General features: G+C 34.7%; 3 protein-coding genes across 3 annotated transcripts; 1 reads left to right on the top strand and 2 right to left on the bottom strand.

The window, feature by feature from the left end:
• Positions 1-26,020: 26,020 nt before the first annotated feature.
• On the bottom strand, positions 26,021-29,415 carry LOC139887781 (uncharacterized). The gene is made up of 5 exons (XM_071870837.1): positions 29,007-29,415; positions 28,448-28,707; positions 28,189-28,348; positions 27,268-27,407; positions 26,021-26,326 (listed from the first exon to the last, which is right to left on the bottom strand). Exons 1-5 carry the CDS (start codon positions 29,413-29,415, stop codon positions 26,021-26,023), a joined length of 1,275 nt encoding a protein of 424 aa, XP_071726938.1.
• A 260-nt stretch (positions 29,416-29,675) lies between these two features.
• On the bottom strand, positions 29,676-31,404 carry LOC139887780 (uncharacterized). Its single transcript, XM_071870835.1, has 6 exons — positions 31,035-31,404; positions 30,829-30,952; positions 30,582-30,760; positions 30,410-30,486; positions 29,957-30,106; positions 29,676-29,875 (listed from the first exon to the last, which is right to left on the bottom strand). Exons 1-6 carry the CDS (start codon positions 31,402-31,404, stop codon positions 29,735-29,737), a joined length of 1,041 nt encoding a protein of 346 aa, XP_071726936.1. The 3' UTR covers positions 29,676-29,734.
• A 116-nt stretch (positions 31,405-31,520) lies between these two features.
• On the top strand, positions 31,521-43,404 carry LOC139887779 (uncharacterized). Its single transcript, XM_071870834.1, has 3 exons — positions 31,521-31,645; positions 34,130-35,041; positions 42,849-43,404. Exons 1-3 carry the CDS (start codon positions 31,521-31,523, stop codon positions 43,402-43,404), a joined length of 1,593 nt encoding a protein of 530 aa, XP_071726935.1.
• The last annotated feature ends 28,685 nt before the right edge of the window (positions 43,405-72,089 follow it).

Below are 72,089 nucleotides of genomic sequence, written 5' to 3'. Positions count from 1 at the left end.
TGATACATGCTTCCGCTCATTATTTTGATACTTGCATTGGATGTCGAGTATATATGCATACATGGAGCGTCTTTTGGATACTTTTAAATTGTGTCGCATAAGTTTCATTTGTACTTAAAACTTTGTATCGTAACTTGTGGTGGAACTATTCTTGTAAACTTGAACAACCTTTACATTTGAAATGAATGCGACATATCTTTTGGTCAAACGTTGTTTTAAAGACTTATGACCACGTAACGGGACCTAAGTAGACGGCGCCGTCAATGATGATTTGGTCGGGTCGCTACAGATGGTATCAGAGCGTTGGTTGTAGGGATTTAGAGTTCATTAGTGTCAACCCTGAGTCATAGGGTACATTGGTGAGTCTAGACTACAACCGGCATATAGACTTGAAGTAGGAATTACTCGACTAATTGTGCATTTATACTCGAACGCTTCTACTCATATCTACTCTTAGTTCATCTTAATCTCACGTTGTTTAATTTGATTGACGCGCCACCTTGACTATATGAAATGATGTCGAATGCACATATGAATCAGGGCAATATAATTTCCGGGATTATATTACGGTGACTCATATGAACGTTCCGACATTATGACATAAAGAATTTAAGGCGAGTCGAGGAAAAACTTCTCTTTATCTTTATTCTATATCACGGTTAGTATTATTGAGAATACTAATCAATGATATTCTTGTGTCTTGAAGGAACAATGGCTCCTCGTCGTGTACGCCGCAATGAAACTCCCGAACAAGCTCTCGAACGGATGATAGCCACCGCCGTAGATGCGGCCATGGCCGGTCACTCATCCAACAACAATAATAATAACAACCACAACAACAACAACAACAACAACAACAACCAAGGAGCCGGTAACTCTAGCGAAGGGTGCTCCTACAAAGCTTTCATGGGGTGCAAACCCCACACTTATGATGGAACCGGGGGACCGGTTGTGCTTACTCGTTGGTTTGAACAAATCGAGGCCGTCTTTAGCATAAGCGGTTGCCGGGATCAAGACAAGGTCAAATACTCCACTCACACTTTCTCCGGAATTGCTCTAACATGGTGGAACACCTATGTTCAATCGGTGGGTACCGATGAAGCTCATGCCCTCTCTTGGGCCGATCTAAAGGAAAAGATGATTGTTGAATATTTTCCGCGCGAAGAAACCCGAAAGCTTGAGGAAGAACTAAGAGCTTTGAAAGCGGTCGGAAACGATCTTAAAGCTTATAATCAACGCTTCGCCGAACTATCCTTGATGTGTCCTAATCTTGTTAACCCCGAATCTCAAAAGATTGAGCTCTACATGCTCGGTCTTCCAAAAAGCATCAAACAAGGGGTGATGTCATCCAAACCCACTACTCATCAAGCCACTATGAACATGGCTCGCCAACTAATTGAAACGGTTGACGAAATCGTAGTGCCGGCTCCTAAGGCCGAGGACAAGTCGGGTGGCAACAAAAGGAAATGGGAAGCCACTCCATCAACCAACTACAACAACAACACCTTCACCAAAAAGCCCTTCAACAACGACGGCAAGAGGGGTTATGCCGGGAACCTACCTGATAATGCTAAAAACGAACATATATTTCATAGCATTATTCCTCAAGAAAGACAAGCTTTTAGTTGCAATTGTTCTATTTACAAGAGATATTCGTTTAAATAATAAAAGGTGAAGACAAAAGGCAGATTCGACAAATTGAAGACAAAAAGGTCCAAAGAGCTAAAAAGTACAAGATACAATTAAAAAGGTTCAAAATGTTGATGAGGAACGTCTCAAAATGACAAGAGTACAAGTTACAAAACGCAAAGTACGCGATTTAAAATAATACGCGGGGACGTCCGAAAATCCGGAACCGGGACCTGAGCCAAGAAGAAACGCCCGACACAACGGACCAAAAATATCTAGTCTACTATGCACAAGAATATAATATAATATATATATAATTATATATAATTATATATTATATATATTATTATTATTATATTACGTCGACAAAGAAGAAAACAAAAGCAGTTGGCTGAATCCAGGGTGGCCATGCGACTCGCATGGCCAGAGGCACAAAACCATGCGAGTCGCATGGTGTGAGATTGCTGGTCAGGTCCTATATAAAGCCAGTTTTGTGCCGAGTTATGATCATCCTTTTTTCTCTTCCTCTTCAACGTAAATATATTTATATTTATAATTTATATTTTAATTTTAATTATAATTCTAATAATAAGGGTATGTTAGCGAATGTTGTAAGGGTGTAAGTCGAAATTCTGTCCGTGTAACGCTACGCTATTTTTAATCATTGTAAGTTATGTTCAACCTTTTTATATTAATGTCTCGTAGCTAAGTTATTATTATGCTTATTTAAAACGAAGTAATCATGATGTTGGGCTAATTACTAAAATTGGGTAATTGGGCTTTGTACCATAATTGGGGTTTGGACAAAAGAACGACACTTGTGGAAACTAGACTATGGGCTATTAATGGGCTTTATATTTGTTTAACTAAATGAAAGTTTGTTAATGTTAATATAAAGATTTACAATTGAGCGTCCCTATAAATTACCATATACACTCGATCGGACACGATGGGCGGGGTATTTATATGTACGAATAATCGTTCATTTAACCGGACACGGGAATGGATTAATAGCCACTAGAATAATTAAAACAGGGGTGAAATTACATTCAAGGGTAATTGGTGTAATTGTTAACAAAGTAGTAAAACCTTGGTTTACACGCAGTCGATAACCTGGTGTATTCATTAAACAAAGTATTAAAACCTTGTTACAATTCGAATCCCCAATTAGTTGGAATATTTATCTTCGGGTATAATAATAATTTGACAAGGACACTTGCAATTTATATTTATGACTGATGGACTGTTATGGACAAAAACCAGACGGACATATTGAATAATCCAGGACAAAGGACAATTAACCCATGGGCATAAAACTAAAATCAACACGTCAAACATCATGATTACGGAAGTTTAAATAAGCATAATTCTTTTATTTCATATTTAATTTCCTTTATTTTATATTTAATTGCACTTCTAATTAGCGCACTTTTATTTATTTTATTTTATCGCACTTTTAATTATCGTACTTTTTAATTATCGCAATTTAATTTTATCGCATTTTTATTATTCGCAATTTCATTATCATTATTTACTTTACGCTTTAATTTAAAGTCTTGTTTTTATTTAATATTTTACATTAGGTTTTAACTGCGACTAAAGTTTTAAAATCGACAAACCGGTCATTAAACGGTAAAAACCCCCTTTATAATAATAATATTAACTATATATATATTTGTATTTTTATAAAAGTTAACTAATATAGCGTTGAGCTTTGTTTAAAGATTTCCCTGTGGAACGAACCGGACTTACTAAAAACTATACTACTGTACGATTAGGTACACTGCCTATAAGTGTTGTAGCAAGGTTTAAGTATATCCATTCTATAAATAAATAAATATCTTGTGTAAAATTGTATCGTATTTAATAGTATTTCCTAGTAAAATATAAGCTATTTTATATACACCTCGCACTTCATCAAGTATTTTTGGCGCCGCTGCCGGGGACCGTCGCCGAAGCGAAACGTCATATTTTTAATTTTTAAGTTATAATTAGTTTTTGTAAAATTTATATTTTTGTTTAAAAAAAAAAAAAGCTTTTAAAATCGAAAAAAAAAAAAAAGTATTTTAAATATATTTTTTTAAAAGTTTTTCTTTTATTTTTACAAAATTATAAAGTATTTTAAGTTTATTTTTAGTTTTAAAAATTAAGTTTTATTTTAATTATATATATATATTTATATTTTAAATATAAAACAGAAAAAAAAGAAAATAAATATTAAATATACGTGACCTGTCAAATTGAACCTGTCAATTGAACCGGTCCAGTTCAGTCATGCGACTCGCATGACCCAGCCCCTTAAATCATGCGACTCGCATGAGGGGTCTGACAGGACCACATCTGAACCCTAAAAACGCATTAATTACGGAGTATAATATATTATTATTATATTAAACCCTAATTTGATTTATTATTATTAATTAAGATTTTAGTTTAATTAATTACTTTTAATTAAGTTTTATTATATTTAAAACTTAATACTTTAATATAATTAATATAAAAATAATATTTTAATAAAAATTGTATTTTTTTATCACTTTTTATTTCTTTTAATATTTTGTCCCTTTTTAATCGTTGTAGCGTAACTTTTGTATTTTTCGCTCATATTTAATTTTAAACTTAGTTTTTGCTATAGTTATTTTTACTCCTAGATTTTTAGGCTTTGCCGTAGAATTCCTTAAGTGCTTTTTCTTTAGACTAAGATTTAGGTGCTTTAGAATTTTGCGACGCCTTTTTGAGTTTTAGTTTCTTTTTAAGTTATTTCCATTTGGGATTTAGTTTTTCCTGTAAGCTTTAATATTTTTAGACCTTTTACTATGTATCAATTATCATTCCAATTAGTAATATCAATTTGCGATTATAATTTTAAGTTAGTTGTAGTAATAAGGTTAAATTAGTTAAGTATTTTTAAGTTTTTATAAGTTTCTTTTATTTTTCCGTCACCTTTTATTTTTTAACCATTTTTCTTTTTCGACCTTTTGCGACGAACTCTTTTTCTCTCTTATTTCTCGCTATTCTAGTTTTTAGGACTTAGAATTTTTTTCTACTTCTTATCTAAATTTCTTAAAATTACGAAAATTTATTTTAAGTGGTTAAATTGATAGACATCAAAATTTTCTGGTTCGTAGTAATAGTTGGATTTGTACGTGGACCGGGTTATTGGAGCCAAACAGTCCTCAATTATATTGAGACCAAACGAATCCTGCCCCTCTGCTGCATCTTTTGGCTATTCGAAACGTGGGCAAAATCAGAAAAGTCTATTGATTGGATAACTTATTATAAATTTTCTTTCCTTTTAAAAACTAATAAGATATTCAGTGAATGCACCGAGCAAGACGTTCATCACCTTTTGTACGTTCACCACCTGTAACTAGATCAAGACATCGTTTAACAAATATAACCGCCGTTGATTTTTCTTTAGAATCGTCATCCAGTCGACCAAGTACTTCAGTTCAAATTTCCGATAATCCATTTTTTGAACCCGACCTCACAATTGAGAATCCAGAAAATATTCAGGAACGGTTCGTAGATCCTGAACCATTAAACTTTCCTCCGGAACCACCAATCATTCAAACAGAGATTGTTGAGGAACGAACTATTAAATCAGAATCATCTAGTGATACCGATTCAACAAATTCAATTATGGAGAATCTGGAACCTTTAAGTATGGAAGACCGAATGAGAGCTAAACGCACTGGCCAAGGTCACGCAATTACTCATCCAGACATTAATGCGCCAGATTATGAAATCAAAGGACAAATTCTACACATGGTGACTAATCAATGCCAATTTAGTGGTGCGCCGAAGGAAGATCCAAATGAACATCTACGTACCTTTAATAGGATCTGCACACTATTTAAAATCCGAGAAGTGGAGGATGAACAGATATATCTCATGTTATTTCCCTGGACTTTAAAGGGAGAAGCCAAAGATTGGTTGGAATCATTACCAGAAGGGGCGATCGATACATGGGACGTTTTAATTGACAAATTTCTTAAACAATTCTTTCCTGCATCTAAAGCCGTAAGACTTCAAGCAGAAATTGTTACGTTCACACAGAAGCCAAATGAAACTCTATATGAGGCGTGGACAAGATATGGAAAGTTATTAAGAGGATGTCCGCAACATGGTTTAGACACTTGTCAAATAGTACAAATATTCTACCAAGGATGCGACATCACTACAAGAAAAGACATAGATATAGCAGCTGGTGGTTCTATTATGAAGAAAACCGAAACTGATGCTTACAAAATTATTGATAATACTGCTTCCCACTCACATGAGTGGCACCAAGAAAAAGATATCATTAGATCATCTAAAGCAGCTAGAGCCGATTCTAGCCATGACTTAGATTCCATTTCGGCAAAGATAGATGCTTTCGAGAGACGAATGGAAAAGATGACTAAAGATATTCATGCTATACGAATTAGTTGTGAGCAGTGTGGAGGACCACATTTGACAAAAGATTGTCTCAGCATTGAATTAACAATGGAACAAAGAGAGAATATTTCATACATAAACCAAAGGCCTGGAAATAATTATCAGAATAATTATCAACCGCCAAGACCGATTTACAATCAAAACCAGAATTATAACCGAAATATTCCATACAACAACCAACAAGGTCCTAGCAATCAACAAGTATCCAATAATACTTACAATCAGCAAAGACCGAATTTTCAAAACAAACCACCACAACAAACCGATGATAAAAAGCCAAATTTAGAAGATATGATGACGAAGCTAGTTGAAACTCAAACACAGTTTTTCACATCTCAAAAACAAACCAATGAACAAAATGCTCAAGCATTTAGAAATCAACAAGCTTCTATTCAAAATCTGGAACAAGAAGTAAGTAACCTAGCAAGGTTAATAGGTGAAAGAAAACCGGGAAGTCTACCAAGCGATACAAATGCTAACCCCCGGAATGAAACAGCTAAAGCTATTACCACAAGAAGTGGTATAACACTTAAACCACCTGAAATACCTGTAACTTCTGATGAAACTATTCCTACTCCACAAGAACCACAACCTGATCAAGATAAGGAAAAAGAACCGGTAGTTGAAAAGGTTAATGAAGATAACACAGTTAAGGATAAACCTTATGTTAAACCATACCAACCACCACTTCCTTACCCGAGTAAAATGAAGAAGGAAAAACTTGAAGCCGAGCAATCCAAATTCTTGGATATGTTTAAACAGATAAATGTAAATCTTCCTTTCATTGATGTAATTTCAGGAATGCCAAGATATGCTAAATTCTTGAAAGATCTAATCACGAATAGAAAGAAAATGGAAGAACTCTCGGCTGTTACTATGAATGCAAATTGTTCAGCAGTGCTGTTGAATAAGATACCAGAAAAACTATCTGATCCAGGAAGTTTCACAATTCCATGTTTTCTGGGTAGCCTTAGTTCAATAGAAGCATTGGCTGATTTAGGTGCTAGTATAAATCTAATGCCGTATTCACTATACGCTAAACTAGACCTTGGAGAATTGAAACCAACCAGAATAAGCATACAACTAGCCGATAGATCAATAAAATATCCTAGAGGGATAATGGAGAACATGCTAGTTAAAGTTGGTACTTTAGTATTCCCAGTAGATTTTGTTGTTTTGGACATGGAAGAAGATTCTCAAGTTCCTCTCATATTAGGAAGACCATTCTTAAACACGGCTAAAGCAATGATAGACGTGTTCGGTAAGAAACTGACCCTAAGTATAGAGGATGAGAGTGTTACCTTTTCAGTTGATAGAGCAATGCAACAACCACAATCTGCAGATGATACATGTTATTATATTCAAACTATAGATGCACATGCAGAATTATTAGAAGAATTTCCAGAATTACAAGGAACGGGAGAATGTTCTTTAGGAGAAGGTAATGAACCAATTGATGAAGCTGAAATGTTAGCTACACTTATAGCTAATGGATATGAACCAACAACAGAAGAAATTCAAATGCTAAAAGAAGAAGACAGATATCGATATAAATCATCGATAGAAGAACCTCCGAAATTAGAGTTAAAGCCACTTCCAAACCATTTGGAATACGCTTATTTACATGGTGAATCTGAATTACCTGTAATAATATCGTCTTCTCTTACTGAAAATGAGAAATCACAACTCATTTCTGTGTTGAAAGCTCATAAACCAGCCATTGCATGGAAGATTCATGATATTAAAGGAATAAGTCCTTCGTATTGCACACATAAAATCCTTATGGAAGAAGGTCATAAAACGTATGTGCAACGCCAACGAAGACTAAATCCTAATATGCAAGATGTAGTTAAGAAAGAGATTATTAAACTGCTAGATGCAGGTTTGATATATCCAATTTCTGATAGTCCATGGGTAAGCCCAGTTCAATGCGTGCCTAAGAAGGGTGGCATGACTGTCATTACAAATGAGAAAAATGAGCTTATTCCTACTAGGACTGTAACAGGATGGCGTGTATGTATTGATTATAGAAAATTAAATGACGCCACCAGAAAAGATCACTTTCCCTTACCTTTCATAGATCAAATGTTGGAAAGATTAGCCGGAAATAGTTACTATTGTTTTCTAGATGGATTTTCCGGATATTTTCAAATTCCAATAGCACCCGAAGATCAAGAGAAAACCACATTCACGTGCCCTTATGGTACTTTTGCTTATAAACGCATGCCATTTGGACTTTGTAACGCCCCTGCAACCTTTCAAAGGTGTATGATGGCGATTTTTCATGACATGATAGAAGAATGCATGGAAGTATTCATGGATGACTTTTCAGTCTTCGGTGATACATTTAAATCATGTCTAGTTAATCTGGAACGAATGCTAATTAGATGCGAAAAATCAAATCTAGTACTTAATTGGGAGAAATGCCATTTCATGGTTAAAGAAGGCATCGTTCTTGGACATAAAATTTCAAAAGAAGGAATTGAAGTGGATAGAGCTAAAGTAGATGTAATTGCTAAACTTCCACATCCCACCAATGTTAGAGGAGTTAGGAGTTTTCTAGGGCATGCCGGTTTTTACCGACGTTTCATAAAAGATTTTTCTAAAATTGCCACTCCTATGAATAAACTCCTAGAAAAGGATGCGCCATTCATCTTTTCAGATGAATGTATCAAATCTTTTAATATTCTTAAAGAAAAACTCACTAATGCACCAATCATGATAACACCAAATTGGAATCTACCATTTGAACTAATGTGCGATGCAAGTGATTTTGCAATGGGAGCCGTTTTAGGACAAAGGATTGAAAAACGATTTCAACCTATATATTATGCTAGTAAGACATTACAAGGAGCACAAACAAACTATACAACTACTGAAAAAGAACTCCTTGCTATTGTCTTTGCTTTTGACAAATTTTGATCATATCTCGTTCTAGCAAAAACGGTGGTCTATACCGACCATTCTGCTCTTAGATACCTATTTTCAAAACAAGATGCTAAACCAAGATTAATCCGTTGGATCTTACTCTTACAAGAGTTTGATATTGAAATCCGAGATAAAAAAGGAGCAGAAAATCTCGCCGCTGATCATCTTTCTCGTCTTGAAAATCCCGAATTAGAAGTTCTGAATGAATCGGCCATAAAAGACAACTTTCCTGATGAATATCTATTGAAGATAGATTATAAAGAAATCCCATGGTTTGCAGACTATGCAAACTACTTAGTTTGTGGATTCCTTGAAAAAGGATTATCGTACCAAAGACGAAAGAAATTCTTCAGTGATATAAAACACTATTTCTGGGAAGATCCACATCTGTTTAAAAGTTGTCCCGATGGAATAATACGCCGATGTGTATTTGGAGATGAAGCTAGTAAAATTTTAAACCATTGTCACACAGGACCAACAGGAGGGCATTATGGGCCTCAACTAACAGCAAGAAAAGTTTATGAAGCTGGATTCTATTGGCCTACAATTTACAAAGACGCACACCTTCTTTGCAAATCCTGTGATGCATGTCAAAGGGCCGGAAAAATAAGTCAACGTGATGAAATGCCACAAAATGTCATCCAAGTATGTGAAGTATTTGACATTTGGGGTATTGACTTTATGGGTCCATTTCCAAAATCTCATAATAATCTATATATACTCGTAGCCATTGATTATGTATCTAAATGGGCGGAAGCACAAGCTCTCCCAACTAACGATGCACGAGTTGTAGTAAACTTTTTAAAACGTCTTTTTGCAAGGTTTGGAACACCGAAAGCTTTAATAAGTGATCGGGGTACTCATTTCTGTAATAATCAACTTGAGAAAGTTCTTAAAAGATATGGAGTAACTCATAAAATCTCCACCGCATATCATCCACAAACAAGTGGACAAGTTGAAAATACCAACCGAGCTTTAAAACGTATTCTAGAGAAAACCGTAGGATCAAATCCGAAGGAATGGTCCATTAAATTGGAGGATGCACTCTGGGCTTTTAGAACAGCCTACAAAACTCCAATTGGAACCACACCTTTTAGACTTGTGTATGGAAAAGCATGTCATCTTCCAGTAGAAATTGAACACAAAGCATTTTGGGCTTTGAAGACATGTAATCTTGATTTACATGAAGCTGGACGTCTACGATTAAGTCAACTAAACGAATTAGAAGAATTAAGACATGAAGCATACGAAAATTCGTTAATCTATAAAGAAAGAACGAAGAAATGGCATGATAAAAGAATCAGAAGTTCAAAAGAATTCAAAGAAGGAGACAGAGTTCTTCTTTTCAATTCACGATTCAAGCTATTTCCTGGAAAATTGAAATCAAGATGGTCTGGACCATTCATAGTCAAAAGAGTTTTCCCATACGGAACGATAGAATTAATAAATTCAAATGGAATTGAATTTAAAGTTAATGGTCACAGAGTTAAACATTACATACAGGGTCCGATGGAAGTCGACAACGAAGTTAATCACAATTTCGACACCACAGCTAACTAAGTGTGGGGAGAATCAAGTCTTTAAAGGATAATATGTATTTCTGTTAGAGTTAGATTGTCTGTTTTCGTGTAGTTCTCGAAAATGGAACACATATGGTCTTTCCCTAGCAGACCCTAAAGAACTAGTCTTCTCCCCCCATTCTGAATTTTTATTTTTTCTAGGTTTTTACAAAATGAAGACTGCCTGTGAACTAAACCATGGTCTAATGCTACACGCTTTGATCACTAAAAGAAATAATGACATACTACCGAGTGAATTAGTATCAGTAATCAGAGAAAGAATGGACGGAGTTAGAAAAGGATCCAGATGCGAAGATAATAAGTTACAATTTGGTAAAGGAAAATCAAAATCCGCAGCGAAAAGAAGAGCACGACACCTAGAAAAATGTCACAAATGCGGAAAATGGTCACATGGAGGTAAATGTTCAAATAATCAAACCTATTCAAATACCGAATTTGTTACTTTATGCAGAGACGGACCGTTCATATGTTTAGAAGAAAAGACAATGAATGCTCGAGGTTACGCCTATGCAGCCATGGAAGACCAATTAAACCGACTATCTTATGAATATAATAGATCATATAACTAAGAAATCTATTTCACAGGTATGTCTGTACAGTTTTTATTCTTATTTTTATTTTTAACCTTTTGATAATAAACGCTAATTTGTTCGCTAAAAAGTATTAAATTGGTATTAAATAAAATTAGGTTTGGCGACTGAAATTATTGATATCATTCAAAAATTTATTACATCACTGCGAAATTTAACGTTTATTCTTAAGGTATAAATATCTTTAGTCAATCAAACCAAAATATTTCAAAAATTCGTCATGAGTTAAATTAGGTCTTGGAACCGAAATTACTTTACCGAAAAGAGGGGCGCATATTTTTGATAATATTTGATTGATTAAAGTGGGATAAAAAGACAAAAAGATTTTTAAATTTATTTTTACCATGTTTTTAAAATTAATATTTAAATCTTAAATTAATATTGTAAACTTTGTAAAAACAATATTTTTAAAATTGTAAATATTTGAAAAATTAATATAAGTTTGGTATGAATTTATGAATTTTTAAATTAAGTTTGGTGTGAATTTTTAATTTTTAAAATATGAAATTTTAATTTTATGCATTTCAAATTTTAAGTTTGATGTGAATTTTGAATTTTTAATATTAATTTTGAATTTTATATTTATGTTGTGTGAATTTAAAAACAAAAATTTACTTTATCTCATTAAGTTAAAAATATGATTTTTAAAAATTCGTCGTAAGTTGAAGACTAGGTCTTTGAACCGAAATTGCTTTACCCGAGGGAGGGACGAGAACTTTTATTATCATTATTTTTAATCTTATTGATTTAAAGTATGCCAAAAACATTAAAAAAAACCCAAAAATCTTAGTTTTAAAACAATCGCTACAAAAAGACAAATTTTAAAATTTTGTCGAGGGACGGACTAGGGCATCGTCCCCAAACGACCTCGTCTTAAAAAGAAACAAAATTTTTAAAATTTTATTAAATTTTATGTTTTAAAAGTATAAGGTTATTAAAAAAAAAAAAAAAAAAAAAAAAAAAAAAAAAAAATATAAAAATCCTGGAAAATACCCCCATGCGACTCGCATGGGGGTAAGACTAAAACCATGCGAGTCGCATGGTGGCCAAAAACTGGACAGGATCAAAATCCAGCCGAGTTCTGCTCTTTCTTCCACAAACACACACATATACACGAAAACTCTCCCAAACTCTCTCAATTTTTCACCAATTTTCACCAAATTTCTTGCAAAACTTCACAATAATCATGCCTAGATTCAGTAGTCTCAACCCCTTCAGGAGAAAGGTAAAGATTTCACCCCTAATCTCTTTAAATTCGAATTTTTGTGTTCTTGAGCTAGAAAATTTATATTTTGATTTTGTTAAATTTAGGTATAATTAGAGCTAAATTGTTGTTATATTATGCATGTATATCCTAGATAGAAGCTATTTAACATGAATTGAAGCTAAAAACTTCAATTTTTTTAGAATCTAGGGTTTGTGTTCTTGAGCAATTTGGGGCTTTTTGATATAAACAGGTTATGGCCGATTTTTTTCATGAATTGTTGCTAAATTAAGTAGTGTAACATGTTTAGGTAGTTAATTGATCCAAACTTTGAGCCTAAACATGTTTTTAAGAATTAAAGTAGACTTTTTAAGTCTAAAAATTCATGAACTTGGATAATTTGATATAAAGGCCATTTGAAACTTGTTTCATTGCTAGTAGTGATTATTTGGCATGTTATTTAAGATAAATGCTTATGAACTTGATGTACATTTTTCGTATATGTTTATTTGACAAAGTGTAAACTTGACAAAAATATGAAAATGAGCACTAGTTTGATTTGAATGCCATGTAACAAGTGTTAAATTGCTATAATTATTATTGTTGACATGTTTAAAAGTTTAAATGTGATAAAACATTGTACACATTTTCGTATGTAAAAGTGTAGAATTGTTATTGTTAAGAAAATGTGTATAAAATGTGTTATGAATTGAACATGTCATCATAATTGTTTCAAGTTATTATTTTGCTAACACTAATGCATATTTGGATGCAAAAATTTTGTGTTTAATGTGTTTTGCAGAAAGCCGATACTGGAGGTTCAGGAGCATCATCATCCAGGCAACCAGAGCCCGAACCGGAAATGTTTCATGAACAAGAACAGCATATGCAACAAGAAGAAGAAGAACAGGAGGAGCAACATATTCCATATCACGATCAAGATCAATTATTCGTGAATCAGTTTCGTCAATTCGCTCCACATCAAAGGATTCTGAGCTTAGACATTAATGAAGATCAGTTACACCCAAATCTGAGATTTGATCGATGTTGGATAGAGTATCCAGATTATCAAAAGAACATGCACATTCTCTACTTTAAGGTTGTTGAAATGCCAAGGGCAATTGACTGGGTACCTTTGGAAACAGTTGACCTTGCCGAACCGATTCGGGGATTATTGGTGCAAAGGTATGGTAATTCTCAGTTTAACGATTGGATGCGTCTATTTTCCATTCGTAGAACCATATATAGGGAATGGTGTATAGAATTACTTAGTACTATTAAGTTAAACAGTGATGTTAGGAGGATAGATGATAGAAGCTTTATTAGATTTCTGTTAGGTGGACGCATGTACAGAATGTCCATGATAGATTTAGCCAGGGCCTTACAGATTTACACCCCTGCTGAACTTTTGAGCCCCGACTGTAATAGCCTGATTGCCCAAGGAGAAAGGGTAGATAGGGAATTTGATATTAACGCTGTCTGGAGGCGTATGTCCCACTTTAATGAATTTCACGCCAGTGGAAATCATACATACTTAGATATAGACAGAGCTGAACTCCGGGTGATTCATAGATTCTTAGCAAACACAATCACACAAAGGGGTAGGAATAAGGAGAAATTGACCGTAAACGATTTGTTCTACCTCAAGTGTATTAGAGACCCGAGGAGTTTCGTTAACATTCCCTATTGTGTTGGTTATTATCTCGCTAATGTAGTTTCGGGGATGAAATCAGGGAGTATTATAGGTGGTGGTATTTTCATTACTCTCATAGGAGAGTATTTAGGTGTAGATAAGCACCAAGGGGGTCCAATGAACGAAATAGAGGACGGAGGTGAAACTATAAGTTCAAACCTTTATCACGGTGCAAGGGTATTATTGATGAGACGTGGTCGGGTATATCGATACGAGGGACCTCAGCGACAGGTAGAGAGAGGTTCGGATGATGAGATGGAGGAGGCGAACAACATTATAGGAGTTGTTCGGGAGACTGCTCTTGATTTAGGCGTTCGTATGGAGGATGAATACATGACGAACTATGATAGGCATATGCAGTACGAGGCATGGCAACGCCGGAATGACTACGAGCATTCCCGGCAACGAGAGCATGGCCGATGGGATTATCATCAGCGCCAAATTATAAGCCAGTTGCAGCCTGGCGAGATGTATTATCCGACCCGACCCGCATACTATCCCGCACATCAGCCAGAGATGAGACCACCCTATGATTCATATGATTATGACGCAGCTTACCAGTTCACCTATAATCAGCCATGGAACCCGGACGCGAACATGAATTGGGATCCATATCCTAATTTTCCTCCTAACCCACCTCCTGATCAGTAGAGATAAGTTGGTAATTTTTATTTTTATTATTTTAAACACTTAACATTTTATTACATTTATGTAATGTTTGACATTCTTATTATTATTGTGTACTAATATTTTTCTTATAGTTTGAAAGTGGGATGCGAAAGTTCCATTTCAAATTGCATGTATGATTATATTTGTATTGTATGTATTCTCTTTTATGCACAAAACAGGGTAAAACAACGCGTTTTCAAAGACTGGCATTAAGTTCAGCAAAAGCAAGTAATTTTGACGACAATGATGCAAAATATATGTGAAATAACAACAAGACGGAATGAACAAATGACGTGCACCATTTATCATTCAGCAAACAAACGCCAATATATTTGGAAACTTTGGTAAAAATTTAATCATTTTCACACAAATCACCCTAAATAATTTAAATTGTTACTGATTTCTTGCAAATGAGGGCATTGCAAGATCTTAAGTGTGGGAAGGGGTTAAATTCTTTCGGATTTTAAAATTTTTATATTAAACACTTGGTTACCATTAAAAATACTAGTAAAGCAGTAGTTGTATTAGAATCTAGTGCTCTCTGATAAAAAAGAACAGCCCTAGTCTTATATACTGACTACCCAATTCTAGTAAAATTTTTCAAAATTTTCAATTAAATGAATTCAAATCATGTTTATACATATTTATGAACGATAAAACTAGGTTTTAACACCGAAATTATTGTTACCTCGGAAAGGACATAAATTGAGAAACAAACTAAAATGTTAAAATTCATTTAAAATGGAATAGAGGACGATAAAAAGAAAAATAAAAAGCCAAGTGTGGGAAAAATTTACCAAGTTATTTTAAACATATGTCACATATATCTGTAACAAATAACTGAAAATACTTTTGCTTTGAACTAAACTAAACTATTTTACCCGATGAAAGAAAAGAAGAGATGGATCTACACGATGAATCAATTCCATCATTAAAAGGAAGTAAAGTCTTCCGAAAAAGACACGCGCTTCTTGATTTAGGTCATGAAGTTGTCGTCCAGACCAGCTGTAGGTTGACGAAAAATCTAGAAAAGTCATCTCTAAAATCAGCAGGAAATCCACGGACCTCAGCATTAAACAGGGTCGCCAAGTGGTCAGATTTATCCTAACCATGAGAAGGATTTATCTCGTACAATGGGGGGGCACCATGCAAATTAGCTGGATAAGACTAATGAATCAAATCCCCAGAAAGGATAATCTCCTTAAAAATTAAAAATCAGCTTTTAAGACTGATATTACTCAATCCTAGAGATTGACCTTAAAGATTGAGAATTACAAACTCATGGAATTCAATGATATCTAAACTCGAGCTTGAACGAGAAAATATTTTGATCAAAATTATAAACCGATTTGTTTTCTGAAAACCCTAATTTCAATGCGTTCATTACCATTGAACGTAAAATCCTAGCAATTCACCTGGAATTCATTAGGTCACCTGAACTAAATCGGGTGTCAACCGTAAGAACGGTGGTTGCATAGCATGGTCAAAGACAGGACCTTGTGCCAGACCGAAAAATTATAAGGGTGAGCTTTACTATTGCTCCTACCAAGGATAGTAATTGCGTCCGACACGTTATAGACCATAATCAAAAGCATGTCACGGGACATTGCCTTAACAGTTGCTTGTTCAACGCTTTCCTTTACAACCGGACGGTAGTTTACCGAAAGGTAATATACGGAACAAGTAAACTGGACGTGTTGCTTTCCAAATACAAGGTTAGCAAGTGGGTGACACAAAACCGCAAGTTTTGAGCTAAATTTTCAAATCTGAAACCCACCAAACCCACAAAAATATTTTTGCAAACACCGGTAAAGGGTTATTCCGGAAAACTTATCTAGGGTAAAAACTAGATTTAATTTTCAAAAGATCAAATGTTTTCATAAAGATTCAATTTCCTTAATGGATCTAAATTTTTATAGTCATGTGGGACTGTAAACCATATCGTTACTACCATTGTTTATACCGCCGTATAGAAATCACTGATGTACAAAGTGTGAAGAATAAAGAAGTGATTCTAGTATTTCAATACGATATTGCTTGAGGACAAGCAACGCTCAAGTGTGGGAATATTTGATAATGCTAAAAACGAACATATATTTCATAGCATTATTCCTCAAGAAAGACAAGCTTTTAGTTGCAATTGTTCTATTTACAAGAGATATTCGTTTAAATAATAAAAGGTGAAGACAAAAGGCAGATTCGACAAATTGAAGACAAAAAGGTCCAAAGAGCTAAAAAGTACAAGATACAATTATAAAGGTTCAAAATGTTGATGAGGAACGTCTCAAAATGACAAGAGTACAAGTTACAAAACGCAAAGTACGCGATTTAAAATAATACGCGGGGACGTCCGAAAATCCGGAACCGGGACCTGAGCCAAGAAGAAACGCCCGACACAACGGACCAAAAATATCTAGTCTACTATGCACAAGAATATAATATAATATATATATAATTATATATAATTATATATTATATATATTATTATTATTATATTACGTCGACAAAGAAGAAAACAAAAGCAGTTGGCTGAATCCAGGGTGGCCATGCGACTCGCATGGCCAGAGGCACAAAACCATGCGAGTCGCATGGTGTGAGATTGCTGGTCAGGTCCTATATAAAGCCAGTTTTGTGCCGAGTTATGATCATCCTTTTTTCTCTTCCTCTTCAACGTAAATATATTTATATTTATAATTTATATTTTAATTTTAATTATAATTCTAATAATAAGGGTATGTTAGCGAATGTTGTAAGGGTGTAAGTCGAAATTCTGTCCGTGTAACGCTACGCTATTTTTAATCATTGTAAGTTATGTTCAACCTTTTTATATTAATGTCTCGTAGCTAAGTTATTATTATGCTTATTTAAAACGAAGTAATCATGATGTTGGGCTAATTACTAAAATTGGGTAATTGGGCTTTGTACCATAATTGGGGTTTGGACAAAAGAACGACACTTGTGGAAACTAGACTATGGGCTATTAATGGGCTTTATATTTGTTTAACTAAATGAAAGTTTGTTAATGTTAATATAAAGATTTACAATTGAGCGTCCCTATAAATTACCATATACACTCGATCGGACACGATGGGCGGGGTATTTATATGTACGAATAATCGTTCATTTAACCGGACACGGGAATGGATTAATAGCCACTAGAATAATTAAAACAGGGGTGAAATTACATTCAAGGGTAATTGGTGTAATTGTTAACAAAGTAGTAAAACCTTGGTTTACACGCAGTCGATAACCTGGTGTATTCATTAAACAAAGTATTAAAACCTTGTTACAATTCGAATCCCCAATTAGTTGGAATATTTATCTTCGGGTATAATAATAATTTGACAAGGACACTTGCAATTTATATTTATGACTGATGGACTGTTATGGACAAAAACCAGACGGACATATTGAATAATCCAGGACAAAGGACAATTAACCCATGGGCATAAAACTAAAATCAACACGTCAAACATCATGATTACGGAAGTTTAAATAAGCATAATTCTTTTATTTCATATTTAATTTCCTTTATTTTATATTTAATTGCACTTCTAATTAGCGCACTTTTATTTATTTTATTTTATCGCACTTTTAATTATCGTACTTTTTAATTATCGCAATTTAATTTTATCGCATTTTTATTATTCGCAATTTCATTATCATTATTTACTTTACGCTTTAATTTAAAGTCTTGTTTTTATTTAATATTTTACATTAGGTTTTAACTGCGACTAAAGTTTTAAAATCGACAAACCGGTCATTAAACGGTAAAAACCCCCTTTATAATAATAATATTAACTATATATATATTTGTATTTTTATAAAAGTTAACTAATATAGCGTTGAGCTTTGTTTAAAGATTTCCCTGTGGAACGAACCGGACTTACTAAAAACTATACTACTGTACGATTAGGTACACTGCCTATAAGTGTTGTAGCAAGGTTTAAGTATATCCATTCTATAAATAAATAAATATCTTGTGTAAAATTGTATCGTATTTAATAGTATTTCCTAGTAAAATATAAGCTATTTTATATACACCTCGCACTTCATCACTACCTCTTTGCAACAAATGCAACAAACATCACTTTGGTGAATGTGGCAAGTTAATTTGCCACCGGTGCCAAGGAGTTGGTCATAAGGCCAACGATTGTAAAAGTGCCACTCCCGTTGCTCGAAAGTGGCCCAATGCACCAAAGACGGGCACTTGTTACGAATGTGGTCAAACGGGTCATTATAGAAATGCATGCCCAAAGAAGAAAGCCAACCCCAACAACTGAGGCCGAGCCTTTAACATCAACACCGAGGAAGCCCGAGATGACAATGAACTAGTCACGGGTACGTTTCTTCTCAACAACTCTTATGTTACTTGCTTATTCGATTCGGGTGCCGATAAATGTTTTGTGTCCAAGACTTTAGCTCCTACCCTTTACACTCCACCACACCCTTTAGATACTACTTATTCCATCGAAGTGGCCGACGGAAAACTCTTAAGTGCCGACACATATTACCGGGGGTGTACTTTGAACATTTTGGGTAAGAAATTTGAAATTGACTTGATACCCATGGAACTAGGAAGCTTTGATGTAATAATCGGTATGAATTGGTTAGTCAAAACGAAATCTCACATTCTTTGTGATCTTAACGCAATCCGAATTCCTATCGAGAATGGTGAACCTTTGATCGTCTATGGCGATAAGAGTTGCACCGGACTCAACCTCGTTTCGTGTATTAAAGTTAGAAAACTACTCCGTAAGGGTTGTTTTGCGATCCTTGCTCACGTTAAGAAAGTCGAGTCCGATGAGAAGCACATCGATGATGTGCCAATTGTTAGTGACTATTCCGATGTATTTCCCGACGAATTGCCGGGTCTTCCGCCTCATCGACCGGTTGAATTCCAAATCGATCTTATTCCGGGAGCCGCACCCGTAGCGCGTGCACCATATAGACTCGCTCCATCTGAAATGCAAGAATTGCAAAGTCAAATCCAAGAACTACTTGATCGTGGTTTTATCCAACCTAGCCATTCACCTTGGGGCGCTCCGATTTTGTTTGTTAAAAAGAAATACGGATCCCTACGAATGTGCATTGATTATCGTGAACTAAATAAATTGACGGTTAAGAACCGATATCCTCTTCCTCGCATCGATGACCTCTTTGATCAACTACAAGGGTCTTGTGTATATTCGAAAATCGATCTCCGCTCGGGTTATCATCAATTGAGGGTTAAGGGGGAAGATGTCTCCAAAACCGCTTTCCGAACTCGTTATGGTAGTTATGAATTCCTTGTCATGCCATTTGGTCTCACTAACGCACCGGCGGTGTTCATGGATCTTATGAACCGCGTGTGCAAACCGTATCTCGATAAATTCGTTATTGTGTTCATCGATGACATATTGATCTATTCTAAAAATGAAGAAGAGCACGAACAACATCTCCGACTTGTGCTTGAACTTTTAAGACAAGAACAACTCTATGCCAAATTCTCCAAGTGTGAATTTTGGTTAAAGGAAGTTCAATTTCTTGGTCATGTTGTAAGTGACTAAGGTATTAAAGTCGATCCAACGAAAATCGAAGCCATTAGCAAATGGGAGACTCCTACTACTCCTACTCACATTCGTCAATTTTTGGGTCTCGCCGGGTACTATCGTAGATTCATCGAAAACTTCTCTTTGGTTGCACGTCCTCTAACCGCATTGACTCACAAGGGAAAGAAATTCATCTGGGCGACCGAACATGAATCCGCATTCCAAATCTTGAAAACGAAGCTAACCACCGCTCCTATCTTGTCACTTCCCGAAGGCAATGATGACTTTGTTGTATATTGTGATGCCTCGAAACATGGTTTTGGGTGTGTATTGATGCAACGAACGAAAGTCATTGCTTATGCTTCTCGACAACTCAAAATTCATGAACGAAACTATACGACACATGATCTCGAACTCGGAGCCGTTGTCTTTGCACTTAAAATGTGGAGACACTATCTTTACGGGACCAAGAGTACTATCTTTACCGACCACAAAAGCCTCCAACACATTTTCGATCAAAAGCAACTAAACATGAGACAACGAAGGTGGATTGAAACCTTAAACGATTACGATTGCGAGCTTCGTTACCATCCCGGGAAGGCAAATGTAGTAGCCGATGCCTTAAGTCGAAAAGAAAGAGCGGTGCCTCTTCGTGTCCGAGCCTTAAACATCACCATCCACACAAACCTTAATAGCCAAATTCTGGTAGCCCAAGATGAGGCTCTCAAGGATGAAAACCTTTCACACGAGCTCTTGAACATTCTCGTCTCTCGATTCGAAATTAGGGAGACCGGACTCCGATATTACGCCGGAAGGATTTGGGTGCCTAGTTATGGGGACCTACGAAGCCTTATTTTAGATGAAGCCCATAAGTCACGATACTCGATTCACCCCGGTGCCAATAAGATGTACCACGACCTTAAACAACTATATTGGTGGTCGAACATCAAAAGGGACGTAGCTACTTATGTTTCCAAGTGTTTGACATGTTCCAAAGTCAAAGCCGAACACCAAAGACCGTCCGGACTACTTCAACAACCCGAGATCCCGCAATGGAAGTGGGAAAGGATAACGATGGATTTTATCACCAAGCTACCAAAAACGACGGGCGATTATGATACCATTTGGGTTATTGTTGACCGTCTCACCAAATCCGCACACTTCCTTGCCATGAAAGAAACGGACAAAATGGAGAAACTTGCACAACTTTACATTAAGGAGATCGTAGCCCGACACGGTGTACCTTTATCGATTATCTCCGACCGAGATGGCCGTTTCGTTTCTAGATTTTGGCGTACATTGCAAGAAGCGTTGGGAACGCGTTTAGACATGAGCACCGCATATCATCCTCAAACCGATGGACAAAGCGAACGTACAATTCAAACCTTAGAGGACATGTTACGAGCTTGCGTGGTTGATTTCGGAAAAGCTTGGGACAAGCACTTACCTCTCGCCGAGTTCTCTTACAACAATAGTTATCACGCGAGTATTAAAGCCGCACCTTTTGAAGCGCTATATGGCCGCAAATGTCGTTCACCTCTTTGTTGGGCCGAGGTAGGCGACGTGCAAATCACCGGACCCGAACTCATTCACGAAACCACCGAGAAAATCGTTCAAATCCGAGATAGGCTTAGGACGGCCCGAAGTCGTCAAAAGAGCTATACCGACAAACGACGCAACGATCTTGAATTTCAAGTCGGTGACCGAGTAATGTTAAAAGTCGCACCTTGGAAGGGTGTAATCCATTTTGGGAAACGCGGGAAGCTAAATCCGCGGTATATTGGTCCTTTCGAAATCTTGGAGCGTATTGGAACCGTTGCTTATCGTTTAGATCTTCCGCCTCAATTGAACTCCGTTCATCCTACCTTCCATGTATCTAACTTGAAAAAGTGTCTTGCCGAACCCGATATCGTCATCCCTCTCGAAGAACTTACTATGGATGACAAACTTCATTTTGTGGAGGAACCGGTTGAAATTGTGGACACCTCCGTCAAGACATTGAAACAAAGCCGAATCCCGATTTTCAAGGTTCGTTGGGATGCCAAAAGAGGACCCGAGTTTACTTGGGAAAGACAAGATCAAATGCAAAGGAAGTATCCTCATCTATTTGTGAATTCAGAAACGCAAGATCTCGAGGAAGAAACAACGACTACTACGCCTACTTAAATTTCGGGACGAAATTTCTTTTAAGGAGTAGGTAATGTAACATCCCACCTTTTTCCGTTTTCTTTTCCGTTATACTAATTTAAACTCCGTTATATGTTTATAACATCTCCCGTTAATACGCGTTTTAAAATATTCCGTTTAGGTATTTTCCGCACCCGACTACAAACTCGAGGGACTAAAATTGACACGGGGCAAACTAGTTGACTAGGTCACCTAGTCTACCCCAATTACCACCATTCAACCATCTCTCACTCTCTCTCTCTTTCTCTCTAGCAAGAACACACCCAATTTCCAAATTCATTCATTCATCATCTAAATCCGGATTAGGGAGCTAGCAACCAAATAAATTACATATTCTTGATCCTCTCATCATCCTCTTCGATTTGATGCTAACTACTTCGATTTTGGGTAACATTTCTAAAACACTAGATTTCTTTAAATTTGTGTTCTTGACTTAAAAGTGTGTTAATTAGTGTCTATGGCTCATTGTGATGTCGTGTATGTAATTTGTATGCTCGATTTGTTGTTTTTGGTGTAACTAGCTTGAATATGAAAATTGCTTGCTTAATCTTTGATTTTGGATGATTTAAAGTTGTTTAATTGTTAAAGTTCATGTATTAAATGTGTTACTAGCATCATTAGCTTCAAATTGATGTGTAGGTTGATTAAGAAAACTTCAAAAACATGATTATTGATTTTGAGATGTTTGACTAGGGTTTGATAGTTCTTGACATGAATTTTTGGATGCTTGAATGTCATGGAATGTTAATTGTTAGTGTTTAGTAGTAATGTATGCTTCATTACCTTCAAAACGGCATATCATATGTGTGAATTGGTTTCCCGAAACTCAAAATGCAATTGATGAACTTGAAACTTAGGAAATGGACTTTTATTGTTCGCTTGATGAGATTTCGGCTATTGTAAATGATGTTATTGTTGGACCATAAGTGCTTAGTTGTATTCCTCGTCAAAATACCTTTCCAACGATATATGATAGGTATTATAAGTGTTTGCGGGTCAAGAGTTGGGTTGGAAAAGGTTTTGGTTCGTGCATACTTTGAAAACTGACCAGAATTTCTCTGCCCAGATGGTGGCGCGGCGCGCCCCATCCCCGCGCGGCGCGCGGATTGGCCTGGTCAGATTCTGACCTCTTTGTCCCATTTCACGTGAAATGTTTGACTAGCTACCGACCTCCGATTCACATGAAACTTGTTCTAATATACTTGTATATGAATAATTAGCATAGAAAAATAGTCCGGGACCCGACCCGAACATGTTGACTTTTTCGTTGACTTTGACCCGACCAAGTTTGACTTTTTGTCAAACTTAACCAATTAATTATGCAATCTTTCTAACATGATTTTATACTTGTATCTTGCATGAAACTTGACTAATTGATTCACATGCTATATTAATCGAGTCGTAACGAGCCATAGGACTAATTGAACATCTTTGACCCTTCGTGACTATCGTTATTGATACAACCTAATTGTTTAGGTCGAGACTAGCATTGTTCTTTGCACGTTTACTTGTTGAAGTACTATTTCACTCTTGCAATCAAAGGTGAGATCATAGTCCCACTTTTACTCTTTTTGAACTTATATTTGGGATGAGAAAACATAAACGATTCTTTTGAACTAAGTGAACACAAGAACGGGAAAACAAACATTCTACATACGAGTTTAGAACAAAAATCCTCAATTCGATTATCATTAGTTACACTTGCCGGGTGTAAGCGAGAACTTATGTTATATGGCCATATGGGTTGACAACCCTCATCTTTGACGGTTCGCTACCGTCTACGGATGAAATATATTTTCGAGAATCAGTGTTTGTTCTAGCACTATGGATGGGGTATACAATGGAAGGAATGTTAAGCTTTGATAATTGGGTGCTCGTGAAACAAACTTTTGGAATGTATTACTATTATTTCTTTGATGCAAATCTTGTGGTTCACTTGTACTTACTTACTTAAACCTATGATTTCACCAACGTTTTCGTTGACAGATTTCTATGTTTTTCTCAGGTCCTTGAACGATACATGATACATGCTTCCGCTCATTATTTTGATACTTGCATTGGATGTCGAGTATATATGCATACATGGAGCGTCTTTTGGATACTTTTAAATTGTGTCGCATAAGTTTCATTTGTACTTAAAACTTTGTATCGTAACTTGTGGTGGAACTATTCTTGTAAACTTGAACAACCTTTACATTTGAAATGAATGCGACATATCTTTTGGTCAAACGTTGTTTTAAAGACTTATGACCACGTAACGGGACCTAAGTAGACGGCGCCGTCAATGATGATTTGGTCGGGTTGCTACAGATGGTATCAGAGCGTTGGTTGTAGGGATTTAGAGTTCATTAGTGTCAACCCCGAGTCATAGGGTACATTGGTGAGTCTAGACTACAACCGGCATATAGACTTGAAGTAGGAATTACTCGACTAATTGTGCATTTATACTCGAACGCTTCTACTCATATCTACTCTTAGTTCATCTTAATCTCACGTTGTTTAATTTGATTGACGCGCCACCTTGACTATATGAAATGATGTCGAATGCACATATGAATCAGGGCAATATAATTTCCGGGATTATATTACGGTGACTCATATGAACGTTCCGACATTATGACATAAAGAATTTAAGGCGAGTCGAGGAAAAACTTCTCTTTATCTTTATTCTATATCACGGTTAGTATTATTGAGAATACTAATCAATGATATTCTTGTGTCTTGAAGGAACAATGGCTCCTCGTCGTGTACGCCGCAATGAAACTCCCGAACAAGCTCTCGAACGGATGATAGCCACCGCCATAGATGCGGCCATGGCCGGTCACTCATCCAACAACAATAATAATAACAACCACAACAACAACAACAACAACAACAACCAAGGAGCCGGTAACTCTAGCGAAGGGTGCTCCTACAAAGCTTTCATGGGGTGCAAACCCCACACTTATGATGGAACCGGGGGACCGGTTGTGCTTACTCGTTGGTTTGAACAAATCGAGGCCGTCTTTAGCATAAGCGGTTGCCGGGATCAAGACAAGGTCAAATACTCCACTCACACTTTCTCCGGAATTGCTCTAACATGGTGGAACACCTATGTTCAATCGGTGGGTACCGATGAAGCTCATGCCCTCTCTTGGGCCGATCTAAAGGAAAAGATGATTGTTGAATATTTTCCGCGCGAAGAAACCCGAAAGCTACAATATGTGATTTAATTATTCCATCAAAACGAACAGTTAATCATTTAATCAATCAATTAATATTTCTCCCAATCTTGACATATATAATCTGTTTTAACAGATACAGACTAATTCATCAATCAACCTGGATTTGGTGACATAACGTGACGAATAAGTGATAGAAGATTTATTTTGAAAGAAAGATTATCGGTATAATTTCGTGTAAAGTATTGAAGACATCGGTATAATATACTCTAAAAGTACTTAATGCTAAATTAGAAAGGAAAAAAAAACCTTTAAACACACTGATGACTATTGAATTGTTTCTAAAGTATAATTTCCTTGATACTTTGCATCAAATACTAACAAGCAACACTATGTGAAATATATGAATCACATTGGAGGTCTTAAAGTGGCTGCAACACCAACTCCATGATTTTGAGCCATAGGCCATGACATGATGTGTAGTCCTATGCACTCTTGTTGATTAACAGCCCCAACAAGAGTCTCCCTTATATCACCATGATCACAACAATGTATTAAACCATCTGAGCTAACCATTGTCGGTATCACACTTTTTGCTTCTAACCGCGATAGCACAACCAGGTGCCCTGTCTCAATCGAGTTTTCAAACAATTGTCTTAAACCCGCTCGATCAGCAGCCGAGTCTTTGGTCACCGCGTAAATGCACACAAAACCCTGATATGACAAAAGAACACCTATATAAGATGACAATAATACCCATGGTACTCATACGTAAAATGACAAAAATACCCCTACCCAGGAATGGAGTCATCTTATGAAGAGCTAGTTATGAACCCAATAAAAAAAACTTTTTTTTGAACAACGGTTCGGGAACCACCTGTTAGTGTAATCTTGATTAAGCCCAAGAAGAAAGTCCATGGAGCTCAAAAGATGATGCAGCCCAATAAGCATAGTCCAATAGAAGTAATGGGCCGGTGATGGAATTAATAGGTTCGGTTGTCCACAAGTTTAGTTTGACCAAATCTTAAGGAAGAATTGAAGTTGCACGTGGAAAATGGGTGGTTAGAAACTAAGAATTATTATGAAGTGGGGACCGATTCATTAGGAGAGATGGACACATGTTACCAAATAAGTAGGAATATATTTGATAGTGGAGTTTAGCACATTAACTTTTAATAGGCAGTTTTAGTTGGTGTTTTTGTATATATACGGTTTGTTTTATCATTAATAGGAGGTAGAGAAAGTTAGCAAGATGTAGTCTTTTAATTCTTTTTGTTCTAATGCTCTTTATATATTTATCTTATATATTGAGTGGTATGAAATAAATGCATGAAAGGAACTATATGTTCCAACAATTGGTATCTAGAGCAGTTAGTAGATCCTGGTTCACAAGAAGGTCGACCAAACGGAGTAGCAGAAAGGAAGCGGGGATGATCACCATTGATCGTCAATAACGCAGTTAAAAAAAGTCTGGTCATTGCAGGAAGATCAGAATAGCAGTAACACGAAAGCATCAGCAGAAGAAAGATGCAAAGCAGAAGCATGGTTGATCCCAATATGGTGATCACAAACAGAATGATCGATCAGCAGAAACATGCAGTAAAATGAAAGCAGAAACAGCTGTTTAGCAAGAAAAAAAATAGCAGGAAAGCAACAGCAGGTTGCAATAGCAGAACGCGCGCAATAAGCAGTAGCAGAGGCTGATTAAAGTTCAGCAAAAATGCATCAGCAGAAAGATGCAGCAGCAGGTAATCACTGTGGTGATTAATAGCAACGAGCGGGCAGTAGCAGGTGACTGCAGCAGTAAAACAGTCACATGAAGCAGTTTAAAAAAATAGCATGCAGTAAGCAGATTAAACAGCAGAAAGAAAGTGGACATTATCAAGATTATGGGGGTGATTGTTAGTGTAATCTTGATTAAGCCCAAGAAGAAAGTCCATGGAGCTCAAAAGATGATGCAGCCCAATAAGCATAGTCCAATAGAAGTAATGGACCGGTGATGGAATTAATAGGTTCGGTTGTCCACAAGTTTAGTTTGACCAAATCTTAAGGAAGAATTGAAGTTGCACGTGGAAAGTGGGTAGTTAGAAACTAAGAATTATTATGAAGTGGGGACCGATTCATTAGGAGAGATGGACACATGTTACCAAATAAGTAGGAATATATTTGATAGTGGAGTTTAGCACGTTAACTTTTAATAGGCAGTTTTAGTTGGTGTTTTTGTATATATACGGTTTGTTTTATCATTAATAGGAGGTAGAGAAAGTTAGCAAGATGTAGTCTTTTAATTCTTTTTGTTCTAATGCTCTTTATATATTTATCTTATATATTGAGTGGTATGAAATAAATGCATGAAAGGAACTATATGTTCCAACACCACCCACGCGTTCATCTCCTGCAGTTGCATAACCTGCCCCAAACTGCTGACCACGAAGAAACCCGGCCCAATCCTGAGGCATGGGCGGTCAAACCTCCCCTCCCCCACTGCCCCTCCCTGCAACGCGATGTGCGGCTTAGTGTTCATATTTATGAACTCGTTAAGAAAATTTTCTAACTCCGCCCCTGTCCCTGCATACCCGAATGTGAAGATACAAGTACCTCATCGGTTCTTTTTACGTCTAAGCCAAATCTATTTTCTCCGTATTCTGGTATCAACTCAAATGAAATTTCTGATATTCCTGGCAAAAACCATAGCCTTATCCCATGAGTAGGAATTCGAGTCGAATGACATCCATCCTAAAAAATCAATGTAAGTTTAGAACAAGGACATTAGATATTAACCTGAAATCAATTACACAAAACATAAATTAGGTAAAAGTTTCAAGAAAATATTACCAAGGAAATGATTTGTTCAGTTTGGATGTTAACGAACACAATAGGTATTCCTGATGAAACCGTTGCAGTGAACCAAGCCATGGCTCTAGTTGTTATGGAATCGATATCGTACTCATCTGAAAGTGGCATGAAAAGTATTGAACTAACAACTGTAGACCGATGGTCCGGTAGATAATTAGCCACCTTTCGTCTCCAGTTGTACCTTATCGTTTCTTGGTTAAACCCTCGTGATACCACGTTAACCGCTCTCCTACTCATGTCTACATATACATTGCACAAAAAATTGATACAATTTCAATTAAAGGCTATTAACAAGAAACTTAGTGACAAAACAAGTGTCAAAACTTCTATTTTGCATTTCAAATTGCTGGTGTAACGTACATCACTAAAATTAAAATTTATCAGTACACTACTAAACATTCTTTAGAAAGTTGTACTGTACAACTTTATAATACATATTTATTGGTGTACAAACTATACATTTAAAAATTCTTGAAAAATTTACAACTAGGAATTAGTACAATGCATTACTATAATATTATGAAGAAAGAAAATGTACCTTGAAGTTCAGTGCATTGATCAACATCCAGATCATCTAAAACCGCAATATGTTTATCATTAGAAGCAGCACAAAAACTGTACTTTCGATTCAATCTAAAACGCTTTTCTTGCACTACACAAACACGAAGATTCACCATCTGATTGCCCCTTCTAACCTTCAACCAAACAAAACCTTTTGCATTCCTTTTACTAATCTTTGCTAGTTGTGATCTAAGTTCTGATTTCACTTTAGTTGGTACAAACGACTTTTCTTCAACGCCTTCTAGAGTACAACCATTTGAAGCAGCAATGCCTTCGATAATGTCTCCTGGTAACGGCATTGAATCATCCCATTCCTCAACAGCTTCTTGTTTCACTTGTTTTACGCAAACTAATGTTTGGGAAAATCTCATTTCTTTACTTTTCATTGCGGAATAATTTTGTTTAAACATATTTGTGTTTATTATATAGGTGAAAAAGTATGTACGGATAATTCAAGAAAAGGGATTATTTAGTGTTGTAGATGATGATGATATTAAGGGTGTTTGTTTTTTAATGTGATATCATCTTAGGTTTTGTAAAGCAGCCGGCTTTCATATTTCTTGTTTCTCTGTTTCAACTTTGTATAACTAAAACCGAAGTTAACTTATTAACAGAAGCAATTTATTCTAACTAAACATATGTATTACTTTTCATTAAATCTTATAATCTAGTAACTTGTATTACAACAGATGCTTTTCATATACATTATACATTGAATGTTGAATACAAATCTGTAAGTTCTTGTCTAAGTTTATCGATGTCGGCTTGAGCACGAGATCTTTCTTCGACATCAACTGAGGTTAAATATGTAGCTCTCACCGATATCTTCTTTTCAATCGATTTTATCTGCATTTCAATAGACAAAACATGTTAGACTAATTGACTATTAACATAATAATGGTGGTTTAGTCAATATTTAGTTTTAACCTTTCTGTATGGCCATCTTGACAATCCATGTTTTCGGCAAATTTTCTTGATCACAGTGGGACAAACATTTATCTCCTTTGCAGCCAATTCTATTGGAATATTGAAGTAGTTAACTAGATCTCTCATTGTTAGTTTTCCTGTTCTTTCCCTCTGCTCAAATAGTTAAATTAAAGATATAGATCACTAAACGCAAGTAAATCATGATATTAACGAATAAGGTTATCCTGTTTAAGCTATTCGGGGATGGCGAATACTTTTAATCAGATGTAGGCGGCCTAACTGGGTTATGTGACTGTTTCTTGACCCCACCCAAGATACGCTGCTAGTGAGGTTAAAACCTAAAACCTCTTGTGAAAATATTTGGACCTAACCACTATGCTATTTTGTGATAGTTATATATATTGTGATAATAATACTGGACACTGAAAGATCAGTTAAAGTAAACAAATTAACCTGGATTGAAAGGTTGGTTCTGTTTGGATGTCTTGCTATACTCGATTCTGCTTGTGGTTGGTTCATTTGATGACCACCTGCTTCAAGAATATGTGTTCATAAGTAAAACTTTACATATGTTAGTATCTAAATTATGTTACAAAAAATTTGTTCGTGTTTGAAAACGAATAACCTGAGTCATTAGGAATGAGATCATCAGTGACCAAACTATCCATCCAATCCAACCCAACACATACGGCTTCGTAATAATTAGAAAGTGGATCTTGCAGCGTTATGTAACCATTCGTTTTTCGTTCTTTGCAGTATTCCTCGAGAAAACTCTTCACTCGAATTATACTTTCCTTGCAAAAACTGATCACAAACTGAACAATCAAGTTAATGGCATGATATTTATAGCGGAATTAATTAATAAAACTTACTCAAACATTTTGTACTCGTGACTTTGGTTTTCATTTGCATTAAGATCAACACTATACTTATCAAGAATCGCGTGACAAATAACTCCAATTCTTCCATGAACTTCAAGTTTTGTAATATCGATGCCTGTTACGAAATTAATCAAATTTGAAACGAGGAATATGAAATTAATTCATAATTTTGATGATGAAAAAGGCACAAAACACACCATTAGTATGTGAAATTTCTCTTAATACTTGACAACAACTACAAGTATATGGAGAAACTTGCAACGGCCAAGTTGAAAGTTGAATAGCGTTTTTTCCATAATTACTCGATCTAGTAGACGGGTTCGTTTGAAAATCATCTTCAAACATTTCATTGTTTATAAACGGATCAACAATCGGATCACCGGGATGCGCATTTCGAGTACCATCCACCTGTGATTGAACAATTGGAGGGTTTGGTCGTGAAGAACTTGGTACATCAATGTGATTGAGTGGTGGGGAATTGTTTTCATCTTGCAATAGATACTGTTCGTATGCTTGTAATTGTTCTAATTGATTGTAATTAGGAAGATTCACATTGGTTTCTGACATATTTTGGTGGCGGCGCTTGGTGTTAGAACCACCAAGCGCCGCTAAATTCGAACAACTTTGATGAATTTGGTGCACAGAAATTGGTCGTAAATTGAAGAATCGCGAGGGAAATTGGAATGGAAGGCGTTGTGATTTGGAGGGGTACAGAAAAGAGAGAAAAAAAAGGCGGGAAACGAATGGCGGTTAAAAACCGTTACTTGAAGTTGATGTTCTTCTATATACTCTCACAACCTAAACGAACGTTTGATCGAATTTCTCAATAAATATAAATATTTTTTAGTAATAAGAAAATAAATAACAAATAAATCCATGTCAGCGCATACTGTAAAAGATTTACACACGTCAGCACAGAATTAATCCATGTTGAACGTCAAAATTCAATTACACAAAGGAATTTTTTTCCAAAACTTATTGGATATTGGATTTAACATCGTTCCTGTTATCATTACTCCGTATTGTTTAAAGCCCACAAAAGTTGGGCTATATTAGGTCCAGTTCAAATAAAAGCCCGAATAATGATCAAACAAGACCTAATAGACCATGAATGACCCATTGAATTTTACAAAGTTTCAACTCACACATTATACGGCTTTTAATAGACACTCGTGTCAATATATAAAACTAGATGGTGGCCCGGTCCACCTCATTGGGCTAAATAATTGAGCCAAAAAAATTTAAAAATCATTTTTATTTAAAAGACAAAATATTTGCCGCCGTACTGACGTCAACATAACGTATTCACTTCGACTGTTATTATTATTATTATTAGAAATATAATTAATTAAATATAAAATATTAAATACATTAAATACATACACTTAAACTACTCGAATAAAAGTTCACAATTTCCTTTTTACTACCAAAATTAAAATTGTCGATGAAAGCATGATAGGTTAAACAGAAGTTGCATCCAATCATCCATGGTTATTAGAATAAAATTCTTGAATGTAAAACAATATGATCCGTAACTTAAAATATCAATTTGAGATAATTTTGAATACATGATCTGATGATTAACTATTCAATCGTTAATTCGGCCAATTTTTTTTTTTCTTTTTTTTCTTTTTCTTTTTTAAGATTTCATGTTATGAGTCCCTTTGTTATAGTATATAATTCAATAGCTTTAAACGAATATATGCGGCTTTTTTTTTAACAGCAGAATAATTTTTTATTATTCAATCAAGGAGCGTATTTACAGAGGGAAAAAAAACTCATTGGGCTCACCATAGGAAAAAACGAGGATCTAGGAAACGAAAAATACTAAATGGTAAAACAATATTCATACAAAACATCATAAAAACTACCAGGACCCCTGTGGAGAACACGACATGAGACAGCCAAAGGGAGGAGAACAGGTGCCATCTATTTCAAAAAACGGAAAAACCATGGAGCATGCAGACTTAACCAAAAGTAAGCAGTGAAACAAGGGAAACTACAGTGTTGGGATCCCAACTACAAAGCAGCCCACTTGCACACATTGCACACTAGCCATGGCGTACCGAGGAAGAATATATGCAGCTTTTCAAAATAAATAAAATAAAAATGTATATATCTTCAATTTAACTACATTGTCAAGAAAAATTCTTTGTTACATGGAGTATGAACCAACCATTAAAAGGTAGTGATATTTTCATTACTTGTATGTATAAATTCACTAAAAATAACTATTTAGTAGATTTAGTAGATAGATATAGAGTATAACTTTAACATTTAACATACATAATAATAATAATATAATATGTCAATTTATACGAAATGTATCAAGCAATTTAAAAACTCCTTCTCTATTGTTTCAAAACATGTGTATCGGCAGAGACATGTTAGCCATGTGTTGACTTTGTCAACCCATCCAGCGGTCCCCGGAAGAGGCGGATTCATAGTGCAAGGGGGTGGGGCGCCCGCCCCCGGTGGATTTCGAAATTTTAGTGTAAAAATTTGAATTTTTTTATTTTCCCCAAACTTAAAAGCCATTTACCCCAAACCCAAAAGTCATTTGTCCCAAACCCAAAAGACATTTGCCCCAAATTCAAAAGTCATGATCCAATAAATTTTGTTTTTGCCGCAAACCCAAAATCTTGATCTATTTAATAAAGAATTGGAGCCAATTAAACAATAAAAAAAATCAAGCCCACTTCTTATTTCCCATTTTCCCTCCCAATAGCTGAAACCCTTACCCTTATCTCATGGGAGTTGATATTTCCACTTTCAAATTTTATTCTTCCACCGTCATTTGGTGTCTTTATTCCAACAATATCCCTTGTTTGATTGTAACAAAAAAATCTGTATAACTTATCATTAAGGGTATTATAGTACATTTAGGTGGATTAAGTAAAAACAGTGGTGGAAATATCAATTCCCCTCATCTCTCATCTCTGTATACGGACGACGAAGAAGAAGAAAAAAAAAACATCTGAGTCACAAAATTCGCTGCCCATCTGCAAAAATCGCTCAACCCTTTTTCTCCTCTGTACACTATTACAAAATATAGGTAATTATTTTTGCTACTATCACAAAATTCGCTGTCCTCTGTACACTTTTTATAGATTGTAAATTTATAATTGTATTTGTTAATATGTTAATTATGTTGCTACTTGTTAGTGCTACTGTCTTTTTTATTTAACTGTTGTAATTGTTAGTGCTACTACCTACTGCCATAGTGAAAATTGTGTTTATGTAATTTGATTGTAATTGTTAATTTGTTAATAGATAGTTAATTTGTTAACAGATTGTTAATTGTTAATGATATGGAGGCTTATTATAAAAGAATGAAACCATCTCCTTCGCCTCCTATTAATGTTGTTGATATGGAGAATCTTCCATCGGATCCGGTTGATAGACCAAGAATTTTAGAATATGATGCCAATCAAAGAGACGAGATAAGAAGACAATATTGGCTTAGAGGACCTTATCAACCGAAAAATTGTTCATTTCCTACTACAAATGGTAGACGTTTTGTCAAAGGTTGGTTCGATAAATATAATTGGTTAGAGTATAGTATGAAGGCGGATAAAGCATATTGTTTGTGTTGCTACTTGTTTAGAGATCATATTGAGCACCAAGGTGGTAGTGAGGCATTTGTGATGGATGGGTTCAATAGTTGGAAAATGACCGAGAGACTTAAAGATCATGTTGGACATGTAAATAGTTTTCATAATAAAGCACTACAAAAGCGCGAATCTTTAAAGAAACCAAATGAATCTATTGTCAACGCCTTTCATAAGCAAGATGAAAAATCAAAAAAAGAGAATCGGATGCGGTTGAGTGCTACGATTTCTGCTTGTAGGTATTGTTTGAAAGGTGCACTACCATTCCGTGGTCATGATGAGTCGGAAACATCTATTTATAAAGGAAATTTCTTGGAATTGATGGACCTTATCTTATTTCATAATGAGGAACTCCGTAATCTACCGAAAGCTCCGGGAAATATCAAATTGATTTCTCCTTGTATTCAAAAAGATGTTGTTAAGTACTTTAAACAAGAAGTACTTGAATGTATATTTAAGGATCTTGGTGATGATGTGTTTGCGTTATTAGTTGACGAGTCTAGCAATATATCTAAAAGGAACAAATGGCTATTGTGTTACGATATGTTAATGCACAAGGACTTGTTAAAGAGAAATTTGTGGGCCTTGTTCATGTAAAGGATACATCTTTTTTGTCTCTTAAATCTTCCATTGATTCTTTTTTTTTTCCAAACATAAAGTGAGCATTCAACAATTGAGAGGTCAAGGTTATGATGGAGCAAGCAACATGCGAGGCGAGTTCAATGGTTTAAAAGCAAAAATCTTGGAGGAAAATAATTCGGCATATTATGTACATTGTTTTGCTCATCAACTACAATTAGTGGTTGTAGCGGTTGCAAGAAAACATTTGGCCATAGTGAACTTTTTTGACAAGATAGCGGTTTTAATGTGTAAGACCCGAATATTTATCTTGCTTGTTTGTGTATTAAGACATTCGAGATTGGGTTTCGCGGATTATTTATATAAAGTTTAAAATGAAAAAGAATCTGTTTCAGAGAGGCCGCGCGCCGCGCGGGGTAGGGGCGCGCCGCGCCGATTGCTGCTGACAGAACTCCCTTGTTTTTATTTAAATTAAATGAGGGGTAAAAGGGTAAAATCACATGGGGCCGGATTTGTGTGCCATATTAGCTACTTTGGATCAGTTTTGGATCATTTTTCATGTCCATTCATCCCTTCCAAATATTTAGAGAGAGATTGGAGGTTTTGGTGAAGAAGAAGCTCGAATCGTTCAAAGTCTCGGGTTTTAAAGTTGTTCCTTTCGTTCTCGGCTACGCGGTGATAGTATTGGTAAGCTCAAACTCCGAGTTTCAATTATTTGATTTGATATTCAAGTTAGGGTTTGAGTAAATTTGTTGTGAAACCCTTTTAGGTGATGAAATGGGTTTAGTGATGCTAGTTTTTCATATATGAAGTCATGGTTAAAAGCGTTTTAGCTAAATGTGTCGGGAACTAGTCAAACATTTTCATTAAATTGACTTCCGGGGACAGCGGGCTGTCCAGGTGGTTTGGCGCGCCGCGCGGCCACCTGGCGCGCCGCGCAGATGGCCTGCACCAGAAAATTTTTTTTTTGTTTGAAATTTCGTCGTGTTTGGTCGGTTACGGTTTGGGTTGTTACAAGTGGTATCAGAGCATGGTCTAAGGGATTTAGGTGACTTGAGATAGGTGCCTAGACTTAGACTTTTGTGTGTGCTTAATTTGTTGCGGGACTTGTAGGATTACGGGTCGGAATGGGTTTAGTTAGTGCCTTGTTTATAGGTCGACTAACGTTTATATTAGTAATGCGGATATTATTAATATATTATTTGTGTTGTGGTGTAATTCTCGCGTGTGCTTCTATCGCGTAGAATTTTGTTTGTGTTTGTTTATAGCATCGAGCGAGGCGGTCGTTGTACTAACGAGTCGATGCGGCGTGCGTGCGTAATAAGAACTTGCAGACCTTATTACGGGTGCAAATCGTGTCTAACAAGTGATGTACGACGAGTGTTTAGCAAGATGGGAGGGTGTTGTGCGTGTCGTTTTATACGTGCGTGGACTAATCGTTTTGCATTCTTTAGAATGACGACGCGAAACGAGACCGAGACGAACGACACGGAATTTAACGCTAGAGTTACGGCCGCCGTTGCGGAGCAAATGAGGGCGTTTCGAGAAGAAATGGATGGGAAGTATTCCGAATTCCAAAATAGGGGTGAAATGGAGCGTTGTCTTAAGAGCTTCATGAGGACTAAACCCCCTATGTATGATGGGAAACCGGATCCTTTGGTGAGTACGACTTGGGTTTCGGATGTCGAAGGGTGTTTTCGTACTATGGAATGCCCACCCGAGAAAAAGACGAGACTCGCTACTAGTTTGTTGCGAGGTAGGGCGAAGGATTGGTTGGATGGCAAGATTGATCTTGTCGGTGGTGAGACGTTTATGGCATTATCATGGGACGAATTTAAGGAGGGATTCTTCGAGGAGTTCCGAACTTCAGCCGATTTATCGGAATTGCGCTGTGAGTTGCGAAATTTGCAACAGGGTTCTATGGACTTGAATACTTTAAAGACGACTTTTATGTCGAAGGCTCGTTTTTGCCCGGATTATTTGGGGAACGATCGTTTGTTGATGGAGGATTTCTATCGAACTTTGAGCGATGACTTGAAAAGCAAAATTAGCCGGGGTTACGCGAAGTCGTTTGCGGAGTTATTTGCGGTGGCTTGAGGTTTCGAGTCTTATACGCGATCGAAAAAGGCCGAACCTTCAAGTGAGAGAAGGGTTATTACTTATGGTGCTCCGAGTAAGAGGACTAAGGGTCCGAGTGCGAGTACGAGTAATGTGGTAAAGGGCGCGGTGGATTCTCGTGCGCCTAGGTGTTTAAATTGTGGCGTTAGGGGTCACAAGTTGTGGGAATGCACAATGCCGAGAAGTGATGACGGAATGTGCTACTATTGTCATAAAGAGGGACATCGCAAGCCGGATTGTCCCGAGTTGGCGGCGGCGAATGCCGCAAGGAGACGTTGAGGTACGTTTCGTTTTAATAAATATGTCTTTTGAATATTTATTTATGTGGCGTTTAGGTTCGGATTTGTTAGATGCATTGTGTTGTGCATGTTGTTGTTATGGGTGACGTTCCTAATGGAAGTACCCTATGGTGACGTTTTAATTGATTTGTGAAGGGCGTAAGACTTGGTGCAACCAAGCATTCCTTAGTATTTGGGAAATGTTACTACCAAGCCACGGAAATGGATTTGGTGTTCGATTGTTAAGCGCGTGTTCGCTTCTGTGTTGAAGTGATGAACCATGGGGTTCGTCGGGTGATTGGAACCTTTGAGATCGAGTGTTTAAAATCTTGACGTATGTTGGTAATGGAGTCTTTATGACGCGACATTAGGTGCCTCTTTTATACCTACTAGCGTGGTGTCGACTCCGATTGTGTTGTGGTTACATTGTACTTAGGGTCCCGGGAGAAACCCTTAGGTACATGAGTGACCAAGTGAAACTTGACAAACTAAAGCAATTGGATAATTGCGAGGGTATGGTTTGTGTAATCGTGCTACACTTTTCGTTCGAAGTGTTTAAGGATTGATTGAAATCCTTTGTGTGCTCAAGATTAGAGCGAGGTGTGGTGATGGGTCGTGTGTACCCAATTGTTGGTAAAGTCTACCTTTGGTAGCATCGTACGGGTGTACGAGTTGTGATATAGGAACGTGGTTCCAAGTGGGGGAGTCGCACTCCCGCACGAGGAAGTTTTAGTGTGATATTTCGGATGATGCTTTTGGTAGATCCGGACACTTTGTCGAGACCTAGTTTTGGTCGATTTGTGGTAGAGTACGATTTCGGATAAATTGTACTTATGGTTTAGATTGGAATTACCACCGAGGTGGTAATGTGGTAAACCTCGTTGAGAGATAATGGTCGTGTTTGGTGAGCAAGGTGAAATCCTTCGGTTAAGGAAGGTGTGTGTCGGGTTCTCTTTTGGAGAATTCTTGTTCGGTACCTATGTTTGATATAGGTGGTTCTTGCTCGATTATGGTATGTGGTTGATGAAGCATGACCTTCGGGGTCCGCTGACTTCATCGTAGTATTGTGGATTAATGAAGCATGACTTTCGGGTCCGCTGACTTCATCATGGGAGTACGTGATTGATGGAGCATGATCTTTAGGGTCCGCTGACTTCGTCATGAGCGTGGTGTTGAGATCGGTGAAGCATGATCTTCGGGTCCGCTGACTTCATCCGGTATTGAGATTGGTGGAGCATGACCTTCGGGGTCCGCTGACTTCATCAAGAGAGTTGTGTTGTGGGACGTGAATATCGGGTTGTTCGTATTCACAATATTTCGGGTAGTACGATTGTCCCTGTTAGTTGGGCTCATAGTTTGAGGTAGTGAATGTCGGGTGGTTCGGATTCACTAAGGCTCGGGTTGTACGGCCATCCTCGGTTATACTATGTGGCGGTGGTAGTGAATATCGGTTTGCGCGTATTCACGATGACTCGGGTTGTGCGGTCATTTCGTTGTGAGATATATGGATTGGGTTGGTGAATATCGGTTTGTGCGAATTCACTAAGGTTCGGGTTGTTTCGACCATCCTCCATATGTGTTTTGGCTCGGGTTGTTTCGGCCATGTTGAGTTGTAATCTATTGGTTGTTTGATACACCAATGGTGGGGTCGTAAGGACCATGTTGTAGGAACTATCGGTCGTTTTATGCGTCGATGGTGGGGTCGTGAGGACCACGTGGTATGATTAGTGATGCGATAGCCGTGTTTCGCTCACATGTTTGTTACGGGTGTGACGATGGATGATTTCGTACACCTTGGGACTTGTGTTCCCATAGCCGTTTTGGGCGCTATCGGTTTCTAACCGTGGGTTTGTGTTGCTACGGTAGCTGCGTATGGGTCGTATTGCGCACTACAATGGATGTTGTTAAGTGGTGTTGTCCGTAAGGATTCGTTTGGTTCGGTCTTCATCGGTTCGGGTTGATGACCTTAGGTTGTGACTTAGTTGCTTTTAGCGTTGTACTCGGTAATAGTACGCTAACGGATTTATATCTCGGTACGAGAGTGGTTGAGTTTTCCCGATGTTAGGGAGGGAGCATGGTTGTAGTGCTCGGATTGTGGTTTTGATAAATCGCGGGTGACGATTTAGTTGTGGAAAGCGATTCGTTGGGAAAGAATTGCTTAGGAAAGTCGGATTGGGACTTATGTCGAGGACCGTAGGGTGAGGTCCACGTGGTTAAGTGATGAGGATCACGAGGACGTGATCGAGTTTAAGTGGGGGAGAGTTGTAAGACCCGAATATTTATCTTGCTTGTTTGTGTATTAAGACATTCGAGATTGGGTTTCGCGGATTATTTATATAAAGTTTAAAATGAAAAAGAATCTGTTTCAGAGAGGCCGCGCGCCGCGCGGGGTAGGGGCGCGCCGCGCCGATTGCTGCTGACAGAACTCCCTTGTTTTTATTTAAATTAAATGAGGGGTAAAAGGGTAAAATCACATGGGGCCGGATTTGTGTGCCATATTAGCTACTTTGGATCAGTTTTGGATCATTTTTCATGTCCATTCATCCCTTCCAAATATTTAGAGAGAGATTGGAGGTTTTGGTGAAGAAGAAGCTCGAATCGTTCAAAGTCTCGGGTTTTAAAGTTGTTCCTTTCGTTCCCGGCTACGCGGTGATAGTATTGGTAAGCTCAAACTCCGAGTTTCAATTATTTGATTTGATATTCAAGTTAGGGTTTGAGTAAATTTGTTGTGAAACCCTTTTAGGTGATGAAATGGGTTTAGTGATGCTAGTTTTTCATATATGAAGTCATGGTTAAAAGCGTTTTAGCTAAATGTGTCGGGAACTAGTCAAACATTTTCATTAAATTGACTTCCGGGGACAGCGGGCTGTCCAGGTGGTTTGGCGCGCCGCGCGGCCACCTGGCGCGCCGCGCAGATGGCCTGCACCAGAAAATTTTTTTTTTGTTTGAAATTTCGTCGTGTTTGGTCGGTTACGGTTTGGGTTGTTACATAATGAATGTTGTTTGTGCTTCTTGTAAAATTAAAGATATTTTGCTAGACACGGAGAAAACGAGGGTAGAAGAATAAATTGGTAGTGGTATACTTGAAACCGGAAGTGGATTGAATCAAGAGCTTTCTCTTATACGGCCCGGAGATACACGATGGAATTCTCACTATAATACACTTGTGCGTTTAGTTGATATGTTTCCATCCGTTATTAAGGTCCTTCAATTTGTTAAAGATAAAGGAAATAATGCTTCTACCCAAAATCAAGCCATTGGTCTTTTAAAGTATTTAAAGTCATTTGGTTTTGTTTTTAATTTGCATCTAATGTTGCGCATTTTAGGGTTGACTAATATATTATCGAAAGCTCTTCAAAGAAAAGATCAAGACATTGTAGAAGCGGTTCAATTAGTGTCGTCAACCAAAGCAAAATTACAAGAGTTAAGAACAAATGAGTTTGAAATTGTCTTAAAGAAAGTGTTATCTTTTTGAAAGAAACATGGTATCCGAATTTTGAAAATGGATGAAGATTGTAGTAATTCAAGGAGACAAAGGGAGAAAATCACCAATCAACATTATTATGAGATAAAGTGTTTTAACCAGGGGCGGATCTACCTTGTCTCGAGTGGTTGCACGTGCAACCACTCAATCTAGCCGCTGAAGTATAATTTTTCGTTGTTTTCTTTAAATTTGTGTTTTAAAATTAGCTGTAGATGTTGGGTTGCCATTTTTAATGGAGTTTTTTCAAGAAAAGGTAAAAAAACTTGTTGCAGGTGAGATGAAGATGATGATGGGGTCCACTTCTTTTCAGTTTATTACTGTACTACGCTCCGATATGAAACTTGTCCCTTCTTTTAGATTTACGGAGTATTATATTGAACTTTCATTTTAAACCCTTGTCTTCATTGTCGATATGTTTTAGCCCTTCATATTTATAATGTAATTTTACTTATTATTGAACCATCCTAATCTGTTGCAGTTATAATTAAGACAAAATTGCATGGATGGTCCATCATGTTTGTATCAAAATGCACGGTTAACTTTTATCTTACTTTTCGACTTAGATGACCCTTAACTATCACTTTTTGACTTGAATGACCCAACCACTAACACCTGTTAGTTTTTTAACGTTAAGTACGTCCCATGCCAAGCATGTGAGGGCATTTTAGTCTACTAACTGTATTATTTGTTGGAGAATAACCATAACCACACATATTAATAACCAGGAGCAAACGATTTACTTTGAAACTTTTTTTTATAATTATATTTATAATTATATTTATAATTATATTTATATTTATATTTATATTTATATATACTTTAATTTTTCCCCTGATCAAAAACATGGTATGTGGCACATTCGGTCCAACTAGCCTACCGGGTTTCTATCAGATGTTGTCCCTTTATTAACATGAAATATTCATATTGTTAACCTTTCAGCTAATGGGTCTATTATAGGCGTTGGACGAGTTGGGTAAGAATTGAAAGGGGGTTTGGATCGGTAATAAGTAGGCCAACACATTAGTACAGTTTCTTATCTCACGATAATTACGATGCCAATTTTATTTCAACATCAATGTGATTTATTTAAATATAAAGAGATTTAGGTGGCTTTATGGAATGAAATGTTCTCTGGGCGACTTTCAACCTCGTTATTAATAAAGTGTTTTTTCTGACCCACTCGTTAGAGGATTAAACATAATCACATTTACATCTGTTACTTCAACAACTATATATGTAACTAGTTTATCAGCCCAGACAATAATATTATTTGAAAAAAGTGCTTGGTACATTTAAATTTAAATCTATATATATTCTCCAACAAATAAAATATTTGTGGACTAAATTGCCCTCACGTGCTTGGCATGTGAGCGTACTTAACGTCCAATAATTAACTGGTGTTAGTGGCTGGGTCATCCAAGTCGAAATTTGATAGTTCAGGGTCATCTAAGTCGAAAAAAAGATAAAGGTTAATCGTGCATTTTCATACAAACATGATGGACCATTCGTGCAATTTTGTCTATAATAAATCTATTCTTATTTACAATTTTTATTTGAATGATGTTGAAAATGTTGGGTCTGATTTTTTTTTTTTTTTTTTCCTAATATTTTCCTTTTTGGTTTGCTCTAGTACGTATGTTCTTATAAAGTCTTCTAACAATTTATATCTCATGCTAAATTACAAGTCTTCTAACAATTTATATCTCATGCTAAATTTACACTCGTACTAAACCTTATTATAGAAACAAATAAGAAAATAAAAAGGAAAATTTTAATACCTTTAAAAGCTTTTTTATTGAAATTTTACTTAACTGTTTTGGATTTATATATAAAATGCTTGACTTTATAAAGGTTTAGTGTTATTGTTCTCGATCAAAAATTTTATCAAATTGTTAAGCTGGGCATAAAAAAAATTGTGCTACCACTGATAAATTGTTCTAGATCCGCCACCAGTTTTAACACCGTTTTGGATATGCAAATTCAAGAGTTTGGTGATCGTTTTAGTGAAGCTAGTACCGAGTTACTTTCTTGTATGTCGGCGTTGAATCCACGCGATTCATTCTCGATGTTTGATTCGTCAAAACTAATAAGGTTGTGTGAGTTTTATCCAAAAGATTTTAATAGTACGGATATGATTGAATTTGAGAATGAACTTGAAATATACCATCAAAGTGTTCTAAATGATCCAAAATTTAAGGACTTGAATGGTATTGACGACCTTGCTAGAGTGATGGTGGAAACAAGGAAGAATAGAACTTATCCGTTGCTTTATCGGTTATTAAAGCTAGCATTGGTGTTACCCGTTGCGACCGCAACAGTTGAGCGATGTTTTTCATCAATGAAAATTATAAAGTCGAACCTACGCAACCGTATTGGAGAGGAGTTTCTCAATGCTTGTGTAATTTGTCCGGTCGAAAGAGAAGCTCTAGTCGAAGTTAAAGATGAAGATGTAATAGAGCGTGTTAATAATATGCGTTTACGTAGAGGAAAAATCTAGTTTTTAGTATATTTCGTGCCCTTTTTTGTTACATTTGGTGGGGGAAAAAAATTAAGCTTTTGTTGACTATTTTTTGCCCCCGGTGACGTTTCAAACTACTTCTATATGACCAAAATACTTCGTAGTATCTTTATTGATTCACATGCGTATAAGTTTATGGTTTAATTAAATGAACAATGTTGATTGGAAAACAACAAGGGGTATAGAAGTGGGACAGGGAATGTTGGGGAGGGACAGGAAGACAAGATGAGTTGAGAGGTGTCAGAGTCAAAAAGCAAAAGAAGAACAGAATTCAAGTGTGTGTCTGTGTGTGTTGAGATCGAAGAGATCGGATGAGATCTGACGATGATCAGATCGATGTTTCTTTTTTATAAATTTATTTATATTTATTTACAGTAGTACAAAATCTTCCTTCGTCTTGCTTCCTTTCAACGATATCGTCCATATATTCCTTCCATCTCTTTGGGATCTTCACCCCCCAAACCAAACATCTCTTTCATAACTCCCACTCTACCTACTTTTTCTTTTCTTTTCTTTTCTTTTGTCACTATAAAAATAAAATACTCCCATTTATCTATCTATTAGTTTCTATTAAAATTTTATAATGATAATATCATTATTACTCTAATTCTTATGTTAAAAAAATTAAAAAATATAAGAAAATAATCTAAGCATGATGAGTGATGTCATTAATCTATATAATTTTAAATTAAAATTAAATAATTTTGAATTATTTTAATTAATTATTTTGAATTTTGAGTACAAATAGGTATAAAAGCTAGGTAGAAGGGAAAACCAATTCTAAATTTATATTTTAGTTTACACTTTTAAAATAAAATGACAATCAATATTATCTGCTATGATTGGATGTGGATTGTTTAATATGCATTTTAGGTGTTTGATGAAATGTTCAGCTGACAAGTTTCTTAGTCAGACTCTGTGATTTTACGGGTCCTTAAACTAAATGACTTTAGCATTTACGTTCACTTAATACCTAAAACATATCATTAAGCTGTTTCGTTTAAACAAACATGTGATTCCACGGGTCATTTCACTAGTAAGTATATGAAAATATAAATCGTATTTTAAAGTAACAATATGGAATTTATGATTTTCATTATTTCAAAATAAGTATTATAGGTGATTATATACTAATTACATCATAAACGATACTAACTACTCGTATCAGCTCTAACAGAAATGTTAATATATTTAACCCGCCTAATTAGGTATAAACAGAATGATTACACAATCACCCTGAAGCTAAAATATTTACAAAAATGACTCAAAACTTCTGAATTCGAATATAATTCTATATCCTCCCCTCAAGTCAAAAGATCACTAAAACCGAACTTGTTTGACAAGAACGAATGATGAGAATGACCTAATGCTTTAGTCATGATATCAGTTAACTCTAAATTTTAATGAATCCATCTTACACATTTTCTCTTGTAAAGTAACAATCAATTTCCGAAAGTTTTGTCCTCTCATTGGATAAAAAAAAAAAAAATCAGATATTTAGTCAACTCCAAGTTGCACTGTCTTTGAGCTTGTTTAAGGTCATACAAAGACTTATTCAATTTGCACGCTTGATTTGGTAAAGCTTTGTTATATCCTTTAGGAGGTTTCATGTATATTTCTTCATCCGCATATCCATGCAAAAATGCATTATCGACATCTAATTTAAGTAGGGGTCATTCAATTGCAGTACCTATGGCTATTAAAACTCTCACAGTTGCAAATTTTGCAACAGGAGAAAAAGTACGTTCATAGTTAATCCCTTCTTTTTTATTAAAACATCCTGGAGGTAGACATGTAAGTTCCCATGTTTCATTATTTTCAAGAGCTACAGGCTCTTTGTTCATTGCATTCACTCATCTTTGACTTAGAGAAGCTTGAGCATGTGTTATTGGTTCACTAACAGATAGAACATTATACGATGAGGCCACATATTTAGCCGGAAAACTGTTGAAAATCCTTTTGAGAAAACTAAGGATTGTAGGCTGAGTGGTAACATTATGCACTCTTTTATTAGGTAAAATACAATCATATACCCATTTTGATTGCACAGTGGACCTGATTGATAACCTTAAACTTAAATTAGTGTCCTCATCTATAACTTCTTCATTATTAGTATTAGAAGAATCAATGTGTTTTGCACTGCTTTGACTTTCTGGTTGATTATTACTTAACCAATAGAATCATGTTGTTCTGAATCAGCGTCATTAAAATCAACTATGGGTAGTAATATTTTTGAATCATTATTATGTGATATCAGTTTAAAGGGGAAAATATGTTTCTTAAAAACAACATCCCTGCTACAATATGAAGGAAGTGGTTGTTGTTTGCTGTTAAAAAGAATAAAAAGTGGTTGTTGTAGTCCCACATACGCTAGAAGATGGGGTGCAGTTAACGCAAGTATAACGTTGGATTTTGTCGTCCTTGCCACGTGGGATCGGGGTTGTCGTGTTTTTCGCACGTGAGTTGCCATATAAGCAATACAATCGAGTATATTTGTATATGTTAAACATCATCTATAATGGTTTCTAAACAACTAGGAGTTGACGTAGTGTTAGTGACCCAGATTTTCATTCGGGATGTCAGGGGTTCGACTCTCACTCATTCAAATTTTTTTTCCCTTGTTGTCATTAGCCTTGGAGGTTACCGACTTACGTTCCAACCTCACGGAGGGGGTTTTACCACACGTGATGTCCGTATAGATTCATCGTGGGATTTTCTCGTGAGGGGCAGTATGACTATAATAGTTTTTCTAAGGAAATGATCGAGTGACTGGGTTCCGACATTGCGTTCGGACCCCCGTCAGTTAATCCTAACTGCCGTTAAAAAAATAACAAACATGTCATATATGTTGCCATCTTTGCCACGTGATATCGGGGTTGTCCCGGTTATTGCGTTTTTTTTTTTTTGCACACGTGAGTTGCCATTTAAGCAAATACTATGTATTAACATCATCTTTAATTGTTTCATAAAACAATCTTATCGACATCGATTCAGTATAGAGTTTTATGGTTTACCTTTATGTTTTAGCTTTACAATTAAGTGGTTTTTGTGAAGAAAAAAAAAAAAAAAAAAAAAAAGGACCCGAATCTCAATTGAAAGTTATCGAATTATATTGAAAAATATTTTAAGGTATATACTCCATTCATTTTTAATTTCAATGTCAAATATTTAGTTTTAAAGTATCCCAAAATAAATGTTCAATTTTACAATCAAACAATAAAGGTAAAAATAGCATTGGGCGGTTTGAGACGGTTATGTGCTAAAACCGCTCCCATAACCAAAATACGGTTATGTGCTAAAACCGCTCCCATAACCAACATTGCATTTAATTAAATTTTTTTAACCATTCGGTTCAGTTAATAACGATTTGATTAATTCGCTTAAATTGACAATAACGGAATATAAAATGGTTAAACCGTAACAATTTACGAACAAAAATATTTCATAGGTTAGATAAATAAACGTAACATACAGTTAGAAAATTAGATATACCTAATCTTTAATTTGGTGAGGTTGTAACCAAACATGAAAAAACTTAAGAACACTTTGTTGAACCGAAATGTTCTCATCCAAGACCTTAGAGATGCAATCTGAACGATGAGAGAATAAGTTGACTCCATTGTTAGTTATTGAATAGAAATCAAGAAGATGTGATTAACATCGAAATGTAGTTTTTATTACGTTTTTCAACACCTTAAGTTCCATAATTTTAGAATAGAATTAACTGATTAGTATTACCAATAGGAGATGTTAAAGTACACTAATTAGAAGATTTAAATTATTATTAGTAATCAAAGATTATTTCACTAGTTTTTACAAGATTAGGTCAAATTGTCATAAATATTATAACAATGCGGGTGTGGTTAAAGTAGGGTGGTAATTTTTTTTTACTTTCATAATCAATTCACAAACTTTGGTAAATTCATAAATATAAACATATCCGTCGTTATATCGTTATATGTTTGTTCTGGCCTTATTGATTAATATGGTTACGATTCGGTTAATTCGATTTTTTGCTCACCCCTAGTAAAAATAATGAGTTAAAATATCTTTTATAATATTAGTGTATAAGACGATAATCCCAAGATTAATAGGCGAAGAACAGAGTGCTTTTATTAGTGATAAATATATTCTTGATGGAGTTCTAATAGCTCTTGAAACAATCTATGATCTTAAAACTAAAAAACAAAAAAGTTTTATTTTTAAAGTTGATTTTGAAAAAGCTTTCGTCTGTTTAGACTGGGATTTCAATAATGATATAATGAGCCACATGGAATTTGGGATTAAATGGATGAAATGGATCCAAGCTTGTTTAAATTCTACATCTATCTCTATGCTAATAAATGGCTCCTCAACCGAGCAATTATTCCCGAAAAGGGGAGTGAGACAAGGCGATCCTCTCTCTCATTTATTGTTCATCATAGCAAGCGAGGGTTTAAACTATCTCCTAAATATGGACATTACGGAAAATCTAATAAATGGAGTGAAAGTCTGAAATGATAAAGTCAACGTGTCTCATCTTTAATATGCGGATGACACGATCATCTTTGAGAAATTGAATAAAATGGAGGTAAAAAATATTTCATAGATACTTAAACGTTTCGAGGAACTATTAGGCCTTAAAATTAACCTAAGTAAAAGTTGTGTGTATGGTATGAGAACTTCAAAGAATGAATTAATCATCCTAGCTTCATGGTTCGGATGTAAAGAGGGGACTTTTTCGTTCAATTATCTCGGTTTGCCAATTGGTGTCAATCCTAAACTTCACCATAATTGGTTACCCATTTATGAAAAGTTCAAAAAAAGACTTTCGAATTGGATGGCAAAATCCATCTACTTCGATGGACGCCTAACCCTTATCAAATCAGTGTTGAGTAGTTTGCCATTGTACTACTTCTCCCTCTTTAAAGCTCCACGAAGTGTAATCAAAGAACTTGAAGGTTTGCGTCGCGATTCTTTTTGGGGCGGGTCTATGGATCAAAAGAAAATGGCTTGGGTAAGTTGGAACCAAATCTTATTAGCATACGATTACGGTGGCCTAAATGTTGGTTCCCTTAAACAAACGAACCTTGCACTTTTATTAAAATAGTGGTGGAGATTTCTAAATAATAATAACTCCTTTTGGGTACTCATTATAAAAAGTATATATGGGGTAAATGGTGAGTTGGGTTCTATTTCTCCATCGCTCGAAAATGCTTTTAAAAAATTCTCGAGAAGAACTTGGTTTAATATTATTAATGTTGAACACACCCTAAAAAAATAGGGTGCGATAGTTCTACTGCGCTTGTTAAAGTGATAGGGAAACGAATGGAAACAAGCTTTTGGAATGACAAATGTTGCGGGAGTGATTCTCCAAAAGTCACTTTCCCTTGACTATATAGGTTGGAGACTAACAAAAATGTAGTTGTTGCAGATCAGGTCTCTTGGGCTATCGATACTGCCTCCTTCTGTTGGGCATGGACCTCGGAGCCCTAGTGGCATTCAGTCACAGACTTAACAAAACTCATTGATACCCTAAATATTTACTCTACATCCGGAAACAACGGTGATGAATGGGAATGGATTTTCAGCAATAACAAGTTTTTCTCATCCAGATCTCTCGTGAATTTGTTGAATGTGCAGACTTCTTCACAAAGTAATAATCATTGCCAAATCCAATTCAACTCCATGTTACCGTAAAAGATTGGTTTTTTGGTGGCGGGCCAAACAAAAAGAACTTCCCATAAGATCAGAGCTCGATGTCCGTGGTATGGACCTTCACTCGACTAGGTGTCCGGTATGTGACGACGCTGTTGAAACACTTCATCATACACTCTTAACTTGCAATAAGGCCATGGAAATTTGGGATAGAATTCGCAAATAGTGGAAACTAGATCACCTAAATATCTCAAATGTTACGAATCTTTCCAATGGCCAAAACTCGAGTATTAACACAGGTACATTCTCCTCCATTTGGCAAGCGGTATTATGTGTCTCGAATTATCTTATTTGGAAGAATCGCAATAACTATGTCTTTGGTAACAATATAGAGAGCAGCCTGAAAATTGTTTCAGAAATCCGAACTAAATGTTTCGAGTGGATCAACAGTTGCGGAAAACATGTTAATCTAGACTTGTGAAAGTGGATAACCAACCCTATGACATTCGATGTTAACCAAAATCTGAAGGTAGGAAATGGCTAAAATACAAGGGTTTTTTTCTTGACTCCTCGATCGACCTTCGGTTAGAGATTAGTTGGTATAATTTCGGGGTGCTTTGTAGCCGAGGTATCGGCACTGCACTTCGTTTCCACCCCAGCTTGCTATTCCCATTGTGTGGTTCGGGTGAGGAAAGGATTTTTCTGCTAGCCTACGTTGTTTTTATCGTGCTTCTCCTTGTGTTTTTGTTTTTTTTTCACATATGTATAGATAGTGTTTATTTAGATCTCGTGTAGTTATTTTGGGCTCCTTTTGAGTCCCTTAATGTTATAAAATGTTCGCTTAGTTAAAAAAAATTGATCTTTCAAAAAAAAAAGAATAACGTATAGTCGTATACACAGAAAATTAAAGAAGCACGTAAAAAGTAAGATAAATAAAAAAATTAACAAATGTATGATATCATGATAATAAATTTTAATATGCTTATTTTGTGTCCGGAACTTGGTCAACATACAAGTCAAATCGACAAACGATTGATTGTCATTAATCATTTTTAAAATAGTCTATTAATTGAGGTCTCGGTATCTTCGTAAAAGATCTTATGTTCAAACATCACTACTAGCATATTTTTGGAAGTGTTCAGAAAAATAGTTGAAAATGTTATTTACATGAGATTGCATGTGATGATGTTAAACTATGAGGATCGAACAAATATAAGATTGCATGTGATGTTGACAAGAAATATGGAGGCAAAGTTGGCCTACAAGACATATATAAGGTATTTTTTTCCATCTTAAATTAACGCGTTGTTTCTTCTTCTAGGATTGTTCAAACACAAATAAAAACACTCTTTTCAACGAGCACATAGTTTGATTAACTTTTTCCCAACAAACTTATGTAAAATTAATCACGTATTAAACTTCATTTTAAATTTCATCTAAATTTTATTTAATAATTACTACAAGTTATGAGACTTCTAACTTTCTATAGATCCAAACATTTTCCAAGCATGTAAAGATGTAAACCAAAAACATTGAACTCCATAATTTTTTTACTGTATCCTTTGATATTTAATACTATACTAATTTATGATATGTTTAGAATCTTGAAATGAAAGGATGTATTAGCTTAGTGTCAATCACATTTCATCAGCTATACAGTTGGATAGATGAAATGACATCCATGGCTGTCTTGGATCACTTTCAAGATTGTGAAAATCTTTAGATTCCATGCATTCACTCTACCAAAACGGCTATACCAAAGATTCATAGATCTTCAATTTTTATTTATACATTCGCTCGATATCAGGTCTCGCGTTCAGAGGACTTGATTACCCGAGATTTTATCTTTCATGGGGGAGCCAATATGCTCGTTCATGAGAGTTTCCTTACTTACCAAAAAAAAAAAAAAAAAAAACATGTTACAAATAAATTGTTTAAATTTTTTGTAAAAGGCAAACTTATACACCACTACACAAATTATTCGCAATATATTTATATATATAAATTCTCCGAACCAATACTCGCACCTCCACCTCTTGGTTAAATGAGCCACCTCAATACTACTATACCATTTAAATATGTACCGTCATTAAAAAAAGGTTAAATCTACTTAAAGGTCATATATATACTTTTTTTGTTGTCTCAATGTAGGCTATATACCAAGAAAAATACTATTGTAGGCTATGTACTTTGGAAAAGTGTGCTAATGTAAACAAAAGGTGATCGGTTACCTGCTAAACCGGTCATCTTCATCACCAACAGCAAAATCCGACATAATCCGTGGCAGTTTATGATGGTGCAAATCGAAAACACCTCAAAACTTGACCCAAACTCATCAAAATTTGTAGTTAGCTGCGGTAGATCATTTTAAACAAAAATTCATTGATGGATTTCACAAACACATAACCAAATATGAGAAATGGATCGATTTTAGTAACGATTTTTGAATAAAAAAAATGCTCATAACTCGATTTTGTTGATGTTTTGGATCCAAAAATCTTCACAAAATTTGTTTATCGCTGCTCAAGGGACAAGGATCGTATTTCAATCAATTTTGAAGATCAATTTTATCAAATTTCACTTTGAAAAATTTTGTTCATCATGTTCTCTTAACAGCAGGTTAAAAAGTTAAGTTTGTTTACGTTAACATGCTTTTTCAAAGTTTACAAATTTCACCAAAGTAACAAACAACCAAATTTAGTCTTTTTTAACTTTTCGTTGTTAAACACACAATGAGTGCAAGTGATCTTTGGTTACTCACCACTAATTATGCACCTTCTCCAACTAATATTCTCCGTTGTCTTATTTATAAAAATCCCACCTTCCGACAACTATTGATCAACAAAATCGATCTTAACTGTTTATATCCAATTATTGTCAATGTCAAAGAACAAAATAGTTTTACCACCCAACTTGAAAATTTAATACGTATTCTTGACTTCATGAGTGTTTTTTGTAGTGGAAAAGAAATGAAATCAAGAGAAAATAATAAAAACCTATTCTCGTGGTTTTTGGAAGAATAGAGACGAATGAATTAAGATGTATTTTTTGACTGTGTATCTTTTCATTGTATATTTGAATTTATTTATTGTGAAACTTTTACCTTAGCTTTGAAATCATGTGAAAATAATAGATTTGAGCTCAATTCAATCCTAAAAGTTAACTTAAGGTGATGATGAACCCAAACTATTATAAGCATCATAATTTTTAATGTCAAAGTCGATGTGGGATGAGACAACGCAACAACTTTTCATTCAACCCAGTAATACATTATTAGTAAAAATACATCAAAAAAGTTTATCTATAGTTAATATTAAAATTCTATAATAATGATTTCATTATTAGGTTAATTCCTTTATTAAGAAAGAATCAAAAAGAAAAAGAAAAAAAAATCTAAATATGATGAGTGATGTCAAATGGTGGGGTTTTAACTTAGGGTTAAACATTGGGATGGATAATGCTTTTCGTGGTTCAAGTGTGGGAGGTTTCTCGAGATTCGCTGTAGTGACCCGAACTTTTCCATGTTTATATATATTAAATGAAATTGTTATTTACATGATTAAGTGTTTTCAACATATTAAGCAATCACAACGAGCTTATAGCTCAGTGGTACCCGATGCCTTTGATCCCTGGGCCCACAGTGGGGGAAGCTTTGATCCGAAGAAAGGCGCAAGTTCGATTCTTAGTCTGGGCGCCCCGCATGGAATTATTTCTCCCTCCGGGGGGAAATTTGTGAAGTATTTCGGGGGTCTAGCTAGCTGGGGTAAAAATCGCCTTGCCGTCACTGTGGTACCTGGGAGGAGGTACTTTGCCGGCACAGGTCTCTTTCGGGGTGGGATTGGTGGGTGCTACGGCACACAGGGTTAGCGTGTCCCTGCCAACTTACACGTTTTGATCCGATCCGAACATATTAAGCAATCAAACTTGTTAAGACTTGATTAATTGAAATAGGTTTCATATAGACAATTGACCACCCAAGTTGACCGGTGATTCACGAACGTTAAAACTTGTAAAAACTATATGATGACATATATATGATTATATATATAGTTAACATGATATTATGATAAGTAAGTATCTCATTAGGTATTTTAACAATGAGTTATATACATAAAATTGAGTTTATTGAATTAAGAAACTCGAAACAATATATATAACGATTATCGTTATAACAACGTCTTACTAAATACATATGAATCATATTAAGATATTGATACACTATGTTTAATCATTCTAATGACCCGTCCTAATCCATCTGGACGAAGTCCATATCGATTACAAACGATTCACAATAGTTGATTACATCGCGAGGTACTTGACCTCTATATGATACATTTTACAAACATTGCATTCGTTTTTTAAAGACAAACTTTCATTTCACCGAAATTTGACGGCATGCATACCATTTTATAATCTATCCAACTATAAATTACTTAATAATATCCTTGATGAACTCAACGACTCGAATGCAACGTCTTTTGAAATATGTCATGAATGACTCCAAGTAATATCTCTAAAATCAGCAAATGCACAGCGGAAGATTTCTTTCATACCTGAGAATAAACATGCTTTCAAGTGTCAACCAAAAGGTTGGTGAGTTCATAGGTTTATCATAAAATAATAAAATTCATCATTTTGATAGACCACAAAATTTAAATGATGCATAGTACAAATGGGCCCAAATCCTATACCCACCTGTAATGTACATGCGATATCTTTTAAATACATTACACCTTTCTCGTGTACGAAATCATCTTTCATAAATCTTAGTAACCGTACACATATCTTGTGCACAGAAATAACATACACATAACCTGTGTATAAAATCATTCTCTCGATACATAACATTCACTTTTCATTGCTTTTATAGCTTGGCTTGGTAACCGACCTTAACATATAATGCGCATAATAATATCCCCAAAACAGAACATCTCGTATGTATAATAATCATATAAACTTCGAAGTACTAAACACCACGCCCACTAGCCCTTCCGTCTAGTGAACATTCTGGGTGGGGGTGTTAAACCCGGTAGCTACCATTAGGATTCGCGTCAATTAGGCGTGCACTAATTCTCAAAATTAGTGATTTCCCTAATTCTTAGGTTACCAAGCAATAATAATCAGGGAAAAAATATTCATATCAATTGTGGCAATTATCACGTCCACATAATTCAATGGTGGTAATTATCACGTCCACATAATTCATTCGAGAAATGTTTTGCTTGTGTCTATCTCGTCAAACATTTATAAAAGCATTTCATGTATTCGCAGTTCAAAATGTATTTCAAAAGCATTTAATAAAGCAGTTGTAAAAGTAGCGCATGTATTCTCAGTCCCAAAAATGTAAAGAGTAAAAGGGAATCAAATGAACTCACACATATAAATATTGTAAAACAGTTGATAAAACATTTGCATGTATTCTCAGCCCAAAAATGTAATGAGTAAAAAGGAAGCAAATGAACTCACACATATAAATATTGTAAAACAGTTGATAAAACATTTGCATGTATTCTCAGCCCAAAAATGTAATGAGTAAAAAGGGAGCAAATGAACTCACCTAATGTATTTTGTAGTAAAAATACAGATGACTATATTGAACAATGCAGGGTTGGCCTTGGATTCACGAACCTATATCATTTATATGTACATTAACATATATACTCGTAATCGAATGAATTTATATATTATTAATGTTATACTTGTTATTTAAATGATTTATGTTTTTCATTAATATCTTACATATATTTATTTTATATATCTTACTTATTAAAATAATAATAATAGAGTTAGGTTATATGTTTTAGATATATTTTTGTGTAACTAATATCTATTTGGTTACAATAATACTAGTAAATAACCAAAAGTCGTAATATCTTTATAATAATAATATCAGTATTATAATACTAATAATACTCATTTTGAAATAATGATAATAATAATAATAACAATAATAATAATAATAATAATAATAATAATAATAATAATAATAATAATAATAATAATAATAATAATAATAATAAGTAAAAAAAATTGTAATGTCTTTATAATGAAAATAATAACAATACTTACAATTATAATAATCATTTTTAATAATAATAATAAAATGATAATACTAGTAATATTTTGTATGAAAATAGGATTAACAATAAGGGTAATAATAATAATGCTCATAATAATAATATTTACAAAACTAATAATTTTATTATTAATGATAATTCTGATAATAATTGAGTAGTAATAATAATAAAAATGGTAAAAGTAATAATAATAATTAATATTTATAATACTTAATAACAATAATACTAATAATAATAATACTTTTAGTAATAATAATAATAATAATACTAATAACAATATTTATTAATCATAATCATAATAATAATAATAATTAATAATAAGAATAATAATAATAATTATAGTAAAAATACTACCTTAAAGTAATAATCTCAAAAAAAATGTCGTTACTCGGGCTCGAACCGGAGACCTCCCACTCCCCTAACTCCTATCCAAACCACTGCTCTACTATTATTTTTCTTATATACCCATTAATATGTAGCTCCGGCCCACAAGTAATATAATCATCGATCCATTTATGTAAAGAGGACTCTGGCCCAAATAATTGTACTAGCCCAACAATGAATTTTTAAGTTATTTGAACTTGTTCCAGGAGTTTGGTTACGATCAAAAAGATCAAAAGTTGCGATCCCCAAAACAGTCCAAAGCTTTCGTTTATCCTACTCGTCTTTACTGTTTCATCATCACAATCGACTTATCATCACGATCATCGATCATTATGATCATACATCATCACTTTAATCATCATCCTTGCGGTTTATAATAAAAGCAGCAGGATACGAACACTGTTCATCATCTTCTCCGATGAACAACAGCAGGCGTGCAGTAGCGGTGTTTGTAGCTGCACAGCAGCGGTCTTCTTGAATGTTTTGACAAGTAAAGGCAACAGAAACAAGAACAATTGCGTATATTGTGATGGTTTGTGAGGGCTCACGGGTTAAACAGAAAGTAAAAAAAATAACGAGCAGGTTGCATGATATGGTGGTGGTAGCCGTAGAGTGACGGGGATGAGTGTTGTCGTGTAGGTGGTGATGGAGGTTCAAGGTGCTAACCGGGTGTGGTGATTTTCGAACAAGAAAGAAAAGAGAAAGAAGAGAGAGAGAGAGAATAGAGAGATGGTGATGAGGGTTCGGTGGAGGTGATGATGTAGGGTTCATTGCGACAGTAGGCAGCAAAGATATCGACTGTGATGGTGGTTTGCACGATTGGAACAAAAAAAAATCTATATATGAAGAGGGTTTGTAGTTTAATAACGGATGATGGTGTTTTCAAAGGTGATGGCGGCTGGGTGGTTGACGGTTGTGGTGGAGGTTTGATTCAAGGTGGTGGCTTGATGGTTGTTGTGGTCTAATATGGTGGTGGTTTATATAATCATGAAGAAGAAAAGGAGACCAAAAGTGGTGCTAGGTGTTGTATGCATATATTTAACTATATGATGTGCAAGTATGTATGTTTATTATATATATAATATGATTGAGTGAAGGGATAATCAAGGCAATCAATGACAGTAACATATAATAGTAATATGTCATAAAATCAATAATTAAACAGTGAGTAACAGTAGTAGTAGATGAAATCAGGTTGAGTTTGAGTTGTGGTGTTGATCGTTAAACATGAGAAAATGAAGGATAACCATAAAAGGTTATTATATGGTGTGATCATCAACATGTTTTTAGTAATTTAAGAAAAGAGTGATGAAATAAATGGGTGTGAAACTCATAATGGGCAGTATGGTGAAAGGATAGTGGGCATGAAAACTTTGGCTCTTGAATTTTTAAAAAGACACAAAACATATCGGATAGTTATTACTTGCATATATAATTATAAAATATAATAATAATTAATACATAAAAGGAAGAAAAAACGTGGGTGGGATGAATTGAAAAGTTAGTGGGACGAATTCAAATCTAAAAGCAGTTCATCAGCCATAAACTTTTGTAGTATTCTACCGACACTTTTCCTACGATGTGTTATTTCGTACTCCGTTGATATTTAGCGGCGGATAAAAGTTCTCAGAAAAAATCCCAAATTTTTACAGTAATTATTTTTAATTATTTCAGTCATTATGGTATAAATTTCAGTCATTAACTATTAAATAAAAATTACATTAATTATTCACTCCCAACCCCAAGTAAAATATAAAAAGTTCTAAAATTCAACAAATAGTTCCTAAATACATTTTTAGTAAGCCTAAAATTTATAGAATTCATTTTCGGATCACCATTTATTTTAAAATCATATAAGTTCGAGTTAAACTTTTCTAAATAATAATCGAAACGTCCAACGAGTATTACAATCATTAAATAATTATTTTTAATATACTCTATACATATATTTATATTTATTTTGATATGTATACACATTTATTTACAAATAATGGTTCGTGAATCGTCGGGAATAGTCGAAGGGTAATTGATTACATGAACACAGTTCAAAGTTTTTGAAACATCAACATTACAGACTTTGCTTATCGTGTCGAAACTATATAAAGATTAAGTTTAAATTTGATCGAAAATTTTCGGGTCGTCACAGTACCTACCCGTTAAAGAAATTTTGTCCCGAAATTTGATTAGGATGGTCATGACTGACAATAAGTATGTTTTCATGACGCATACGAGCTAGGATTAGAGTTTTTATCATTAGTAAGTGATATGGATAAAACGATTCATTTATCTGAAGAGTACGAGTGAAGCTATCACAAAAGAGTGAAATGATTAAATGCAGGTTCGTCTTAACCGGTGACGTAGTCACGGTTGATTTCCTGAATTCAAGGGAAAAGGTAGAACTATTAAGATAATATGTTCTTGATATGTTTAGAGATTAGATTAAATGTAAGAGTCGTGTAACATGGCACATGCTGAGGGTATGATCTGTGAACCATCATCACATTCCATTAGAAACTCAGCATGACTTACTGTAATATAATCACGTTGATCAAGTGTCATTATATTATACTAACTCATGCTTCAGCTCCCAACACTTCTTCAAAAACATTCGAAGCTTAAACTCGAAAGTTTACAGAATATAGAAACTAACAAGTTCTTATAAGATGTAACACTGATATCGCGAAGAGATAAATGATTTCAGATAAGAATAGTTATGAAAATATCTTCAGAAATATCGAGGATATTTATAATGAAAGATACGATGATATCTTGGAATATCTAAGATCAGAGGATGATGAATAATATCGTCCACAAGGGTCTAGAGTAAGGAGCAAGGTATTCGCTAAAGACTTCATCAGAACAGAATCATCAAGATTCTTTATGTACAAGTTTAGTCCTTGTGATTTGTTCAGAGTCTCCGTAATGGGTTGCTCAATTCATTTTTCAGTATCAAAATCTTTGAGCTTTTTCAATACTCCATTCTTTATCATCAAACTTTTGACTGTTAAGGCAGACTTCAGTTTTTCACTGCTTCATCAACTTTTTCAAAGTTCAGTGTATTGATTCGTAGGCTGGGTGCTTTTCAGAATTTCAGAATTGAAGATCATAATTTTAGGAGATAGATGTTATATGTATACATATAACTGTTGACGTAGAAACGCTGTGAGGTTCTGAATACTCATTTGCTGATTCTCAGTATTTGATATGGCAATTCTCGTTACCAGATGCGGATGAGTATATGATGGGGTTTCGATAAAAATAATGATTTTTTGGAAAGTCAAGATCAATAAAGTTGTTAGTAAGTTTACTAATAATGCGGTGGAATATAAACGGTTTCCCCGGTAACGAAGGCGAAAAGACAATGTATATAATAAGGTTATAATAAGACTTATTCGAATGAAAGTTCGATGTTGATTTGCTGGAGCTGTGACAAAATTGGCTAATTTAAAAAGGAATTGCAAAGTTATTTTCGATAATAACAATGCCTAAAGGAGATAGCACATATATGTGTTGAAGGTTAACTCCGGTTCCGAGTGTTTTCAGATGCATAACTATATGCATCAATTTTTTTCTTCCGTAGATGAAGTGCGGTTTGTTCATCCTCTCGACTAAGGTGTGTTCAAGAACCATGAAAGGTTTGAACGCAGATTGTAACCATCAAAATACCAATGAGGTTTAAGATGAAATCAAGTGGCAAACTTGAAGAATTATTTAGTTTCATATGTTATAATCAATATTTTAATTCATTTTAATTGTCCAATGTTGGTAGTCCACAGTTGATAGTCCACAGTTAGCAATTCAATAATTCATATATAGTTTAATATATAATATTCGAATTAATTAATACTTATTGTGACCCGTATTCGTCTCAGACTCGATCACAACTCAAACTATATATATTATTGTAGAATCAACCTCAACCCTGTATAGCTAACTCCAGTATTACTGAATATAGAATGTCTATGGTTATTCCAAATAATATATATAGATGCGTCGATATGATATGTCAAAACCTTGTATACGTGTCCCGATATTTAAAGTGCGTAAAATAAATAACAAAAATTAAATGACGATAAATAAAATTGCGAGAATTAAAATTGCGATAATTAAAATGCGATAAATATATTGCGATAAATAAATTGCGATAAATAAATTGCGATAAATAAATTGCGATAAATAAAATGTAATCAGTTAGCTAGGAACAGTTAGCTAGGAACAGTTAGCGTGAATTCTTAACAAAATTTCTCATAATTAATTTGTTTGTTTCTAATAAATTTTATTTTGTTCAATGTTTTTTTCATTATGCCACTTGTTGGATTCTGATAGGTCAAAATCCAAATATGAAATTGAATGAAAATGATTATTCTGCAGTGAACGGATAAGTATATCGGTGGTTGTAAGTAGGTTAGTAAATGACTGTTGAATCAGATTCGAAGAATGTACAATGTAACTTATTAATGTAAAATCTAAATATTCCTCAGGTATTACCTACCAGTTAAAATATTTTCACCATTAACAGTTTGTACGAAAAAAAAATTTAATTACAATCTTTATGAAAATATATATACATATATATTTTCTTCAGATATAATCATGGATTTAATGAGTTAATGTGATATTAAACTCATTTGATTTACCGTTAGAACTAGAATATATAATCTCTAAAACATTGAAGATTACATAATCGTCATGTCGAACGAAGATAAATGATGTAGAACGATTCGTAGAACGATGATTATGCTCGAGGTACATAATGAGATGTTGAGGCGTGTTTTGTTGAAACTTGAGTTGTTGGTGGTACTGGTATTGATGTTGGTGGTACTGTTGGTGCCGATGATGTTGCTGAAGCTGATACATTTTGTACCATATTTTCCAAGGCTACAACTCGGGCGCGAAGGTCGTTGACTTCTGTTATTACTCCGGAATGATTGTCGGTCGGAACGAGCGGATGAATAAGGTTTAGAATTGTGAATAGAATATAATCGTGACGAACTACCCTGGAAATAAGCGAGAAAATGGTGTCTCGAACAGGTTCCCCGGTAAGTGCTTCAGGTTCTTCGCCAAAAGGGCAATTTGGTTGGTGGAAAGGATCACCTTCCTCGCGTCTCCATTGATTAAGTCGACTACGAACCCATCAGATGAATTGGGGATGGATGATTGATTGATTCATTCTGGTGACACCGCTTTCGGAGCTTAGGTGAATATCTATGTCGGAATAGCTGTCGGAATAACTATCGGAATAGCTTATCGAAATCTGAGGGACTCGAACTGGTTGAGGGATTCATCTCGTACGATCAGATGAAGGATTTTCGATAAGAAATAGATTATAGGATGTAGATTAGTATCCTGTAATACATAATTTACATATGCATATATAATACTAAAATCCCATAAGTTACGGAGGAATCTACGGAATCTGTCAGGCAAATGTAACAATAACAGATACGCTAAGATATGAATTTTGTCTATACACTATTCATGCAATCATTGCAATATGATGTGTCTAGACTAGGAATGATAAGCAGGTAATTTCCTAAGGATGATAAGTAGGTAATTTTCGACATGAAATGATAAGCAAAACTTTTGACATGCAGACATAGTCGAAGTCCAGACCCACTAATGCATCTAAACAACTATCAGTTAGACACACTAATGCAAGACCTGGTTCGCTAAGACCACCACTCTGATACCAACTCTAATGACCCGTCCTAATCCATCTGGACAAAGTCCATATCGATTACAAAAGATTCACAATAGTTGATTACATCGCGAGGTACTTGACCTCTATATGTTACATTTTACAAACATTGCATTCGTTTTTTAAAGACAAACTTTCATTTCACCGAAATTTGACAGCATGCATACCATTTTATAATCCATCCAACTATAAATTACTTAATAATATCCTTGATGAACTCAACGACTCGAATGCAACGTCTTTTGAAATATGTCATGAATGACTCCAAGTAATATCTCTAAAATGAACAAATGCACAGCGGAAGATTTCTTTCATGCCTGAGAATAAACATGCTTTCAAGTGTCAACCAAAAAGTTGGTGAGTTCATAGGTTTATCATAAAACAATAAAATTCATCATTTTGATAGACCACAAGATTTAAATGCTGCATGGTACAAATGGGCCCAAATCCTATACCCACCTGTAATGTACATGAGATATCTTTTAAATAGATTACACCTTTCTCTTGTACGAAATCATCTTTCATAAATCTTAGTAACCGTACACATATCTTGTGCACAAAAATAACATACACATAACCTGTGTATAAAATCATTCTCTCGATACATAACATTCACTTTTCATTGCTTTTATAGCTTGGCTTGGTAACCGACCTTAACATATAATGCGCACAATAATATCCCAAAAATAGAAAATCTCGTCTGTATAATAATCATATAAACTTCGAAGTACTAAACACCACGCCCACTAGCCCTTCCGTCTAGTGAACATTCTGGGTAGGGGTGTTAAACCCGGTAGCTACCTTTAGGATTCGCGTCAATTAGGCGTGCACTAATTCTCAAAATTAGTGATTTCCCTAATTCTTAGGTTACCAAGCAATAATAATCAGGGGAAAAATATTCATATCAATTGTGGTAATTATCACGTCCACATAATTCAATGGTGGCAATTATCACGTGCACATAATTTATTCGAGGAATGTTTTGCTTGTGTCTATCTCGTCAAACATTTATAAAAGCATTTCATGTATTCGCAGTTCAAAATATTTCAAAAGCATTTAATAAAGCAGTTGTAAAAGTAGCGCATGTATTCTCAGTCCCAAAAATGTAAAGAGTAAAAGAGAATCAAATGAACTCACACATATAAATATTGTAAAACAGTTGATAAAACATTTGCATGTATTCTCAGCCCAAAAATGTAATGAGTAAAAAGGGAGCAAATGAACTCACACATATAAATATTGTAAAACAGTTGATAAAACATTTGCATGTATTCTCAGCCCAAAAATGTAATGAGTAAAAAGGGAGCAAATGAACTCACCTAATGTATTTTGTAGTAAAAATACATATGACTATATTGAACAATGCAGGGTTGGCCTTGGATTCACGAACCTATATCATTTATATGTACATTAACATATATACTTGTAATCGAATGAATTTATATATTATTAATGTTATACTTGTTATTTAAATGATTTATGTTTTTCATTAATATCTTACATATATTTATTTTATATATCTTACTTATTAAAATAATAATAATAGAGTTAGGTTATATGTTTTAGATATATTTTTGTGTAACTAATATCTATTTGGTTACAATAATACTAGTAAATAACCAAAAGTCGTAATATCTTTATAATAATAATATCAGTATTATAATACTAATAATACTCATTTTGAAATAATTATAATAATAATAATAATAATAATAATAATAATAATAATAATAATAATAATAAGTAAAAAAAATTGTAATGTCTTTATAATGATAATAATAACAATACTTACAATTGTAATAATCATTTTTAATAATAATAATAAAATGATAATACTAGTAATATTTTGTATGAAAATAGGATTAACAATAAGGGTGATAATAATAATGCTCATAATAATAACATTTACAAAACTAATAATTTTATTATTAATGATAATTTTGATAATAATTGAGTTGTAATAATAATAATAATGGTAAAAGTAATAATAATAATTGATATTTATAATACTTAATAACAATAATACTAATAATAATAATACTTTTAGTAATAATAATAATAATACTAATAACAATATTTATTAATCATAATCATAATCATAATAATAATAATAATAATTAATAATAAGAATAATAATAATAATAATAATAGTAAAAATACTACCTTAAAGTAATAATCTCAAAAAAATGTCGTTGCCCGGGCTCGAACCGGAGACCTCCCGCTCCCCTAACTCCTATCCAAACCACTGCTCTACTATTATTTTTCTAATTTTTACGCGGATGAAAATCTATATACCCATTAATATGTAGCTTCGGCCCACAAGTAATATAATCATCGATCCATTTATGTAAAGAGGACTCTGGCCCAAATAATTGTACTAGCCCAATAATGAATTTTTAAGTTATTTGAACTTGTTCCAGGAGTTTGGTTACGATCAAAAAGATCAAAAGTTGTGATCCCCAAAACAGTCCAAAGCTTTCGTTTATCCTACTCGTCTTTACTGTTTCATCATCACAATCGACTTATCATCATGATCATCGATCATTATGATCATACATCATCACTTTAATCATCATCCTTGCGATTTATAATAAAAGCAACAGGATACGGACACTGTTCATCTTCTCCGATGAACATCAGCAGGCGTGCTGTGGCGGTGTTTGTAGCTGCACATCAGCAGTCTTCTTGAATGTTTTGACGAGTAAAGGCAACAGAAACAAAAACAATTGTGTATATTGTGATGGTTTGTGAGGGCTCACGGGTTAAACAGTAAGTAAACAAAATAACGAGCAGGTTGCATGATATGGTGGTGGTAGCCGTAGAGTGACGGGGATGAGTGTTGTCGTGTAGGTGGTGATGGAGGTTCAAGGTGCTAACCGGGTGTGGTGATTTTCGAACAAGAAAGAAAAGATAAAGAAGAGAGAGAGAGAATAGAGAGATGGTGATGAGGGTTCGGTGGAGGTGATGATGTAGGGTTCATTGCGACAGTAGGCAGCAAAGATATTGACTGTGATGGTGGTTTGCACGATTGGAACAAACAAACAAAAAAAAATCTATATATGAAGAGGGTTTGTAGTTTAATAACGGGTGATGGTGTTTTCAAAGGTGATGGCGGCTGGGTGGTTGATGGTTGTGGTGGAGGTTTGATTCAAGGTGGTGGCTTGATGGTTGTTGTGGTCTAATATGGTGGTGGTTTATATAATCATGAAGAAGAAAAGGAGACCAAAAGTGGTGCTAGGTGTTGTATGCATATATTTAACTATATGATGTGCAAGTATGTATGTTTATTATATATATAATATGATTGAGTGAAGGGATAATCAAGGCAATCAATGACAGTAACATATAATAGTAATATGTCATAAAATCAATAATTAAACAGTGAGTAACAGTAGTAGTAGATGAAATCAGGTTGAGTTTGAGTTGTGGTGTTGATCGTTAAACATGAGAAAATGAAGGATAACCATAAAAGGTTATTATATGGTGTGATCATCAACATGTTTTTAGTAATTTAAGAAAAGAGTGATGAAATAAATGGGTGTGAAACTCATAATGGGCAGTATGGTGAAAGGATAGTGGGCATGAAAACTTTGGCTCTTGAATTTTTAAAAAGACACAAAACATATCGGATAGTTATTACTTGCATATATAATTATAAAATATAATAATAATTAATACATAAAAGGAATAAAAAACGTGGGTGGGATGAATTGAAAAGTTAGTGGGATGAATTCAAATCTAAAAACAGTTCAGCAGCCATAAACTTTTGTAGTATTCTACCGACACTTTTCCTACAATGTGTTATTTCGTACTCCGTTGATATTTAGCGGCGGATAAAAGTTCTCAGAAAAAATCTCAAATTTTTACAGTAATTATTTTTAATTATTTCAGTTATTATGGTATAAATTTCAGTCATTAACTATTAAATAAAAATTACATTAATTATTCACTCCCAACCCCAAGTAAAATATAAAAAGTTCTAAAATTCAACAAATAGTTCCTAAATACATTTTTAGTAAGCCAAAAATTTATAGAATTCATTTTCGGATCACCATTTATTTTAAAATCATATAAGTTCGAGTTAAACTTTTCTAAATAATAATCGAAAAGTCCAACGAGTATTACAATCATTAAATAATTATTTTTAATATACTCTATACATATATTTATATTTATTTTGATATGTATACACATTTATTTACAAATAATGGTTCGTGAATCGTCGGGAATAGTCGAAGGGTAATTGATTACATGAACACAGTTCAAAGTTTTTGAAACATCAACATTACAGACTTTGCTTATCGTGTCGAAACTATATAAAGATTAATTTTAAATTTGATCTGAAATTTTCAGGTCGTAACAATCATGATAAATGATAAGTAAGCATGTCATTAAGTGTATTAACAATCAACTACATATGTAAAAACAAGACTACTAACTTAATGATTTCGAAACGAGACATATATGTAACGATTATCGTTGTAACAATGTTTAACTGTATATATATCATACTAAGATATATTAATATATCATAATATCATGATAATGTAATAATTTAACATCTCTTTAGATATAATAAATAATGGGTTAACAACATTTAACAAGATCATTAACCAAAAGGTTACAAAACAACATTTACATGTAACGACTAACGATGACTTAACGACTCAGTTAAAATGTATATACATGTAGTGTTTTAATATGTATTCATACACTTTTGAAAGACTTCAAAACACTTATCAAAATACTTCTACTTAACAAAAATGCTTACAATTACATCCTCTTTCAGTTTCATCAACAATTCTACTCGTATGCACCCGTATTCGTACTCGTACAATACACAGCTTTTAGATGTATGTACTATTGGTATATACACTCCAATGATCAGCTCTTAGCAGCCCATGTGAGTCAGCTAACACATGTGGGAACCATCATTTGGCGACTAGCATGAAATATCTCATAAAATTACAAAAAATGTTAGTAATGATTAATGACTTATTTACATGTAAACAAAATTACACATCCTTTATATCTAATCCATATACCAACGACCAAAAATACCTACAAATACTTTCATTCTTCAATTTTCTTCATCTAATTGATCTCTCTCAAGTTCTATCTTCAAGTTCTAAGTGTTCTTCATAAATTCTATAAGTTCTAGTTTCATAAAATCAAGAATACTTCCAAGTTTGCTAGCTTACTTCCAATCTTGTAAAGTGATCATCCAACCTCAAGAAATATTTCTTATTTATAGTAAGATATCTTTCTAATACAAGGTAATACTCATATTTAAACTTTGATTCAATTTCTATAACTATAACAATCTTATTTCGAGTGGAAATCTTACTTGAACTTGTTTTCATGTCATGATTCTGCTTCAAGAACTTTCAAGCCATCCAAGGATTCTTTGAAGCTAGATCTATTTTTTCTCATTTCCAGTAGGTTTATCCACAAAACCTGAGGTAGTAATGATGTTCATAACATCATTCGATTCATATATATAAAACTACCTTATTCGAAGGTTTAAACTTGAAATCACTAGAACATAGTTTAGTAAATTCTAAACTTGTTCGCAAACAAAAGTTAATCCTACTAACTTGACTTTTAAAATCAACTAAACACATGTTCTATATCTATATGATATGTTAACTTAATGATTTAAAACCTGGAAACACGAAAAACACCGTAAAACCGGACATACGCCATCGTAGTAACACCGCGGTCTGTTTTGGGTTTGATAATTAAAAACTATTATAAACTTTGATTTAAAAGTTGTTATTCTGGGAAAATGATTTTTCTTATTAACATGAAACTATATCCAAAAATCATGGTTAAACTCAAAATGGAAGTATGTTTTTCAAAATAGTCATCAAGACGTCGTTCTTTCGACTGAAATGACTACCTCTTACAAAAATGACTTGTAACTTATATTTTTGACTATAAACCTATACTTTTTCTGTTTAGATTCATAAAATTGAGTTCAATATGAAACCATAGCAATTTGATTCACTCAAAACGGATTTAAAACGAAGAAGTTATGGGTAAAACAAGATTGGATATTTTTTGATTGTTGTAGCTACGGGAAATATTGTAACAAATCTATATTAATCATATCCTACTTAACTTATATTGTATTATACATGTATTCTAATATATTATGTAATCTTGGGATACTATAGACACGTATGCAAATGTTTTGACATATCATATCGACCCATGTATATGTATTATTTGGAATAACCATAGACACTCTATATGCAGTAATGTTGGAGTTAGCTATACAGGGTTGAGGTTGATTCCAAAAATATATTTACTTTGAGTTGTGATCTAGCCTGAGACGTGTATACAATGGGTCGTGGATTGATTCAAGATAATATATATCAATTTATTTCTGTACATCTAACTTTGGACAACTAGTTGTAGGTTACTAACGAGGACAACTGACTTAATAAACTTAAAACATAAAAAACGTATTAAAAGTGTTGTAAATATATTTTGAACATACTTTGATATATATGTACATATTTGTTATAGGTTCGTGAATCGACCAGTGGCCAAGTCTTACTTCCCGACGAAGTAAAAATCTGTGAAAGTGAGTTATAGTCCCACTTTTAAAATCTAATATTTTTGGGATGAGAATACATGCAGCTTTATAAATGTTTTACAAAATAGACACAAGTACATGAAACTACTTTCTATAGTTGAATGATCGAAGCCGAATATGCCCCTTTTTGCTTGGTAGCCTAAGAATTAGGGAACATCACAAATTTTGAGAATTAGTGCACGCCTAATTGACGCGAATCCTAAAGATAGATCTATTGGGCCTAACAAACCCCATCCAAAGTACCGGATGCTTTAGTACTTCGAGTTTTATATCATGTCCGATGGATGTCCCAGAATGAGGGGATATTCTTATATGCATCTTGTTAATGTCGGTTACCAGGTGTTCACCATATGAATGATTTTTATCTCTATGTATGGGATGTATATTGAAATATGAAATCTTGTGGTCTATTATTATGATTTGATAATATATAGGTTAAACCTATAACTCACCAATATTTTTGTTGACGTTTTAAGCATGTTTATTCTCATGTGATTATTAAGAGCTTCCGCTGTTGCATACTAAAATAAGGACAAGATTTGGAGTTCATGCTTGTATGATATTATGTAAAAACTGCATTCAAGAAACTTATTTTTGATGTGATATATTCTTATTGTAAACCATTATGTAATGGTCATGTGTAAACGATATATTTTAGATTATCATTATTTGATAATCTACGTAATGCTTTTTAAACCTTTATAGATAAAATAAAGGTTATGGTTGTTTTAAAAATGAATGCAGTCTTTGAAAAACGTCTCATATAGAGGTCAAAACCTCGCGACGAAATCAATTAATATGGAACGTTTATAATCAATATGAACGGGAAATTTCAGTTGGTATCCGAGCGTTGGTCTTAGAGAACCAGAAATTTGCATTAGTGTGTCTTATCGAGTTTGTTAGAATACATTAGTGAGTCTGGACTTCGACCGTGTTTTCTTTAAAAACGATTGCTTAACACTTTTGTTGGAAACTATATATTATTAACATGTAAATATTATGTGATATATTAACCTTTTAATGTGTTTGATATTGTGTGATAGATGTCTACCACTAGTACAAATCTCATCGACTGACCTAATAATAATGAAGAGTCGAATATACTTTGGGAAGATTCACAAATTCCCGAAGAGGAACCGGAAGAGGAGGAACCGGAAGAGGAGGAGGTTTCGGAGGAAGAAATATTGATACCTACTGTAAATCGATTAAATAAAAGAAAATTCTCAACCAACGGACCAAAGTTAATAATGGTCAATGGTGTTTCCGCCGAGGAAGCAAAATATTGGGAAGATTACCAATTTTCCAATGAATCGGATCCCGATGAGGATTCTGATGATGTTATAGAAATTACCTCAACCCAATTTAATAAAGCGAAAGAAAATAATAAGGGAAAAGGTATAAAAATAGAGAAACCCGATTCCAACCCCGATGAACTTTATATGTATCGGCAACGTCCGTATTTCCTAAATTGTAACAATAACCTGGGAACCTCTAAACCACCAGGTTTTTCTAAACCATTGTGGAAAACGACGGCTCGTATCAGAGGAACATCATATATCCCTAGAAAATTAGGAAAACGAACCAAGTCCGAAGAAGAAGAAACCAGTGATTCAGATTAGAGGGTTGTAATCATGTTATGTATTATATGTATTGTAGTGTGCTTGTCCTTTTATGTTCTATGTAAAAGTTGCTTGTATTGTTTGTTAATTATCTTTAATTTTCCTGTTAAGAAATTCAATCCAAACACTCTCAATTAGTTCCTGTTTCATATAACGGTCTCCATTAAATATCATGTGAGTTTCATTTGCCTTTTTACCCTTTACATTTTTGGGCTGAGAATACATGCAAATGCTTTATTAACTGTTTTACCATATTTACATGCGTGAGTTTCATTTGATTCCCTTTTACTCTTTACATTTTTTGGACTGAGAATACTTGCGCAATTTTTATAACTGTTTTACGAAATAGACACTATCGAAATCGAATATGCCCCTTTTTATTAAGTCTGGTAATCTAAGAATTAGGGAACAGACACCCTAATTGACGCGAATTCTAAAGATAGATCTATCGGGCCCAACAAGCCCCATCCAAAGTACCGGATGCTTTAGTACTTCGAAATTTATATCATGTCCGAAGGAGGATCTCGGAATGATGGGGATATTCTTATATACAAATTGTGAATGTCGGTTACCAGGTATTCAATCCATATGAATGATATTTTTGTCTCTATGCATGGGACGTATGTTTATGAGAAATGGAAATATGAAATCTTGTGGTCTATTAAAATTATGAAATGATTATTTATGCTAAACTAATGAACTCACCAACCTTTTGGTTGACACTTGAAAGCATGTTTATTCTCAGGTACGAAAGAAATCTTCCGCTGTGCATTTGATCATTTTAAAGATATTACTTGGAGTCATTCATGACATATTTCAAAAGACATTGCATTCGAGTCGTTGAGTTTATCAAGATCATTATTAAGTCAATTATAGTTGGATATATTATGAAATGGTATGTATGTCTGTCAACTTTAGATGTAATGAAAGATTGTCTTTTCAAAACGAATGCAATGTTTGTAAAATGTATCATATAGAGGTCAAGTACCTCGCGATGTAATCAACTGTTGTGAATCATTTATAATCGATATGGACTTCGTCCGGATGGATTAGGACGGGTCGTTTCAGTTGGTATCAGAGCGGTGGTCATAGCGAACCAGGTCTTGGATTAGTGTGTCTAACTAGTAGTCGTTAGGATGCATTAGTGAGTCTGGACTTCGACCTGGTCTGCATGTCAAAAAGTTTTGCTTATCATTTTGTGTCGAAAGTTATCTGCTTATCATTCTTAATCTAGACACGTCTTACTGCATTGATTGCATGAATAGTGTATAGATAAGATTCATATCTTAGCGTATCTGTTACTGTAAACCTTACCTGGCGTATCCCGTAAATTCCTCCGTAATCTACGAAACCTTTTGTTCTATATATATGGATATTCTATGTAATTAAGAATACCATCCGTTAGCCTGAAAATCATTTCATATCTAAAAAAATTCTTTATTCAATCGTACGAAATGGAATTCGTCATTAGTTCAAGTCACTCGGATTCCGAAATGGAATCCCACTCAAGCTCCGAAAGCAGTGTGACCGGAATGGATCAACCAATCAGTCATCATCTATTCTGGATGAATTGGGGATGGGTTCGTAGCCTTCTCAATCATTGGAGACAAGAAGAAGGTGATCCTTTCCATCCGCCGCATTGCCCTATTGGCGAAGAACCTGAAACACTTACCGGTGAACCTGTTCGAAACACCATCTTTTCTCTCATTTCCATAGTATCTCGCCACGATTATATACTATACCAAATTCTAGATTATATTTATCCGCTAGTCCGAACCGAAAATCACCCCGGTGTAATAGAAGAAGTCAACGAGCTTCGCGCTCGGGTAGTGGCTGTAACATCCCGCCTTTTTCCGTTTACTTTTCCGTTATACTATTTTAAACTCCGTTATATGTTTATAACATCTCCCATTAATACGCGTTTTAAATTATCTCGTTTAGGTAATTCACGCACCCGTTTCTAAAGTTGAGGGACTAAGTTTGACAAAGGAGCAAAGAGGTGACTAGGTCAAAGAGTCAACACTCTTCCTCCTCCATTCATTTTTTCTTTTCTTTTCCATTTTTCTCTAATACTTTCACAAATTCTCTCAAACACCACTTCAAGGATTCATCATCCAAATCAAATCGAGCAAGCATCCATCTAAAAAAATTGCATATTCGGAATCCTCTCATCTTCCTCTTCGATTCCATACCGATTTCATCAAGTTTGAGTAACTTTCTAAAATTACTAGATTTTGTGTTCTTGATGTTTTTAACTTATAAAGTTGTTAATTAGTGTCTATGGCTCAAGTCTAACATGATTATATGATTTATATGCTCGATTTCGTTATTTGAAGTAACTAGCTTGAATATGAACTTTGGTGTGTTTGATTTGGTAAGTTGGTTGCTTAAATGTTGTTGTTATGGTAAAGTGCAAGTATTAAATGTGTTACTAGTAGCACTAGCTTCAATTTGATGTGTAGGTTGTTTTAGAAAACTTCATAAACTTGATTATTGGTTTTGGTGGATTTGGGTTAGGGTTTGATGAACTTGAAATGAACTTTTGATGCTTTGAATGACATGAAATGTTATTTGTAAGTGTTAGGTTGTATTGTATGCTTGATCACCTTCGAAACGGCATATCATTCATGTAAATTGGTTGCCGA

Source organism: Rutidosis leptorrhynchoides, chromosome 2 (genome assembly GCF_046630445.1).
Source record: "Rutidosis leptorrhynchoides isolate AG116_Rl617_1_P2 chromosome 2, CSIRO_AGI_Rlap_v1, whole genome shotgun sequence".
Taxonomy (NCBI): domain Eukaryota; kingdom Viridiplantae; phylum Streptophyta; class Magnoliopsida; order Asterales; family Asteraceae; genus Rutidosis; species Rutidosis leptorrhynchoides.
This window is presented reverse-complemented; position numbering and strand designations above follow the sequence as displayed.

Coding starts and splice junctions, on each gene's coding strand:
- LOC139887781 (XM_071870837.1), bottom strand. CDS start 29,415: ATGAAAAGTAAAGAAATGAGATTTTCCCAAACATTAGTTTGCGTAAAA. Junction 28,349..28,447: donor CTGAACAAATCATTTCCTTG/GTAATATTTTCT, acceptor TTGATTTTTTAG/GATGGATGTCATTCGACTCG. Junction 27,408..28,188: donor ACTTGTATCTTCACATTCGG/GTATGCAGGGAC, acceptor TTACTGCTGCAG/TCACCTGCTACTGCCCGCTC.
- LOC139887780 (XM_071870835.1), bottom strand. CDS start 31,404: ATGTCAGAAACCAATGTGAATCTTCCTAATTACAATCAATTAGAACAA. Junction 30,761..30,828: donor CACGAGTACAAAATGTTTGA/GTAAGTTTTATT, acceptor GTTTGTGATCAG/TTTTTGCAAGGAAAGTATAA. Junction 30,107..30,409: donor GAACCAACCTTTCAATCCAG/GTTAATTTGTTT, acceptor CTATTTGAGCAG/AGGGAAAGAACAGGAAAACT.
- LOC139887779 (XM_071870834.1), top strand. CDS start 31,521: ATGGAAGGCGTTGTGATTTGGAGGGGTACAGAAAAGAGAGAAAAAAAA. Junction 31,646..34,129: donor CTCTCACAACCTAAACGAAC/GTTTGATCGAAT, acceptor ATTTGTTAACAG/ATTGTTAATTGTTAATGATA. Junction 35,042..42,848: donor AATTTGTGGGCCTTGTTCAT/GTAAAGGATACA, acceptor AAATTGTTCTAG/ATCCGCCACCAGTTTTAACA.